This window comes from Malus sylvestris, chromosome 15 (assembly GCF_916048215.2).
Source record: "Malus sylvestris chromosome 15, drMalSylv7.2, whole genome shotgun sequence".
Lineage (NCBI taxonomy): Eukaryota > Viridiplantae > Streptophyta > Magnoliopsida > Rosales > Rosaceae > Malus > Malus sylvestris.
The window spans coordinates 41,377,078-41,443,647 of NC_062274.1; the positions used below are offsets into that span (position 1 = coordinate 41,377,078).

Sequence of the window (66,570 nt, forward strand, 5' to 3'; positions counted from 1 at the left end):
CGAGATTCAACACAAGGCTCGTGTTGAATCTAAACAAAGGTTCATAGTCATCCTAAGGCCCTAAGGCAACTATATAGTCCATTAAATGAATGCAAAGTTTATGTTAGTAGTATCATATACTCTTGCTTTAAAAACCGTTTTAAAAGCATAGTGGGAGTATTATATACAACTAAAACAATCATATGGACCAATAGTTGTAATAGGCCCAAAATTGTTTTAATAGAGATTAAAATGTATGTTTATATGTGATGAGACCTAAAACCCTCAACCAAACCAATATTAAGTTGAAAAGCGTGAGAGTGCTTTGAACACTCTTTCGTGGCCTTCCACCGTGGTAGGCTTCAATCGTTTGTGACTCATACAATGTATTCGTCCAGTTCTGGGGTTGCAAAGTATGTGCTTACATTCAGGAGAAGCCTATAAACATATGATGAAGTGAAAGTAGGCAACGAGTATGGCCAATATGGAGTTCTTCTGAGGCCATTCTTGAACCCCTACTTGAACTAGCATGGTGGGAATGACTTAACTAAGTGCAATGGTGCCAATATGGAGTTCTTCTGAGGCATCATTCTCTAGAGGCCAAATAAGATGGGTACTTGCATTAGTTGCAAATGAGTAAGCGTACTATCTCATTATTATTGTTGCTAGCCAATATGGAGTTCTTCTGAGGTGGGCTTGGTAATAGTGAGCCTCCCATAACCTACTAGGAGTTTCATCCAAAACTCTCGAATTCCAATGAGGGATATGGAATTTGCCAAAAATAGTGGGTGGTGCTATTTGATTTAAAGACCCGAATCAAATGGCTTAAAATCAATCAATTTATATTCGTTATGTATTTGTTTACCAATATATTTGCAAACGCTATCCAACACTTGACAAAGAAAAGCCGAATGCTTTAGTTTCCGGACTTGGTAACACAATCCCAAAGATTGTCTTAAATGGATTGTATATGTACCTAAATAGTCTCATCCTCACAATCTTCCTAATGATAATGTATCATTGGAAGAACATGTTAGAAAGGTCTATCATGAAGAGGACAACACAAACATCCAATGCTTAATCCTTTGTTAAATGAACAAAGGAACTTACGAAGATTAGCATAATGACAAGGACACTTTTAGTGTTATTAGTTCTTCACTTGCAAATAGTTGTATGAAGAAATAATAGTTGCTTTGAACAACCCTTAGTCAATGCAAACACTAGTGCTTGTTTCTTTGTTAAATGAACAAAGAACTTGAGAAGAAAGCACAAAGGCATGGACACTTTATGTGCCATGTTTCTTCACTTACAAATTGTTGTATGAAGATATGAGAGTTGCCTTGTACAACTCTTGAAGGTTTGTAATTATGTTTAGAACATAATGGTTGGTTGACAAAAATAGTCCATTAACATGGACTTATAATGATTTTGAATCATTAAGTGTTGAAGTGATAAACCACTTAATGAGACGGAAACTAGGCAAGGACTTCACCTAAGTGCCCCTATCCTAATGGTTCACTAAGTTTATTGTAAACTATGTAGTGAACAATAACCACATGCTCTCCAAAATGTTTGATGTGTACAACACAATTGAAATAAGTTTCAAGAGAGATAGTGGGAGTTTAGGGACCATGACTAATGTAGTCAAAGGTGAAAGTCAAATGAAGAAGATAAGAATTAACTCCAAGGGAACAAACTTTCTTTATGAAAGGATGGACATTGGAAAGGGTATTTACAAGAAATGTCTTGTAAGTGTCAAGAACACACCTTTCGAAGGTGTTGTAAATTGTTCTTGAATAGTTCAAAATAGTTGGTTCTTCTACTTGAATGCTTGATTCTGTATTAGTAACTATGTTTTACAATCGTTGTAAAAGTGTGACTAATAAGAAGTAGAAGATTAATGAGAGAAGAGAAAGTACTTCACATTCGGAAAGTGAATCAAATATAGATCTCTGCGAAAGCAGATGGTACTTACTTCCTCATATGAACTACCAAAGAAATTGGAAAAACATAGATTGTCTTTATATTCCAATTTTAAGGAACTAAATTCCGTCACTATGTGAAATGGATAAATGTTTTGTTTGACAAAACATTGTTCTTTATTAATCAATGATTGGATTATGGTAATCTAATTGATTGTCTCTATAGTAGAGATAATATGGTGGTGTTAATTGTTTAGAACATAATGATGCTTAAAACCCAAAAGGTTGCAAGGTAGTGACTAATCCCAACTAAGTTGTGATTCCTCTAAAAACATAAATTACGAGTTGGTAATAAATGGATGCTTTGGATTGTTAGATCCAGATCCAATACCTTCTTGTTAAAATTGTATAGAGGCGAAATGTTCGAATCTTTATTCTTTTGGAAAGAAGAAAGAATCACAAAGTTGTTGAGGTTAATTCACTTAGATGTTAGTGGCACTTGACCACAAACATAATACTACTCATGTTGGATGACATTCACCGAAGATCACCCTCGGTTGGACTATAGTTTATTTTAAATAAACATAAGTCCGAATACTTTGCAAAAGGTTTCAAAGAATTCAAGTAATGTAAGTTGATGAGTAAGACGTCTAAAGTATTTACCTCCTTAGATTTGATCCAAGATAAGGTAACACTTTAGAACAGTTTCCTTGAAAGATATTAAGGAAATAAGCATCATAAGATAATGTATTTCTCCATTAGGAGAAGAACGAACTCGAATGAGATTTAGTTCGTTAGATGTTATCTATTACCCATATATAGGATATATACTTCTAAAACAATATGATTGTAAATTAGAAGATCTTCCAATATTTTCATGACTCCATAAGATGTAGTTGGAAAGAAAGACAAAAAAACATGTTAAGATTTGGGGTTGTGTGCTAATAAGCAATATTTGTTTGATAACAATCTTGTGGGATATCCTTAAATTAACTTTTGGATATCGCTTCTATATACCAACTAACAAATGTTGTTTTGTTGGGTAGTTCATTGTAATCCTACAATGTGATTTGCCTAAGAGCAAATGAACGAGGGATAGAACTCAAAGAATGGTTCTTTGAGAGACAAGATAATAATCAACAAATATAACAACCTAGTTCCTATACCAAAAGCTCCAAGGTAGTTGAGAAGGATTTATAAACCGTCTCAGTTGAATGGTTTGAACTTTATGACTATGTCATAGAGTTGCACCTCTTAATTCGAAAGAAATAAAAATGAAAATCCTTATGACTACATTGAGTGCATATACGATATATACTCAAGGAAATGGTAAAGTACCATTTGACCCGAAATAATGAAACCTTCATAAGCTAATTGGTAGCTTAAGGTGACTACAATCAAAGAGAATGGTTGACTTTGAAGGAACCATTTTTGACGTAGTCTTAGTTTCAATTAATTCGAAGATTGCTAGCTACAACTAAATGGTGATTCAATGTTTGGACATAATATAGGTTTCCGAAACCATTATTAAGATAGTCTTGATAATATATGTCTAAAACTATGAATCACAAGACATGTAAGTTGTAGAGATCCATCCATCATGGATCTTAGCAAGCTAGTGGGAGCTATAAGCGTCTTATGAGAGAAAGGTCAAATCATTTGCTTTCTCATAAAGATGTAAATGAATCTTTTGTATACTAGGTTTACAAAAGATTAGTGGGAGTTAATCATATTCCTAAATTTGTATATATATATATAAATATATATGAGATATATATGAATATATATATGATATATTAATTTTGGAAATGAAAAGAATACTTCTTCGTTAAAGTTATGACTTTAAACATTCTATAACGATAGAATATATATGGGAGACATAGTCTAAATACATGGGATGGAAATCTATATTGATAGATTTCAAGATATAAATTGATTATATCAATCCCTAATAATAGACAAAAGATGCTAGGAAGTTTCTCATATGATGATAAACTTTAATCAGAAAGACAACTCCAGTGAGACTAGGAAGTTGCTTTTCTCAAAGGGAACGTACCCTTTGTCTCCCAAAGAAATAATGCGTAAATAAAATCCTTTATGCATACGTATAAAGGTGATTTATGTATTTCATATTGTATGAAAAACATTGATATGAGTTGTACCTAGAACGGTACAAGACGATATCAGTGCAAGCCCAGGATCAGAACCATGGCAACTGTCAAGTGAGTCCTTAAGTATTTAAGAAATACTAAAGGATAGATTCCTCAAAGAATGAGGAAGAATTAGAGTAACGTAATGGAAGCGTAAATGTATTAGATTATGAATCTAATCCATCATTGGATGTTTCTTCATTATGAATGAAGAGATAAACGGATATCTCTTTATTATGACTAAAGAGATATTTGGATGGAAACATTAAAGTAATGACTTTAGTGTGTTCCATTATGAATGCAAAATATATTGCCATAAAGAAGTTTACAACAATGTTGTTTGGATGGGAAAGTTCATTTATGAACTCTCTATTCGGTTCCAACCAGAAAGTGTATGACACTAATGGGGCGATAGCTCAAGCCAGGGAATCAAGGTCTCATCAAGATCCGAACTCAAATGAGAGACTGAACCACATGATTGAGAATCATGTATAATGGTGACGTCGTTATTCTCAAGGTTGCTTCTATGGATAACATATAGATATCCATTGTCTAGGCCTACTATTCAGCCATTTATGAAATGACTACAAAAGAGGTATCATCACTGATGACTAAGCTGATTGGCTATAGTGCAAGTGGGAGATTGTTGGAAATGTGCCCTAAAGCCAATCATATGATGATACTTTACGGACATTTCACATGTTAAACTAATCTAGTTTAATATAAAGGGCAAAGATTATTGTTTGAGCCGTCTCATATAAATGTTATATGCTTAAACGATAAAGTCCAAGGAATATGTGATTGGGAGAATGTAATCTAATGAAGTTAGATTCATGAGACCATTCTTTCGTAGACACATCCTAAATGTTCCTGATCATAGGATTGCCAATTGGGCATTGACAGTCCATCAAGATCGGTACGTGCTATGTCTTCTCTTAGGGAGAGTGACTAGTCTCGAGTCATTGGTGTGTGTGACATCAAGACAAGTACGTAGGTGCTCAATAGAGAATGAGTTCACTGAACGTGATCGACGAAGAGTTCTCATACTCATGTCACATGAGAACTCATGGTTGGGATAATGCAAAGTAGTCCTTTGACCTGAGGCATCATCGTTGTCTTGTGGTTAAGTCCTTAATCTTTGATTATGTCAAAGTCACTCCATCAGGAGGGTGTCCACGGCATCGTTGGGGTTAAGCCACTTAGCCATGGAGGCAAGTGAATGCGCAACAAGGGATCTCTAACCTTCAAACTGTTTGAGGGAGAATACTCTATGATATGATTTAGAATCTCTGGCCAGAGTATGAATGAGATTTAGAAAAGTCGTTCTAAATCACATTCAAGGAAATCATATAAGCACACGAATCACATTGGATAGTAGACATGAACATATAAACTATCAAACCAAACAATGTGGTCAAGAGTATTAGATTAGAGAAAGACCGTATTGCATTTGTAATCCCAAACTGAATAGGTTCTCTGACCTCTTCTGATTAGCTTGGGTAACCATGATATGCTGCTAGGTGTCACTCATGGTTTGTGGAAGCCCTAAACGTGTGTAATCACTAAAGGGAGAATTGAAAGTAAGTTTCAAATTCACAATCGATGTAAAAATGGTTTTAATCGCCCACTGCCTCGCTAAAAGGAACCTAATGGATCGCACACCATAAGAGGTGGAGATTGGAGATTAAACGGAGATGAGTAAGAATGATTAAATGGTTTAATCATTTATTTATGGCAAGGATTAATTAATATGTTAATTAATCAAACGAATAAGTTCGTTACAGACCTCGGGGATAGTTTTGGACCTTAAGGCCCAATGGGCTTCGAACGTCAAGTCCATTGACTTAAGTTGTATGACAACTTAATGAATAATGATTCACAAAGGCCTAATTAGCACAAAATACCCTAGGGCCGGCCATGATGCTAAGGGTAGTGAACTTGGACTTATTTACAAGTTTGCCACTCAAATGAATAAAGGTATAAATATGACTTTATAGCCTAAAATTCATTAGGGTTTTGTTTTGGGGAAAATTGGAGAGAACATGTCTCTCCATTTCTCTCTAAAGAGGCCGGCCACCTTGGGGGGTACATCTAGCAATCCTACTACTCCAAGGTCACTCATTTCTTCTCCAATCTCTCCTTGGTGAAGAGACTTAGAGGTTCTCAATTTTGGGAACTTGGAGAAACCTATTCTTCCATCCAAATCCATATATTTAAGATGCAAGGAATGAAGGCCCTCTCTTTGGGTGATTAGCCTTTGCTTATGCAAAGAGGAATCTACAAAGGTATAAATTTCAACTCACTATGTTTTGAGTTGATTCTTGGTTCACCAATCTACTAGGCTTTGAATTTCTTGGTTAATGTTTTGTTTTTAAGTGCATGCTAGCATGATTCCGCCTTTAATTGTTAATTGCATGCTATATGATGTTGCTTAAATGAACATGTTTTCACAAAATTTTCCTTCAATCAGTGGCCCCAGCATCAATTATCCATTTATTTGTTCCACCAAGATGCATAACAACACTATGATTATATTGAGCCATTGAACAAAATCATGACTAATAAAGGCACAAAAGATACGTAGCGAAATGAAAACAATTTACCAGAACACTGTAGCAGAGACTGTTCACGCACTGTAGCGATCACTGTTTACGGCACTGTAGAGGACCACTGTTCACAAGCAGACCACTGTTCACGCACTGTACTGTAGCGTGACACTATTCACTTTTTTTTTTCACGAAGGAAATCACAAAAAATGTGGGCACAAAAAGCACACAGGAGTTACAATTGGTAATACATATGTACTTCACCAATGTGGGACAATAAACAACTATTTACACTTTAACTAATATATAACTCGCAACAGGAAGGGCATGAAAAAGTGTTCAAAGTACTCTCATACTTGTCAACTTAATAACAATTTGATTGAGGGTTTAGGTCTCATCACATATAAGCATGCATTTTAATCACATTAAAACAATTTAGTCCTATTACAACTATTAGCCCAAGTAATTGATTTTAGTAGTACATGATACTCCGACTATTCATGTAAAATGTTTTTAAAGTAAGAGTATATGGTACTACTAACATAAGCTTTGGATTCATTGATGGACTATATAGTTGCCTTAGGGTCTTACGATGACTATAAACCTTCAATTTGATCCAACACGAGCCTAATGTTGGTTCTCAGTCTAGGGATCGTGATTGATTTTAGTTACAGGTTTAATCATATTCAGGCGTGTTTCCCTATTGGGCGTTGGACCCAACTACTCCAATTTCATGCATATCAAATAAAACATAGGAGGATTACTTCTAAACTAAAGAAGAGGTTATGCTTTTTTACGACATTTGATCAATTCAAATTACAACCAATATATAATCTACACATTCCCATGGTTCAAACAAATTTGAGAGACAACCTATCACATAGCTCAACTTTCGTAGGTTTAGGTTCATAATCACCCTTTCTTAATTAATAAAACACTTTTAACTAATTAAGCTAGAATGCAACAATGTCATTTGGTTGTTGTATCCATATAATTGATTTAAATAAAGCTAAATGAAATGAAAATTCAACTCTCATTTAAAGAGAAAACTATTATGTTCGCATCCTAACTTGGGCCAAAACGCAAAAACCTCAACTTTTGGGCTATAATGCAAAACACAAATTTTTTAGGTCACTTTGTAAAAATACAGAAATCCACTATTTCATATGATTACAACTAGAACCCAAAAATTACAAAAACTTCATTAAATGAGCAAAACAATTTGTCCTTTAATGATTTTGGGTCTTTACGTAAAAACGTAAACTTTTGGGTCAAAGTGCAAATACCACAAAAGTATCAAAACTTTATGTAATTACATAACAACTCCAAAATTATCCCCACTACAGGGTTGGCTGGTTTTAAAGAGTAAGAGTGGTGTCAAAAACTTTTTGAGTTGATTGAAAAAAGTGATAAGTAAGGTGGTGATTGAATAGTGATGTGAATCATCTCACATCAACTATTACAAACAAATTTTAAATAAAATTAAAAAAACCATATTTAAATCAAACACCCAAATCTTTATGTTCTTGTTATGAACATTAAGAACACAACAAGAACATTGAAGAACATCCATGAAAATCCATAAGAGCTCCATGAACATTTTCCACCCAAAGACACCCCAAAACCTCTCAAACTTAAGGGAAATAACATAATAACATACTAGGGTACTTAGGGATTCCTAATGTCACTTTAGAACTCTTTTAACAAGACAAACATGAACCCCAAAATCCACCCTATGGATTTGACTAAATTTTCCTAAACAAAAAACACCACATTTTAGCTCCAAATTTTATACCTTTGAAGTACCTCTTTACTTAGCAAAGAATATTCACCCATGTGAGGGCCTCCTATCCTTTGTCTCTTTACTCTTTGGCACCATGGATGTGGATGGAAGAACTTTACTTCTTGGCTCCATATATTCTTGGATTTGGATTGGAGGAATGGATTCTCAAAAAGCACCCAAAAATTAAGAGCCTCTAAGTTCCGATACCAAAGATGAGTGTAGGAAGAAGATGAGTGACTAAGGGAGGAAGAGATTGCTAGATAGTCCCTCCCTTAGGGCAAAAGTCCTAGAGAGAAACACAGAGCAAAAGTTCTCTTGTCTTTCCTAAAAGAAAACCTTAATGAGGGATGAAGCTATAAAATTGCTTTTATATTTATAGTCGTTCCAAATGAGTGGCAAAACATTTATTTTTGTTTCTTTTTTTTCCTATTTTTCTGATTTTTTTTTTCTTTTTTTTTTTTACACTAAATAAAACGAAAACATGAAAACCAAATTTGAAATGTTTTACCTTCCCCCAAACTTGAAACTAAAATATAATGGGGAAAAGAACAATTTAACAACCTAACAAAACAAATTAATGAAAACAAAAGTAAGTAAAAGAGAATGTAGAGAAACTTAGCTGGATAGATGCAATCTTTAATCTCCATAAGAATAAAACTAGCAAGCTCTCTATCTTCAGATTAAGTTAAAGGCGGCGGATCATTAAAATGGGGGAACACATCAAATTTATTCTTGTTCACGAATTTCTGGTTCCCCCACCCTTCATCTTTGACAGTTGAACTCAATTTTCTTTCATTAGTCAACCGATTGTTGCTAGAAGGCCTTTTGAAAGATTCAATTAGAGGAAGCAATGAATCTTCATAAACAGAATCAATCATGTTACATGTACTAATCTTTTGCAGATGTTGACCTGCTCCAAATACTTTAAATTTCGTTGCCTCATCGCCAACATGCATAGTAAGAGTGCATTTCTCAACGTCAATCAATATACATGCAATGGTCAGGAATGGACGACCCAGTATGATTGGAACTTCCATATCTTCCTCCATATCTAAAATCAAGAAATCAGCATGGAGGATTAATTTGTCAACTCGTATTAAAACATCTTCAATAATTCATCTCGACTATTTGATTGATCGATCTGCAAGTTGTAAAGAAACCGATGTTAGTTTTAAATCCCCCAAACCTTTTTTTTTTTTTAAATGAAGAAAGGCATTAGATAAATACTTGCACCCAAATCACACAAAGATTTATCGAAATAATAATTTCCAATAATAGTGAAACTCCATGGATCCTTTAGTTTAGGTAGTAACCTATCAACAAAACCGCACTTACTTCTTCAGTTAATGCAACATTCTCATGTTCCTAAAACTTTCTTTTTTGAGTACAACGATCTTTTAAAAACTTAGTCTAAGATGGAATCTGTCTAATTGCATCAAGTAAAGGAATGTTAATTTCTACCTTCCAAAGAGTTTCAAAAATATCAACTACATGTTGTTCAATCTCCCTTTTTAGTTGCTTGGTCTTTCGGGCAGGAAATAACTTTTTCAAGAATTTTATTGTCAACTGCTCTCATGATTGAATTGATCCTGGTTCCAAAGAATTATACCACAATTTAACATTAGATTTTAATGAAAACAGAAACAAAATTAACCTGATCTGCTCGAGAGTAAGGCCTTAAATGTCATGCGTTCTTCAAAAATTGAAAAACTCTGTTAAGTAAAGATGAGAATGAAGGAATAATTTGTGAAAATAAGTTCATTTGAGCAACATCTATGCATGCAATTAACAATTAAAGGCGAAATCATGCTTGTATGTACTCAAAAACAAAACTAACCCATGAAATTCAAGGCCTAGTAGTTGTAGTGAACCAAAACTCAACTCAAATCTTAAATAAAAGAGTTGAGAAACTTTTATACCTTTGAAGCACCTTTTTGCTTACCAAAGGATATTCACCCATATGAGGGCCTTCTTTCCTTAGTCTCCTTGTTCCTTGGCTCCATGGATGTGGATGGAGGAACTTTGCTTCTTGGCTTCATGACTTCTTGGATATGGATGTAGGAATGGATTCTCCAAGTTCCCAAGAAAGGGAACCTCTAAGTTTCCACACCAAGGAGAGCATTGAGGAAGAGATAAGTGACTTAGGAAGAGATGGATGCTAGTCCATTCTTTCTAGGGTGACCGGTCTCCTAAGAGAAGAGAGAGCTATTTGTGTTTTTCTCTTTTCTCTCTAGAAACCCCTTATGAGAGAATGGGTTATAATTTCCTTTCTATAGCCACTTACATTGAGTGGCATAATTGAAATTAAAACCAATTCTCCCTCACACTCTCTATGGCTGGACATGTGGGTTCATTGGCTCTCATGCCCTTTGTGTTTTCAAGTTGTCATACAACTTGAGTCATTGGACTTGACATTCGAAGCTCATTGGGCCTTGAGGCCTAAAACTAACCCGATGTCTAAAATGAACTTATTCGTTTGATTAATTAACATATTAATTAATCATAACCATAAATAATTAAACCATTTAATTATCCTTACTCATCTCCGTTGTTTCTTCAATCTCTACCTTACACCGTGTACGATCCATTAGGTTCCTTTTAGCAAGGCAGTGGGCGATTAGAACTCTTCAAATCGATTGTGAATTGAAACTTACTTTTTAATTCTCCCTTTAGTGATTATACACCTTTAGGGCTTCCATAAACCATGAGTGATACCTAGCAGTATGTCATGGTTACCCAAGCTAATCAGAAGACGTGGAGAACCTATTCAGCTTGGGATTACAATGCAATACGGTCTTTCTCTAATACAATACTCTTGACCACATTGTTTGATTTGATAGTTTATTTATGTCTACTATCCAATGTGATTCTCTTACTTATATGATTACCTTGAATGTGATTTGGAATGAATTCCTAAATCTCATTCATACTTTGACCAGAGATTCTTAATCATATCACAGAGTATTCTCCCTCAAATGGTTTGAAGGTTGGAGATCTCTTGTTGTGCATTCACTTGCCTCCATGGCTAAGTGGCTTAACCCCAACTACACCGTGGACACCCTTTGACGGAGTGACTTTGACATAGTCAAAGATCAAGGACCTAACCATAAGACAACTATGATGCCTCAGGTCAAAAGACTACTTTGCATTATCCCAACCATGAGTTTTTCATGTGACATGAGTATGAGAACTCCTTGTTGATCGCATTTAGTGGACTCATTCTCTATTGAGAACCTACATGCTTGTCTTGGTGTCAGTCACACCAATGACAGTCACTCTCTCTGAGAGAAGACATAGCACGTACTGATCTTAACAGACTATCAATGCCCAATTGGTAATCCTATGATCAGGAACGTTTAGGATATGTATACGAAAGAGAATGGTCTCATGAATCTAACTTCTTTAGATCACATTCTCCCAATTACATATTCCTTGGACTTATCGTTTAAGCATATAACATTTATATAAGACGGCTTTAAACAATAATTTTTGCCCTTTATATTAAACTAGATTAGTTTAACATGTGAAATGTTCATAAATTATCATCATATGATTGGCTTTAAGGCACATTTCCAACAGAGAATCATCCTCTGCTTTGCCACTAAAATGGGGAACCATGCTAAGTAGCTATGGTGATAATTGCATGTTCCCTTCAACATTAGGTTGGAAGGCAATACAAGATGGAAATTGAATGTTCTTAGACTAAAACTTATCCTGCATCAAAACTCTAGGATGTGCTACTTCTTCGGCCATTATTGGTTTGGACTTAGCTTACTGCCTACACTCTTGTTTCAGGTTGCGTAGAGTACACTCAAGCTTGTGGTCAATAGGAAGAATAGCTAGATGGAGTGGAAAGTCTTCCTTGCATGCACTGCAAAACCAACACAACAAGAAAACTTTAGAAAACCAAGCACAAAGATTATGCAATAAGGCAGAAAAACAAATGATAAATAACTAAAACTAATTAAAATATAATAATTGATGACTCCTAAACTACAACTAAGACAAAAATATGATGTTAGGAATACAAATTTTAGATATCGAGTAGGGGACAATCCTCGGCACTGGTGCCAAAAACTTGTTATGCAATTAGCAATCTAAATATTAAGCTACTAATTACAGGTTTTAAACTTGCAAGTGCACAAGAATATAGTATAGAAAGCAAGTACGAGATCATTCTCATGAGGATTGATAGGTATCTAGATTATGATTCCTAAGAACATAAATTAATTTATTCACAAGACTAACAAATATGCACAAAAGAGATTTTACAGAATAGATTGAAGATGATTTGAAATTGAAAATAGAAAAAGAGAAAAATAATTAAAAGTAAATGGATTTGGAATAAGATTTGAAATAATGAGAAGACGGGTTAGGGTTTCAGGGTCCACCACTAATCACTTTCCTAAAGCAATGGCGCACACAATTGTATAAAACAGAATGAGACGTTATATTTGTCAACTTAAATGTATGGTATCCTAATTTTTTTTTTGTCATTTTCTTAAGATGAAATTAGGGTAGTACTATTCACACACCCCTTTTTACCTCTCACGAACCCTTGTTAATTTTTGTTCATAAATTTTCAATTCATTCGATTCGACAATCGAAAATTGAGATGTGCATGAGTAGTAATAGCCTAAAAAAATTGATTTCGGTAAACTCATTTTCTCTCTGCAACTATGTTTAAGTCTGGTCGTTGAATGAATACACTAAAAAGAATCAAGAAGCAGAGATAAACTGAAGTGTGCAGAAAGAGAAAAAAAAAGTGAGCGGAAGTGTATCATGGATGGTTGCAACACCTTCAATGAAAGTTATGTAGAAAGTGGGCAACGTTGGGCTTCGAAAGAGCATTACACAGAGCCCGGAGGAACAACTTCATTTGGTAGGTCCAAATAAGGTAGTTAGACTCCTTGAGTTTGAGAAAGTGGGTAGCGTTGGGTCCGAATGTAGACGAACCAGCAGAGGAGGAGGATCTCTGGAAGCCATAGAGGAAAAGGGAAGGGGCGAAAGACGGCAGAAAATTAAGGTCAGGGTTTTGAGGAATAAGGTGAGCAAGGAATTAGGGTTCAGGAAAGACCTAGATATGAATACCATGTAGAAAGTCTAGAATGAATGAATTGTATATTGATTGACAAGCATGCAAGTACATGATTGGAAACCTAACCCTAGAAGGAAAGAGCATCACGTTCCACATCACCTAATTATGTTGTTTACATGTTAGACTTGAAAATTCGACACTTGTAAGGAGGTATGTTGAAAGTATGTAATTCATAAATTAACATTAACTGAGCTGATAATGTTGATGGGAAAATGCCATTATATATTTGCTTAGCTGCGGCCCCCAAGTCAGTGGTTATAACTCATTTTTCTGCTAGTGACTCCAAAACTAAAAGCTAAAATTTTCATGCAATATTAATACAAAGGGTTAATCTCTGTTTACTACCCTTAAGTTTTGTGGTTTTCAACATTTAGTACATAAATTTTTTTCATCCCAAAGTCATACCTCAAGTGTTAATTTTAGGACAGTCTCATACATCATTTAGTATGGCTGTTAAATATTCTGTTAACTGATGACTTGGATCCCATATGGACAATGACTGGGCGCCACGTGTCAATAAGAATCGCACGTGGATATTAAAAATAAATAAAATTCAAAATTAAACATTAAAAAATTACAACCAAAAAAAAAGTCTTCTTCCTTAAATCCCTGACCCCCCTCTCCCTTCTCTTCTATGCACCTACCCAACCTTTGCACATTCATCCTTCCCCCTCCCTTTTCGACTCCACCCACTCAACCCTCTTCCTCTTCGACGGCCCCATGAGCTCAAAGGAGTGTGCCCCACCTACTAGATTTGACGACAAATCTTGAGAAATCAACAGCAAATCTGGAGAAAAACCTCCACCTTCCTGCGAACTTTCGTCGAACACACAGCGGCCTTCCACCACCACATCATATCTCCGCTCTCCGCCACAGCAACAATGGCCTCCGTGCTCGATACCGCCACCAAAGAGCTCACCAACCTTGACATCGGAGGTTCCGTGCCCAATCTGCAGAAGAACCTTCACCTTCTGAGCACCAAACAAGTGAATACGCAATTATGATTTCTACAAACAATTTGATTGCTTTTTTTTTATGTGGGTTTGATCAAAACACCACTAAGAAAACACAAACCGAAATTCCAATTCCCAATTTTTAAATTTCAATTATAAATTCCTAATTAAGGATACAAATCTTGTTCTTCATTAATGAGAGGTGCATAGAATCCATTCTCTTGAACAACCGGTGTCCTTTCAAAGTCATCCTCGTCAATCTAAAGTTCTGCAGAAAATAACATATTATTATTTATTACAAATTATTATTTTTAAGGGCGTGTTTAGCTGGCGAGAAAAGTAGTACCGGCAATAGATGAGAGGGAGAGACGATGTTGGACTTGGAGGTGGAAGAGGCGGATTTGGTTGTCCTTGTAGATCTCGGAGCAGTGTCCCAAGAGCTCCTCGAAGGAGACAATGTCGAACCACATCATTTCAAGAAGGCTGAGTTGTGGCAACGGAGACGCGGCGATTGAGGGATTGGAGGAAGGTAGACGTCGCCGTATCGAGAAGGATGAGGCAGCGTTCAACAGAAGTTTTGAAGGCGTCGCAGTTGCTGTGGGGGTGATTGCAGAAGGACGCTACACCCTTGCACAAGCTCCGAATCGATTCCTCCATTTCTCTCTCTCTCGCGTTCTGAACTTTTCCATTTGGCTCCTTTCTTTCATTTGGAATTAAATGGGCGGGAATGGGGAGGGAAGAGGTTGCAGGTGATGGGGGTGGGAGGGTGGGCACCGGGGGGGATTTGGGGAAGACGATGTGGGTTTTGCTTCTTTTTTTTTTTAACTTTTCTTTAAATAAATATTTTGGGTTAAACTCTGTTTACTACCCTCATGTTTCATGATTTTCAACATTTAGTACATCAAGTTTTTTTCATCCCAGAGTCATACCTAAAGTGTTAATTTTGGGACAGTCTCATACATCCGTTAATCAAACTGTTAGTTCTCCCGTTAAGTGATGACGTGGTACCCAGGTGGACAATGACTGGGCGCCACGTGTCATTAAAAATATTAAAATAATTAATTAAATAAAAGTTAAAAAAAACAAAAACAAAAAAAAAACCATCCCTCCCCCCAACCCAGAAGAAGAAGAAAAAGAAAAAGAGGAAAAAAAAACGGAATCTGCAACCCAGAAAAGAAGGAGAAGAAGAAGGAAAAAAAAAACCGAATCTGCAACCCAGAAAAAGAAGGAGAAGAAGAAGAAAAAAAAAACTGAATCTGCAACCCAGAAGAAGAACCTTCAGGGTACACGTTCGCGGTCGCGGGGCGGGGGGAAGGTAGGTGGGTCACCGGGGGGGGAAGGGAACGAACTGGGTACGCATTCGCGGGGCAGGGAGGAAGGCAGGTGGGTCGCGGGGGGGGGGGGGGGACGAACTGGGTTTGGGTTACTGTTTTTTTTTTTTTCCTTCTTCCTTCTTCTTCTTCTTCTTCTGGGTTGCAGATTAGGTTTTATTTTTTATTTATTTTTTTTTTTTTTCTTCTTCTTCTTATCCTTCTTCCTCTTCTTCTTCTGGGTTTGCATATTCGTTTTTTTTTTTTTTCTTCTTCTTCTTCTTCTTCTTCTTCTTCTTCTTCTTCTTCTAGGTTTGCATATTCGTTTTTTTTTTTTTCTTCTCCTTCTTCCTTCTTCTTCTTCTTCTTCTTCCTCTTCTTCTTCTGGGTTTGCATATTCGTTTTTTTTTTTTCTTCTTCTTCTTCTTCTTCTTCTTCTTCTTCTTGTTTGCAGATTCGTTTTTATTTTTTTTCTTCTTCTTCTCCTTCTTCCTCCTTCTTTTTCTTCTTTTTCTGGGTTGTAGATTCGTTTTTTTTTTTCTCTTTTCTTCTTCTTCTTCTTCTCCTTCCTTCTTCTTCTGGGTTGCAGATTCGTCTTTTTCTTTTCTTCTTCTTCTGGGTTGGGGGAAGGAGAGATGATTTTTTATTTTTTTAACTTTTACTTAATTAATTATTTTAATATTTTTTAATGACATGTGACGCCCAGTCATTGTCCACCTGAGCGCCACGTCATTACTTAACGGGAGAACTAATAGTTTGACTAACGGATGTATGAGACTGTCCCAAAATTAACACTTTAAGTATGACTCTGGGATGAAAAAAAACTTGATGTACTAAATGTTGAAAACCATGAAACATAAGGGTAGTAAACAGAGTTTAACCCAAATATTTTTTTTTTAATTTTTGATTTCCACTTGGATACCTTAATGACACGTGGCGTCCAATCATTGTCCATATAGGTGCCACGTCATCAGTTAACGGCAGAGTTAACAGTTTGACTAACGGATGTATGAGACTGTCCCAAAATTAACATTTTAGGTATGACTCTGGGATGAAAAAAACTTCATGTACCAAATGTTGAAAACCACGAAACTTGAGGGTAATAAACTAATATTTACCCTAATATAAAACCCCTTTAATTAAGTAAAAATGAACAAGCTACAGCATCATTAAAAGTATAAGAAAGCTAATTACATAATAAATCCCATTAAATAATTAAGAATGAACAAGCTACAACATCATTAAAAGTAGCAGTATCAGAAAACTAATTAATAATTTGAACAGGAGCAATACATAGGGGACAGTAGGTTTTCCTGGTGGCTAACCATTCATCGATGCATAGCTTGTGAAACGAATGCTTACAATCGTCAAGCAACCGACACTCTTGCCCTTCAGTAAACTCTTCCAAGCAAATTGCACAGTCGTCACTAGTAGCATTAGTACTGGTAGCACTGGTACACATGAAGACAGTTGAGGCCTGCGGCAGCGGTGGCAGCGGTGGGTTCACAGGAAACGGAACAATATTAACCACAATGTAGTCCTGCTGTATACCTCTTTCTCGTTCTTGTTCAAGATAACGCCGGTTTCTTGCTGCAATATCATTATCAATCGCCTGCTGGCGCAGCCTTCTTTTACGTTCCTTGTAGAGGTTGCAGAGTGCCCCGACGCATAGTAATATGAAGGCGGCGATAAAAGGTAGGAATGTTACACCAGTTACAATCCAAGGTTTGGTGGCGTCGAAATCCATGATGTGTCGAGAGAGAGAGAGAGAGAGAGAGAGAGAGAGAGGGCAAAGGAATAAAGAGCTTAATTGTTTGCTTTGTATATATAAGAAGAGCTTAATTGTTTGCTTTGTATATATAAGGATGAGGAAGGTATCTTTAAATTTGGAGAGGATATAGTAGCACCGGCCAACATATTTATAACAAGTGAACTTCTAATCAAAATTGGCTTCGGATTAGTACTACTACAACCTATTTATAAATACGGTTTCCAAATCCATTCCGCAAGAGGTAAGGGAATTCTCAATTTCCTAAGGGCAACAAATAAAAATTAAAAGAATACGTTTCTTAAGACAAATGTGTTAGCTTCGCTTCCCCTTTATATAACGTCCCACATAAGAACGGATCCCATATTTTGTTTTTAGGACAACTAGTAACTTACATATGACTTGTACGTAGGTTTAAGTTTTGGTCTAGCAAAAACTAAAGAAAAATTTTATGCCGCTGATTCTATAGCCTTTGGCCTTGGGATCGGCGGCAATCTTCTTGGCAACTCTTGTCGGTCTGTTTACTCTCTTAGTTTCCTTTTATTTTTTTTTATTTTTTTTTGGTGTGAAATCGTCGTAGTGAAACATTGTAGTCGCCTAGATAGTCATCGCCTTTTGGCCCACTCATATAACCAACACAAGGTTATAATTAGATCAAGTTATCACATTGGATATCAAGTTTGAAGCTTGAAGTCATGAAAGATGTCGTGTGTTGAGATCAGGTTTAGCCAATGACACTCTGTGTTTAGCGGGGTACAGCGTTAAGGCTCTCTTTAAGGTAATTGGGAGGATGTAGAGTAATGACATGATTTAATCCATTTTTATTTTGATTATTATTTTCAGGAATCGTCTTGGAGTTTAGTTTTGATTTCTCACTTAAAGAGAGTTTGCTAGTTTGAATATTTCTCTCTATAGGATAGTTACTTAATATTAATTTTTATATCTCTTTGGATCTTTGTATGAAGAGTGGAACTATTTGATTTATTGGATCTACTTCCTTTGGTGTTCGGGAATCGTGGCAATGATTAGGTGATGCGATTAGACCTATGGGTATCGTACTCCCTATCCCAATATGATTTGAGAGTTTTTGTTCATAAATGATCTTCGTGTAATACAAGGTTTTATGGTTTTACTCATTTGCGTAATCTTATGATTGGTGATGCTTTTTTGTAATATTTTTAAATCTATTTTACAAGGACCTTTTTTATGTTGATTGTTCATGAGATATTTGTAATGTTTTTTTTTTAATGAATGAGATATCGTATTATTCTTTAAAAAAAAATTGTTAAATTGAGGATGAAATAAAACAATATATATATGGGGTGAACTTTTCGAAACATATCTAAACTACGTATTAGTAAGGCTTAAATGTCAAAATGGTCCCTATGTTATATCCATATGGCAAATTTAGTCCCCAGTTTTCAATTTGGCTAATTTAGTCCTCATGTTTGCACTATGTTAGTCTAGTGGTATTCCTCTTCACTTGTAAGTGAGAGGTCTTAGGTTCGATTCTCACCAAAGGTGAATTTGAACCACATTATTGCTAGCCCATTGTGAGGCTACACCCCCATTCCTCTAGTGTAGATAATATCGTTTGTTAAAAAAAAAATTCATATGACAAATAATTACCTTTTTTCTTTACAAAAAAATGCAAATCAATGAGAAATAACACATTTAAGAAATAAAACTTCCAATCTGAAAAATGAATAAAGTTGTGACATAGAAAAGAGAGGGAGTAATGTTAGGGAGGAGGTCGGAGAGTTGGGAGGAGAATAATTTTTCTTTTAATTTTTCATTTTATTTCATTTTAAATATTTTAAATCAAATAAATTAAATTTTATAAATAAGTTTATCATAATTTATAAATTTTTTTTTACAGAAATTAGATGGAAATGTCCTTAATTGGCTAACGAAGGAAAACACAAGCACCAAATTGGCCAAATTGAAACACATGGACTAAATTGACCCAATGACTAAAACACAAGGACCATTTTAACATTTAAGCCTATTAATGAAACACTGTTAGTCAGCCAAAACTAATAAAATTACTTCTATACCCTTTTAATACAAAACTGAAAGAAGATATTAGAAAAGAAAGCAATGTGGCCATTAAAGTAATTTTGTACAAACAAGTGATAGGATTTGTACCACCTGCAAAAATAGGGATAAAAACACTTAAAATACTTGCAAGAGAGCAAGGTAATTATAGTATAAACGGCTCAAGCAAGGTCGTTTCCATAGGGATTGAATGAATCATTTGTATTTAAACCAATTCTTAATTAATTACTTGAAACAAAATTTTGGAAAAGGTTGATTTTGTGACTTAAAATATTAAAAACGAATTTAAAATAAAGATAATTAAATAAATCAACTAAAAACAATTTAAAGAAAATCAATTTAAAGAGACACTAGGGTTCTGTTGTCACCTTAACAATCATACATAGTTCTCCCAATCACTTATGAATTACCTATGCGTATCTTGAAGGTTAGGTTTTCCTAATATATATCCTACTTGGAACCTCCAACATAAAACATATATCTAACAAGCAACCCATCCGAACGTTTTGATCAAATATGAACATGAATGACTAATTAAGTTTTATGAAAACCCTTTGAAAAACCACACAACCCTTAAGAAGTAGTGTTCATCCTAAGTGAAATTAAATTTATTAACCACAAGAAGTCAGCGCCAATTTCAAGGAACATTTCGACCAAAATTGCATCAAATTACTTTTCTATATATCTCGCGAATCACTAAGACACTTAGATAGTTTAAAACGGTGATTAATAATTCAAAACCTGCATGCATACTATCATATGTAAATTGAAAAGAAACTAAATATTCTTGTGAAAGATCATGATCTCGTCCTAGCAAAAGAAACTAGTTACAAACAATCATAAAACAACATATTATTAAGAACATGGTAAGAAAACACCTTGAAAATAAACTTCAATCATCAAAAGCTCTCTAAATTAATGTGTTCCTCCTTCTCTGTTTCCCTAATGGCTAAATAGCCTTATTTATACTAATATAAAATAAAATCCTACCTAGAAAAAGGTCTTAGAATAAAACGGATCCAAATCTTCTCCGGATCAAAGGATCTTGAGCCTATGGATCAATTGATCCAGCCCGTTGAAATTTGATCCAACAGACAAACAGGGGATCCCACTAAAAGTTATAATAATTGTAAACGTTGGATCAAATTTCAACAGGTCAAATCAATTGATCCCTAGGTTCAGGATCCTTAGATCCGGAGAGGATCTGGATCCGAATAAAACTAGGAAACAAAATAAATTAAGATAAACTAGGAAACACTCTCCTAGATTAACAAGGAGAATTTGCCACAAATCTGTCCATCCACATTTTAGACCTAAATCTCCTCCAAATCTGACACATGATAGTTTGTTTTAAAGATTAGAACAATCTAAACACATCTCTAGAAGGGGCCGAATCCAAAATATGCCATCTTGGGCTCCAAAATTTGCAATTAAACCAAAACATCACTTTGACAGCACTGCGCTCCTTTATTTCATTGCCATAAATAAATTGTCAGGTAGAAAAATGTGAAACTTTGATATGAACAAACTGAGAGACTCACGAACATCCTTCAATTAGAATCACTTCAAAATTCGTCTGTTTAAGTACTTTTTGCTCAAGAGGAAGTCAAATATCCTACATTGAAAATATATAACAAAGTATCAAAATTCTACCAAAATAACCAATACATTATAATTAAGAATAAGATAAAATATATAGTAAAACATCGACTCATCAACAAATTTTATTGTTTTTTGTTTCTAAACATATTACTTTACCAATTCCCTCTCAACTCATTCTCTCTCTCCTAACTGTCAACCCTTATTTTTTTGGGGGATGTCTGCTAACCTGTTAAAAAAATAACTCCTCTCATAAAAAAATTAAAATACAAATATTTAAAAATATAAAAAATATATTTCTCAACATAGAGAGTGTGTGACCTTTGCTTGCAAGCGGAAGGAGCAACTGTTAGAAAAGCTGAAATTTGCGATTCATAAGAACTATAGGAATGGTCCAGTGAAGGCAACTCCAAACCGGCCATTGATATACTTTCACGTCGCTGCATTATTCCGTAACGGCTTTATTTTACAATCACGAACATCAAGCGTCTCTCTGAGGTAGACCGTAGAATACGAGGCGAAACACGAAACTAATATCTAGTGATTTAGGCATGAGAGGGCAATAGAGTTTAATTGGTGGACTGTATTCTCCAGGTCCTCAAATTTATACATCTACGTTCCCTCAATAGACATGCAACCTAATTCAATGAGTGATGGCCTTGTGTTATATTGTTCTATATCGTCTCTTTTAAGTCTGTTAATAAAATTGCTTAACTAGAATGTCCTTTTGGCAGGACTTTGTGCGTATCTTGATATAGAGAATGCCATGGATTGTTCACTTGCAGAATCTATGGGCACACCAAAACCCTTCTCTTTTCGCATCCCGATTTGTCTGAGAATATGCTATGTGTTGTTGACACTGACTAAAAGTGGTTATTTGGATGGAATTGTAATTGATAGTGTAAGTAATTGACGCTGAACATGATTGTTGCTTTATTCATTGGAGAGTTTGCTTCTTTTGATGCTACTGTTTGTTCAGATTGGATATTTTGGATGTCTCTTACCAACACGGCTGTTCATCACTTTGCTTCCCATTGTCGGTGAAGAAAAGATAAACGTACCGGTTTCTCAACACTAATCTTTATTTTATTGACCTTTTAACGCCAATCTTTAAGTGGACCAAATATTTACAGACAAACTAACATGTCTATACATGTATGTATTCTATCAAGTGATGCTATCATTTCTGTTGGAAGGAGCCTGTCATTTCAAAGTTATGCTATCAAGTTACATAGGAACCGTGACACTTTCAGATTGTATACTAAATGTTAGAATCTAGAAAGTTTACTTCTTATTTCAAGATAGACCAGGGAACTGCAATGCACTGTGACTAGTAACTAATGATACATATATATATAAAGTGATTTCAGCGTTGAATGGAGCTTAGAGAGTTCATTACTGAACATGTTTTTCCTTTTCTTTAGTTAATGAATTTACGCTGCTGTGTTGTCATAGATGTAGGTAATCACTGTTAATCATTTAATTGTCTTTTGAGGGTATAGAAACTATCAATTTAATATCGCTTGGCATGTTTTGTTATTTCAGGTAGCTGCCCTGGTCCCCCAGTGCGAACTTGATACTGAAATTGATAGTGAATACCGAGATGCACAATCAAGAATCACAACCCAAGCATTACGAAAAATACATTCTTATTAACCAGGTTATCATCACCGTACTTAAAACATTTTAACCTACTAGTTATCTGTTAAAAATTCTATCTGCAGAAGGAGAAATAATATTTACTATGTAGCATTTCTTCTGTATCCAGATTAGATCAAGTTCAAAGTCAGGGAAAGAATTTGGACCTATGGGTGAGGTTACTTGTGGTGGAAATGCCTTGAAATTGTATGCAGGCGGTACAGTTGAGACTTAAGAGAATACAGTTGCTTTAGACCGAGGATAAGGTAAATCCTTTATTTGTTTAATAATGACAAGAATGCATGTATGAAGATATGCTTTTTACATGAATAAAATTATTGATGTTTCATGTATGCTTTTTACAAGAATACATGTTGCGGCTGATACTACTTGATGCTTCATGCTGTTGTACTGTTGATCTCTTTCGATGAGCCATATTGTGTTGGGCAATATAGTGGTCATATTTGCTTTTTGTTTTCGTTTATTGTTTTTATCAAAAACGATAGTATGGTCTGCAAAACGACAGTTTCTTTGATGTTCTGAGCAGTGTGTGTACTCAATAAGAGTATCACCTGCTTTTCTTTGGTAATTGAAACAATAACTGGTTGAGTAGCTAGGTAAACTGATAAAAAGGGAGAGGTACTCTAAAAGATAAAGAGCAAAACCAAAGAACAATAATTAGAATAAAATAGAACTGCGAAGAGAAGGCAATGAAATAAAAGGTTGCTCCTGCAGTCTATGTACTTTTCCATGAATCAGTGGCTGCAATCTCTTGTTGTTGCCTGAAAACTGAGTGCCAAGAGAGCGTGGTATCCTCAATAAGTGAATGTGCATTAGGGCCACTAGTAGAGCTTGTCGCTTCACAGTTATAGAACTTTCTGAAACACTATTGTTTATTGTGCGTGTTAGGTTAATTTAGTTAGAATATGGCAGTAATCTTCTTAATCGATTGTGTATTTGTACTTCAAATATCCACATTGCCATAACAGAAAAGGTACCCTGTATGGATGTTCAACTTATTTATATGTGAACTTTATCAAAAACACTGTTCTCACTTTTCCTTTTGAGGGTTGTATTCTTTGATCAGAGTATAAGTCCATATTGTTTTAGGCTACAGGTCTTGGGATTTCTGTGCAAGTTGTGAAAAATAATTTAGCACCTGCAATGAAGAAGCCCAATCTGGGGATACAGTTCGAGAGAGGCTTAGGTTGTGAATCAGAGGTATTGCAGTTGGCTTGTGAACACGGGGTCATTGCCAAAGAAGGAAGCAACTACCACATAGGACAAAAGGTTTTTAGTAATGAACATGCAGCATAACAGGATCTGGCCAAAAATGATGCGCTTTTTTATGAGGTAGTCACAATCTTCAGGAAAATACTGTTTGAAAGATGGAGTTGACTAGACGGCCCTTACTGAATGAGCATCTGTCAAATGTGGAGTGTAAAATGGTGGAGTCATCTGGTCACATCCCGTGTCATGATGCTACCTGAAGGTATGGATGACATTCCGGTTTAGGATGCAGCTAAGTTCTCTAAAAAAATTGACGTAGGCTAAATACAATCCAAACCATAAAAGATGGAAGTTTTTCCGTTATCCTCCACCTTCAGGTTATCATATGTAAAATGGTTGGAATTGTTCCGTTGTTTGTGTAGTAACACAACCACAACACAGTCCACTTTCACTTGTGAGTTATATTTTATTTCTACCACGGCTTATGAGAAGCATGTATTATCATTTTGATATCAAACTTTGCAGGGGACACTGACTTTAAATACAAATCATTAGTGGCTATTCAAGCACACAGAAAACTGAAAGAACAAAAAAAACGAGAACATTTGCTTTGCATATCTGGTGAGCTCAGCCCTAAGAGTATAGGATAATTTACCCTAATTCATTACACCATGGAGAGGGAAAGGGGGATTCGAACGCAAAACTTAAGGTGCGAAGGTGAATACTTTTAACCAACAAGTTATAAGCCACTTGCCTATAAAGTTGGATTTGTGTCAGTAACCTCAAAATAGGAAATCTGAGTGAGATCAATATGAATCATAACATTCCCAAAGCTAAAAGCTAAAACTTTCATGCAGCATTAAAAGTATGAGAAAACTTGTTAAGATGTAATATTAATTTGAAGAGGAGCAATGTAAAGGGGACGGTAGTTAAGATGTAATATTAATGTGTCAAGTTTACAATTTGTTCTTACTTGTTGTTTTTTCAGCTAGTTATTTCTAAGCATTTCTTTTGTATTTTCGTTTTTTCTGTTAGGCTTGTATTTAGGTTGTGGACTGCCTTTTGAGCTCTCATCTTGTATTAGTTTTTTTATTTAATGAAAGTAACTTAATTCGACCATTAAAAAGAAACTGAATTTTTAATTTGTTGAGAGAGAGAGTGAAAAAGAACTTTAGCAAGAAATCTGCACGCGAACCAAGGTGACGGGCCATTGCCCCCTCCCTCTTCTTCTGTTTTTTTTTGGTAGCTTTGTGTTGCCACTGGTTGGTGCAGTTGGGCTTTGGCTCAGCTGGGTTGCCTGGCTGCGCGCAGGTTGGGTGGTGGCTCAGTCCAGGTTTCGGCTTGGAAAGAGAGAGTGACAACCACAAAGGTTTTTCTCAACAAAACAAGAGAGCAACCACTACTAAAAACAAGAAAAGAAAGAGAAGGAAATTATCAAAAAGGATTGCCACCAACCCAAGGCCAAAGGCTGGGGGTCAGCGTCAACGGCGAGATGTTCTTCTTTTTTTTCTATTTGTGGTAGGTAGGCTTGATAATTCCTGACACGACCAGATAACTCGACACGACACAACACAAAGTTAACAGGTGTTCGGATCAACACGATAACGAATCGGGTCGTTATCAAGTAACCCGATAAGCACCAGTTAGGATAACATGTTGATTCGAGTATACACATAGGTAACACGATACAAGATAAACAAAATATTAATTTTATAATTTTATAACCCTAAAAAAATACTATAATAATTATATATATTAATTTAACAATTTTATACCCCTAGAAACTATAATAATTATATATATATATATATTAAATTAAATTTAAAAATTTTATGACCATTGGATCGGCTAAGATTTAATCTCAGTCGTCCATTGTGCATTAGGTTGGAGGCTAATATATTTTTATATGGTATAGTACTATTGTTTTATTTCTTTTCATAATTATTTTGGTAAACTTATCATAATTTGAATGGTTTTTAATGTTTGATTTTTCTATACTTAGTTTATACGGAAGAGAGTTCTGACGTAGAAAACCTTAATGAAAACATCATCAACATAACTCTTAAAGGCAATAGATCAAGCCAAAGTTCCAATAAAATTTCCTCATGGTGATCAATGAAAATTGAGGATTTTGTAAAAGGAATAACATGCAAGCTTTGAGTTCCATTGGCAAGGTTTAAACTTTTGAGAAAGGCTTCACAACCCTTGAAAACAAAAACTCTTTCATTTTGCATATCCTTGCACATTTAATATTTTGTAACAGACTAGTAGTGTATGAATATTTTTTTATTATGCTCTTATTTTTTAGTGTAGATATAGTACTTAAAAGACAAATGTGTTTTAATGTTTTGAAATGATATTTATGTGACAATGTGTGGTATGTGCAAATTTAAGAAAAAATATATATTTTTCTAAATGGGTCGGGTCACTTTACTTGTTAAGAATCCATTAAGATAATAGGTGTGACACGACACAACTCGTTAAGATAACAGGTGTTACACGAACACGATAGACACAACCCGTTTGCCACACCTAGTGGTAGGGTTCATGAAATAAGTTTTTAACTAACAAAATGCAAAGTTCAGAGAATTGATTTTTACTGTCTTTCAATTTGAACACTATTTAGATATTGACTAACTACTACAAAGAATCTTATGACCAAATTGGTCGACTATTGGACCGAATTATCAAAAGTTTATCTTAACTCTCGATACTGCTAAAATATCTCTAAAATTTCAAAGAAATTCTGTAAAGACATTAAATTCTTGAATTCAAATAATTAAGAGTGTTTATTCGTAAGTTCGAAATCTTCCGTTCAAGTTTCTCTTCCTCAACATTAATAATTGTATAACAAAGAAAAATGGAAGATTTCCAAAACTTCAATAACTAAGAAAAGGATTATTATTGATAGTGCTTAGAACATAGCTTCATAGGGTTGGCACAATTAACGTGTTGACATTAGTAAATGGACAGCGACGTTAATCCAACCTCCATTCATTGTCAAGTCTGGTTTTCTCACCTACAACAAACACAAATAATAGGCAGGGGATGAAATGAACAAGTTGTTTTAATACGGTAATCCAGCTTAATTATCACAATCTTGAGTCATTTTCTACCCACTTGATCAACCTTCTCCTTATTACATAGGAGACCTGCATTTTGGCCTAAACTCGTATTCCGACTAGTTTATATGAATTTAGAATAAATTATACAATCGTTCATCAATAATGTATTTTTTTTTCCTTTTTGTCAAGCATAATATGTTTTCCAAAGGAGCTTGTGAAAAAGCATGTATCATCGGTTTGGTTTGTTGGCACCTATTACTTTGACATGAAAAAAAAGCCAATTGTGAAAAGAACAAAGGGAAATGGATATAAAAGGTGATGATTTGATACTGTTTTGTTTTTTCTGGAAATTGTTATGGGGTACTCCACAATAAGCTTCTCATTGTCAATGGAAGCCCACCACATGGTACATTCTTCAATTCTTATTTTAAAATTTTTTTATCATGAGTCCTATACTCTAATCCCTAAAGTATAAAGCGGTCTTTTATTTATATTTTAATACGTGAATTGGTTATACTGTGTGACTTATTCAAGTACTAAATAATAACTTTTTTATCATTCTTGTTCACGGCTTTATGAATGGGGCATGAAAAACTTATTTTGAAGTTAAATAATGTCTCAAATGGTAATTATACATGGATTCATTATTTAAAATGAGTTGCTTCAAAAGGCAGTAGAAACTACAAATTAGGCTCATGATATGTCTAAAAGTATTTATTTCGTTACTTAAAGAACACTAAAGTGGCCAAGTATTCCCCAAGTTTTTTTCACTTGAAACCCAGCAAGTGTAGAGAATTTTCAGGGCTCAAAGTCAAAGTCCACACTTGGCTGAGTTCCAGTAAACATGCACCATACATAAAGTGAGGCAAATTGGCACATCAATTAACAAGTTACTTTAGCTGCCACCTTCAAGAGGTTGCCATCAAATTCGCAATCTTATGGATGGCATGTAAGCTAAACATGATGGGTTGTTTATTGATTTTTCAAAAAAAGTCGTCATGCATTATTTCTCATAACAATTTAAAAAAAAATTGGTGAGAAATATCTAATGATAAGCGAATATAAATCAAGAACGATCACCGGATACTAGTAATTTTAAGGTGATTGCATCTTTCAAAAGGGTGAGTAGTCAAATTTTTCTTGGTTAAAGGAAAAACTGGCAACACATTTTCTCACTCATTACTTACTTTGGTATGTTTTACTTCCTCTTCGTACTTAAAATCATTTTTACTTATTTTATCCAATGTTTTAAAAGTCATCGGCATTAGACGGTTGGCCACCATCACAATTAATCCTTAAGCATTTAAAAAATAAGAAAAGAGGCCTAGACTTGCATAGGCGCTCGCCTAGGTCGCAACTCTCTCTTGGACATAAAATATAAAATAGATAACTTTTATTTTGTATTTTATTTATTCCAGAAATTGTAAAAGACTTGTTGGATACTTAGATGAACACTCATTGATGCTTGTACCCCATGTTTTTAATATGTTCTAGTACTTTATAATTTATTTGCCGTTCTAGTTTACAATTTATACAATTATGTATTTTTTAAGTACAGTAGACATTTATTTATATATGTTATATAATATATTTAACTAAAACAAAACAAAAAAGCCGCCTAGGCGCTAAGCCTTTACCCACCGTCCGACTAGCATCTAACGTATTTTAAAACCTTAATTTTGTCACACTTTCTAATTTATTGGCAAGTTTGTAATCGTATCACGTGCGTACTAAACCTTTCTAACAAAAGATTATAATTCCCAATAACTACACGTTTCTAACAAAAAGAGTAATTTATTTGCAAGTTTGTAATCGTAATATATTAATTGCGAATACTCTTTAATAGAGGCGAGACTTGCCATATTATATATTAGATTTATCAATAGGGAATTGTTATTGGCACTCCAAATTTCTCATTTTACACTCCAAACTTTCTGTATATAGAAAGGAAAATACATTTGTAAGGAGTGTAAAATGAGATTTTTAGAATGCGAATAACACTTCCCTATCAATATTATAGAATGTGTCATAACAATGTGGTTTTCCTTTGAGTAATGATTTATATATTTGGTTTCATTTACCATGACTTTATATGATCTTGTTCTTACACGATGATTTTATGTGGCCTTGATAATCAGCAATGACCTATTGTAGTCATCGATACTTATCTGTTGCGTCTATTATTATGTAACAGATTGGTATGGGTGTCATTTGTATTTTCGTACATGTGGTAGCTATTTAGTGGTTTACTATAGTTGTATGTTTGTGCAAATTCACTCCAAATCACTTTCATACTGAAACAATGTACCTAATTAACACTTTTGTATTTATTTGGATGATCAATAAAATATCAAACTATCGTTTCTTGAAAAAAAAAATAACATGACTCTCTAAATTAAGAAAGCTCAACGTTGACCTTGATTGAGCTAGATTAGTGCGTATATAATCAGACAACATTTGCAATATTTGATACAATTGCATTGCACCCCTAAGAGATTACATTACAAAACTATTATACATGTTTATAAATGTGTGATCCACGTCAAGTGGCGCAAAATTTTGCAAGAAATCTAATCCTTCTTAGACAAGTAAGCTTCTGAAATATCAACTTTATATACTTCATTAATTTCTCAAATATTAACAAGGATCTCACATTTCACTTCTGGTTATGCTTATAATTGTCGTAACAAAACAAAGAAAAAAAATTTAAAAAAAAAAGTCACTGGATCTGCATGCATGAAAAGAAAGGTGGATCCTGTCGTTTAGAAGCCAAAAGAGGTGTCGCTTTTGTCGTTCAGAAGGAATTAAAGAGTGGTAGTAGGTGTAGGTCATACGCAAAAGGGATATCTCTTAAGAACATTATTTTCGTGCTGATTAACATTTGGCTTACTATGTTACTTAGAATACCGTCTAATTATGTTTATCTTCACTTGTATGTAAGCGATTATTATTTTAGAATATTTAGCCAAAAATCAATAAAAACTTCACTAATTAGCCATATATCAATGGGCAATTTTATTTTTGGACATAATTAGTGAAATATTTATAATAATTATGCATAGGTCAATGAAGCATGCCACATAAGTTTAAGTTAGTTATAAAATAACTATTATACCCTTCTCTCTTCACTTTATTCCATTCCTTATCTCTTCTACTCTCTCTTCCTAATTTACTTCATTCTCTCCCAATTTTCACTCTCCCCTTCTTTCTCTTCATTCTCTCATATTTATCCCTCTTATCCCTGCCTCTCCATCTTTCTCTCTCTTCCATCAAACCTGAATAAATAGTTCAATTAATCCCAGTGCTATGAAACTTCCCCAATACCAAACATAATCACAATGGTGAGAGAAAAAAATGGAATTCCAAAAAAAAGTGCAATTATCAGCAGCAAAAACAAAACACAAGCAAAAAAAAAAAAAAAGATGTAATAGATATCCAGCAAACCTTCAAAGGCTTTGGACATGGAGATTATCTTAAGGGTAGTGTCCATCAAAATCCTCTTGAATTAAGGGTGCGTTTGCAAAGAGTTTTACGGTCTGCAATTCAGAATCAGGAAACGGACACATCGTGTGTTCGAATTTAAATGTAAAAGGTCACACGAAGTGCAAAGCATAGGAGATGGAAAAAATAGAACCAGGAAACAAACATGCAACACAGTATCTAGATCACAACATAAAAAATAAAAATAATATAAAAAAATAATAATAATAATAATAAAAGGAACCATGAAACAGACATTGCATTGCAGTGTCTGAATAAAAATGTAAAAAACAGAACCAGAAAATAGACACTACATTGTAGTGTCTAAATCCAAATGTAAAAATAATATAAAAAACAGAACAGGAAATAGACACTGCATTGCAGTGTCTGAATCCAAATATAAAAACTAGGAGTAGTGTGAGGTGTGAAGAATAAGAGGCGTGTGTCACATCCCAGCCCGGGTCCACCACATCCCAGGCCCGCTCTACCACCGTAGTACGATATTGTCCGTTTTGAGCTTACCATTCCCTCACAGTTTTGTTTTTGGGAACTCACGAGCAACTTCTCAGTAGGTCACCCATCCTGGAAGTGCTCTGGTCTCCTTCTCGCTTAACTTCGGAGTTCCTACAGAACCCGAAGCCAATGAGCTCCCGCCTCGTGCTAGGTAGAAATGGGAATATACATTTAAGGATCACTCCCCTAGGCGATGTGGGATGTTACAATCCACCCCCCTTAGGGGCCCGACGTCCTCGTCGGCACACTTCCGGCCAGGGATTGGCTCTGATACCAAATTGTCACATCCCAAGCCCGCTCTACCACCGTAACACGATATTGTCCGTTTTGGGTTTACCATTCCCTCACGGTTTTGTTTTTGGGAACTCACGAACAACTTCTCAGTAGGTCACCCATCTTGGGAGTGCTCTGGCCTCCTTCTCGCTTAACTTCGGAGTTCCTACGGAACCCGAAGCTAGTGAGCTCCCAAAAGGCCTCGTGCTAGGTAGAAATTGGAATATACATTTATGGATCACTCCCCTAGGCAATGTGGGATGTTACACGTGTGAGTGATATTAAAAAAAAAAACAAAACTAGAAAACGAACACTGCAACACATTGCCTGAATCTAATAAAACCAGAATCAAAAAATAGACACTGTGTCAATGTCTAAATCCGTATTGACTTATTCCAAAATATGAAAATATGAGAAAGGGAGTGTCATTTAAAGTGGATGCCAGTTGTAATGGCACATTTTGTAATTTTTGTTTTTCTTAAATGCATAAGTATCACAATACATGATTGACTTATTTATAATCAGCATAAATATGATTGATATATTGTTAATATTGTAACTTTTTATTAATTTTGTCACATCCCGGCCCGGGCGAATCACTTCCCGGGCCCATTCCACCACCGTAGCACGATATTGTCCGCTTTGGGCTTACCATTCCCTCACGGTTTTATTTTTGGGAACTCACGAGCAACTTCCCAGTGGGTCACCTATCCTAGGAGTGCTCTGGCCACCTACTCGCTTAACTTCGGAGTTCTAACGGAACCCGAAGCCAGTGAGCTCCCAAAAGGCCTCATGCTAGGTAGGGATGGGAATATACATTTAAGGATCACTCCCCTGGACGATGTGGGATAATAAATTTTATACCAAATCACCCTATTATTTTTATCAAAAATAAATAATTATAAAATCAATTCTCCTAAATAACAAGTTTAATACTAAATTATATTTGTTGCCTTACTTAATTATAATCCTCCAACGTTGATATATGATTGTATTAAAAAGGATGGAATCCTAAAATAAAGAGAAACTGATTTATGAATATTTACTTCCAAATTGGAAGTCACAACCCCCCAAAAATTGAATTCTATACTTTATATATATATTACCAAACTGTTATAAACTTCTTATTTAAGTGTGGTTGTGTAAATCTTATATTTGATTTGATTCTAATTATTTTACCCTATTAGGACTTGTATTCCTTAGAGGAGAATGATTTTTTCTCTCTCTTATTTAGGGGTGGGCACTTGGAACCGAAACACGAATCGAATCAAACCGCACCAAACGGTTTGGTTTTGCGGTTTTGAAACGGTTTCAGTTTCAAAACCGAACCGCGGCACACAAAACGGTTTGGTTTTGGTTTTGGATTTTCAAAACCACACCGAAACCGAAACCGAAACCGCATCATATAATAAATAAATGTTATATTTTAAACTTTTAAATTTTTAATTAGTTCAACTAGGTTATAGATTTGGTTTTGCGGTTTTGGGTTTACACTTCTACTCCTGAGTCTGACTGCTTCTGCACCTTGCATCTATGCCTCTGCCTTTGCGACCTGGTCACCTGGCTGCTTCTGCTTGCATCTCTGCAATCTGCATCTCTGCGTCTACCTCTGCAAGCGACTGCGACCTCATTGAGTGAGTCATTGCTTGCCTTGCGACCTCACTGAGTCACTGAGTCACTGCTTGCTTTCATCTCTGCCTTGCCTTGCAACCTCACTAAGTCACTGCTTACCAGCTAATATGGTAAGATAATTTCTTAGTTATTTGTTAGTTATTTGTCTCAAAAAGAAGTTTGGGTCTTAAAAGATAATTTCTGAATTTATTGCTTCCATTTTCAAAATAAAATCTTCAATTCAGAGTGATGGTTAGACGTTATAATTTGGATCAGATTTAGGCTTTTTTTTTCTTTGTCGTTCTTTAATACAATGATACCTCGAGTTTATGTTTCAATTTCCATTAAGGTTATAATGATTTGGTTTGCTGGGGAATGGTAATTCTTTCTTAACTCAAAGAAAATTAATGAGAAACCATGTAGTCCTTTTATTTGGTTTGTCATGGATGTGTTCTTTGTCTTCTGTGAACATCTTATTGTTTCTGGTTATGTTTTTATTTGCTCAAGCTTACTTGATTTGGTTGCTTATAGAACATCTGAGGGAGCACTTAGGTTTTTATCGAGCAAATGAGTGGTTTTCTTCACAGTCTCATTAACCAAGTTTACCTATGTCGTTGACTCTATGTTTGCTGAATTATAGTTAAATGCGGTGTTTGACTAAGAATGAAAAACAAATTTTGGAATTGAAATGGTGTTGGACCTTTTGCTTGAAGACAACCTGATGCCTCAGCAGAAGAGTATGGTGTTAATTAAAAGTTTTAAACTTGGATTGAAGTTGGTCAGATTTGATTAATGAAACATGCAGTTCTTTATGCAGTTTGGTTGCTTTTTTTTGGCAGTTTTGTCGTTGTTTTTTGCTGCATTGTTGTTGCTGTTTTTGGTGAAATTTTGCTGCATATTCATTAATTAATATACAAGGAAAATAAGATCGTCTTATGCATAAATATGTGTATATTTTAAATTGTACATTTTTTTCTCAAAAACCAAACCGAAACCGTTTGAAACCGCACCGAACCGAACCAAACAATTTGGTTTCATTTCGGTTTTGGCTTCAAAACCGCACTGCATGAAGTTTCGATTTCGGTTGCGGTTTCACTCAAAATCTCACCGAACCGCACCGCGCCCACCCCTACTCTTATTACTATAAATAAAGGAACTGCATAGGGGGAATGGCACATCCTCTACACAACCTACAAACATATCCCTCTCTATATTTTCTCTGTGCCACCAGCCTCCTCTCCTTGTCAGTTAAACATAATCCAAGTGGGTTTTCGTTTAGAAGCGTAATAAGAAGAACGAAATTGTGCGTTACAAAGCTCGTCTTGTTGCGCAAGGCTTCTCACAACGTCTCGGGATTGACTATGACGAAACTTATTCACCCATTATGGATGTGATCACTTTTCGCTAACTTATCAGCTTAGTAGTTTCAAAAACCTGAGTATGAAGCTGATGGACGTAGTAACTGCGTATTTCTATGAGGATCTTGATACGGAAATTTATATGAAAATTCCCGAAGGACTTACATTGACTGGATCAAATATTTTCAAACCTCGGAACACGCTCTCAATTTGGCTAAGGCGTTCACTCTAGGGTTTGAAGCAATCCGGGAGAATATGGTATAACCGTCTGAGTGAGTATTTGACTAGTATGGGATATGTGAACAACGAACTATGCCCTTACATGTTCATTAAGAAGTCACATTCCAGTTTTGCGATTGTTGCAATTTATGTCGACGACATAAATCTCATCGGAACTCCTGAAGAGCTCGCTAGAACTGTTGCGCACCAGAAGTCAGAATTTGGGATGAAAGATCTAGGAAAGACTCGATACTGTCTCAGTCACGAGATAGAGCACTGTTCAGATGGAATCTTAGTACATCAATCGAACTACACCCAGAAGGTGTACACCGCTTTAATGAGGATAAAACGATGCCTTTGAGTACTCATATGGTCGTTCAATCGCTAGATGCAAAACGATATCCCTTCCGTCCGAAAGATGATGATGAAGAGATTTTGGAGCTTGAAGTTCCTTATCTAAGTGCGATAGGCGCTTTATTGTGCTTAGCTCAATGCATTAGACCTAACATCTCCTTCGCTTTAATCTTTTGGCAAGATACAGTAATGCACCAATACGTAAACACAGAACTAGTGTTAAAGACATTTTCCGTTACCTTAAGGGTACTACGGATTTGGGTTTGTTCTATCCCTACGGATCCTCAAGTGATGCCACACCTCCCGTATCTCGAGTCGATTCTCGTCTTGTTAGTTATGCTGATGCAGGATACTTATCTGATCCACACAAAGCGCATTCTCAAATGGGTTATGTCTTTACCGTTTGAGGCACCATAGTCTCTTGGAGGTCAACTAAACAGACATTAGTTGCCACTTCGTCTAACCATGCTAAAATTCTCGCCCTACACGAAGCAACTCCGGGAATGCTTTTGGCTGAGAGCAGTTGTGGGCCATATTTGAAGCTCATGCGATCTTTACCCCGTCATCAACATCCTGACAACGATCTATAAAGACAACGCAGCATACATCGAACAGCTTAAGAAGGGTTATATCAAAGGAGACAACACCAAGCACATTGCGCCAAAGTTCTTCTTCTCACTCTTATTACTATAAATAAAGGCATTGCATAGGGGGAATGACATATCTTCTACACAACTCTACAAACACATCTCTTTCTCTATATTTTCTCTGTGCCGCCTGGCCCCTCTCCTTATTAGTTAAACATAGGCCACAACACAAATGATATTATCTACATTAAATGGGCGAGGAGTAAGCTAAGCCTCACAATAGGCTAACAATAATATGGTTCAAATTTGCGTTTGACGATAATTAAACTTAAAGTCTCTCACTTACAAATAAAGAGGAATATCGCTACATTATATATTATAATAATAATTGTAAAACTTGAGTGGCTTTTTAGCAAACGAAATGACTTTATTAGTGGTCAAAAAAGCATCATTCATAGCTTTGGACCTTTCCACCGCAATCACTGGCTGTACATTACAAAACCTAAATTAGGGATCAAATTTTTATCATAATCCAAATGCCTAAAATTTGACACCAAATGTTTGGTACCAAACTACAAATAAGATATTATGGTACCATGTTCATTAGTTATTACAAAGTTAAAAGAAAATAAAAGTAGATGATATATTTTTCTTTTCAGATATTATGTTACCATGTTCATAAGTTGATATAAAAATATAGGAAAAAGTAAGAGTAAATTGTAACAATAATTAGTCAACTTTAATCATATTAGAGTAATGGTCTCTCAACTAAAAATCTATTATCATTGGTCCTTCAACTCATCAAAATGTGTAGCTATGATCCTTTTCGTCAACTTCGTAAGAATTTTGTCAAAATGAGTTATGTTGAAATGACTATTGCTACAATTGGGTTAAAGTTGAGGGACCATTGCTCCACTTGGGTTAAAGTTGAGGGATCATTTCTCCAATTGGATTAAAGTTGAGAGATCAATGGTAATGGATTTTTAGTTAAGGGACCATAGCTGCAAGTTTTGATAAGTTAAGAGACCAATGGTAATGGATTTTTAGTTGAAGGACCATTACTACAATTAGGTTAAAGTGGATAGATCATTGCTCCAATTGGGTTAAAGTTGAGGGATCATTTCCCCAGCTAGATTAAAGTTAAGAGATCAATAGTAATGGATTTTTAGTTGAGGGATCATAGCTACACGTTTTGATGAGTTGAGAAACCAATGTTGATGGATTTTTAGTTGAATGATCATTGCTCCAATTTAGTTAAAGTTAAGGGACCAATACTACAATTTACTGCATTTTAAATTATGAGTCCATGTATAATTACCATTTGAGACATTTTTTAACTTCAAAATAACTTCAAAATAAGTTTTTCATGCCCCCATTCGTAAAGGCGTGAATAAGAATGATAAAAAGTTATTATTTAGTACCTGAATAAGTCACACAATATAACCAATTCATGTATTAGAATATAAATAAAAGAACGCTTTATACTTTAGGGATTAGATTATAGGACTCATGATAAAAAAGTTTTAAAATAAGAGTTGAAGAAAGTGCCATGTGGTGGACTTCCATTGACAATGAGAAGCTTATTGTGGAGTACCCCATAACAATTCCCAGAAAAACAAAACAATATCAAATCATCACCTTTTATATCCATTTCCTTTTGTTCTTTTCACAATTGGCATTTATTCATGTCAAAGGAATAGGTGCCAACAAACCAAACCGATGATATGTAGTTTTGGTAACATGTACATAATTTGATACAAATTCTTTGTGTCAATTATGAACATGGTGTGTGCGCGCGCGCGCAAGCAAGTATGATTAGTTGACGTTGTGAATAAATGTAAGCAAATGAGTTAAGATGATGATATGTATATCCGTATATAGTTTGATCTATTTAAATGTGACAAATTTAAAAAGAGTACATAGTTTGTTAAGCAAGTGTTCTTACTAAGTTGAGCAACAAAAGATGCGGATAATGTGGCATGTTGTTTTGTTAACATTGAAGATGTGAAATATAAGATACACATAATAACATGTATAATCTTTTATTCAGATTGACAACATGATAATATAACATCTTAAACGATTTAAACCAAACAATTCAAGACTTATCCAATTCGAACCCTTATTCAAACTTCGCACTTGATTATGTAAAAATTAGACCAAATTGGTTTAAGTTACACCTTTTAAAATTTTTATGCAACAATATATATACTAAGGGGTAGAAAAGTAAGTTCATATCTAACTCGTCAACAATGATATTCAAATCTAAAATTTCACACTTACAAATAAACAAAAATAAAGTTAGACCATAATACTAAGTCGCACACTCTTTAATTTGCTAACCATTTTCGAGTTCACCACTTTCGAGCAGTTTTCCGACCAAACTACGGCGATTTAGCGTCAAGAAAGATTACATTCTCTTCGTCTCGTCGAGATGTATGATTTTCGTTTTTGAATCATTCGATTTCGTGAGTATTGAAGAAGTTATTAACATTTAAAGTTTACCCAGTTTTCGGCAAGTTTTCCAATTTTCCCTCAGACCAATCACCTTTCAGGCTATTTTCCGGCCATCTCCGGCAACCATTGGGCTTCCAAATAAGTATAATCTTACTATACACTTTCCTATCTTCATTTTGATATATTATGGGTCGAGTTTGGTTAAGAAACGATTGCGTTACAAAGCTTTGAAAATTGCCCAAAGAATTTTTAACGGAATGACTAAAATCATGGATGGTGGACAATCGTAGGGACCATTTCTATTGATTTTCAATCTCAGATACCATTTCTATTGATCATGCAAATCTCAGAGATTATTTTGTATAATAAGCCAATTGTTAATGAAAATACAAAGTAAATTCCGTAAAAGTTTCCTCCTCTCTAAACTAATGTATGGTATCTTTCGCCTTTTGCCTACCGTCTTCTTCGATCCGTCCAGTTTACAAGACAACGTGATGGTCGACGATGGTTTTGCAAACGTAAGTACACACTAATTAATCTTTAATCAAGGACCATGAAGAATAAAACCACTCAGTTATTCATATTTTTTATGATAGTGGAAGAAACTGTGTGTGTCTGTAACCAAATGATGAGAAGTTTCCAACGTCGCAGGGAAGCTGCTCTGCACTTGACTAAAGAGCAGCCCCAAATGTTTCAATCAAATCAAACAAGTCCAAGACCTAATAATGAATCAAAAGAGTTGAAAATTCCGGTCATTGCCAAACCCACCCACCCCTAGAACATCTATAGTGTTTTAAGTGAAATCATCCGTTTTAGACACGACAATCACACTGTCACATGCTGTTAGTATTTTAATTGTTATACTATAGTTGAACGACATGTACACTACAATGTCAACAACAACACAAGTGAATTTGGTAATACCCAATAATGATGTAACTGTTGCACCGAATAGCTCCTTTAAACAAATGTTGAGAGAATGACTTATACGACATAGATACACTGCTTGCATGTCGTCATGTGCAAACAAACAATACAAAGATATGTATAAATCCGTTTCTACATGGCATTGTATCATTAACACGAAGTGCCACGGTAAACTTATACCTATTCTATGTAAGTTGGAAACATAGACCCTCGTCTGTGGGGCTTGGGCCCCTTCACGCTTCGTCCTATAACAAGAAAATAAAAAAGGCTGCACATCTACTACAATAACATTTCCACGGCGTCAGAGTTATAACGTATTAGGAACTCCAACGTAAAGAAATGGAAACAGAAGGACAAATCACATGGGGTTAAACACAACACACACACAAGGGGGAGAGAGAGAGGGCAGCTTCACCTCAACAATCTCACACCATTTAAGCTCTCATTCCTAATTAGGATTCTTAATCTCTGATCCCCCATCTCTCCATAGCTCCCATAAATCCGTTTTTCCTCTGTTTCTACAACAAAACCCATCTGGGTCGGTTTTGTTTCTGGAAATTGTGAGGTGAGTGGGATAGGAGTATTTGCGGGTGCGTTTTGTGATCTGGGTCTGAGATGGAGGAGTCTCGGCTGTGCCAGTGGAGCGTCATTAGATCCCTCCTCGCAATTCTTCAGTGGTGGGGTTTCAATGTCACCGTGATTGTCATGAACAAGTGGATCTTTCAGGTCTCTGCTCTTTTGCCTTTCCATATTTTCTCAACTTCGATTTTTAAACATTTCATTCTTACATTTTGTGAACTAGGGTTGCTTAACTTTGCTTTTTTATTATTGGTACGTGTAGATGTTTAATTCCTCTCTGTTGGTTACCTTAATTTCTTAATTGCTTGCCTAATTAATTGGTGGTTTTGATATAATCTTGCACGTATGAATTGGGTTTTTCGTTTTATGAATTTAGCTGAATTTTTCCGTTTCTCTTTTGATTTTTTCTGCAGTATAATTCTAATTTATTGAGATGGTTAAATTATGGAAATGTGATATCGATTTATTGGAATCTCATGAGCAATATTAGAAGAAATATGAACAGGCGCTCGGATGAATTCCAAACGTTCGGGGATGGGCGAGACATCCATTGAGTGTTTCGTTTGTTTAGTTTTAACTTAATCTGAACAGGATTTAGTTATATTTTTCTTCAACAACTGTGGAACTACCATACTACCATGTGATCTGCCATGTTTGTCTGCCACAAGTAACATAATACTATGAGATTTACCTTTGGTTTGGTTGCAAGTAAGCTTCAGAATGGAAGAATTAGTTGTCGTCGTTTAGGAGAGAGGTATGAGGATGTGTACCCACATCGGTGAAGGGATAAACCTTGCAAGAACTCTCCATATTGCCAATTGGTTTTATGGTGGAATCCAACTTTCTTTCAAGAGGAAGGTTCAATTTACCAGGGTTGAATTCATGGCTTGGTTCTTCCTTCTATTTTTGTGATTCTTCACACTATCTTGTTTCCTAATTTGTATGGCTAAATGATTTGAGTTTGTTACTTAGGAGAAAATTAGATATTTTGTGAATGGAATAACTAGTGACATTCTTCATGATTAGGAAGTTTTGTTTCCGCAAATTGAGGTTTGTTTTTTTCGGGACTTTTGGTAAAGTCGAGGTACTGGTGAATGCTTGCAGTGGGACTTGATTGATAAATAATATAATTGTCCAAAATGAAAAGAAGATCGTCAATGGTGTAACCATACAGTTTGTCTTTCTAAGTTGTTCTATAACATTTGACTGCCGGTTTACCAAACTTTATGCCATAATTTATTTGATTGTTTAGCTTTTGCACTAATCACCCAAATTTTGAACTATTAACGACCTAATTTTTATAAGTTTTTAGAGAAATTATTCAGTGGTCTGGGAGCAAACAACCTTACTGTCACATCAGTTGTGCCCCAATGGCGTGTCTGAGGCAGATTGCTCCTGTAAATTGCATAATTCAACATCAGTCTTATGAGTTTGCATGGTGTCCCTAATTTTCAAGTGTTTTTGTTTATGCAGAAACTGGATTTTAAGTTTCCCCTAACGGTATCGTGCATTCATTTCATATGCTCGGCCATTGGAGCATACATCGTAATCAAGGTTTTGAAGCTTAAACCACTAATAACAGTTGACCCTGAAGATCGCTGGAGAAGGATATTTCCCATGTCATTTGTGTTCTGTATTAACATAGTTTTGGGCAATGTGAGCTTACGTTACATTCCAGTTTCTTTTATGCAGACCATAAAGTCATTCACTCCTGCAACCACAGGTGAGCTCCAGAAATTCTAACCATGTATAAAATTGACGTCACCTTCCAAATATGTTATGCTGTGTTGTGGCTTCATCTGACCGCAAGGGTTTCGAACAGTTGTTTTGCAGTGGCTGGTTTGGAGAAAATACTTTGACTGGAGAATTTGGTGTTCTTTGATACCCATTGTTGGAGGAATTCTACTTACTTCAGTTACAGAGCTTAGTTTCAATATGTTTGGATTTTGTGCGGCCTTATTTGGTTGTCTCGCTACTTCCACAAAGACCATCCTTGCAGAATCGCTTTTGCATGGATACAAGTTTGACAGGTAATGTTTTTCTGCCTTTAGATTGTCATCTTTACCTTCTTGAAGTTTTTGTCACTTTTGCTTACTTTGTTTTTGTAGTTTTCATAAGTTATTATATGTGTGATGTCTTGTGCACAAATATGAAATATATTGTTTAAACTTCTTGATTCACTGTTATTACACTCTCATCATAAGATGTTCACGAGCCTATAAGTTGAAGATATAAACTTGTTATAGGTTCTATACCAATCCTTTCAATATCAATTATCAGTGGCAGCTCTAATTGATATGATATCTTGTTGACTACTGCATTTTCTCATTTTATTGGACTATTAAGTAATTAAATTTTCAAATGAGAAGAATCTTGGTTGATTTATAAGAATGTATGACACAAAATGCTTCTTTGTAATTTGATGAAAGCAGTTCATATTATGTGTGTGATCCGTGTGGTTCTTACAAGGCAATTCAGCGTGATTGAGCATTTAGAAATGTCTTGAGTATAGAAAACCATGTTTATGGTGATGTTCCCTTAGACCATCTCCAACCATTGGGCCTAAATTTTGACCAGATTTAGCCCAAAAGACTGGCTTGGGATAAAAATTTGTCCCACCAGTGCACGTAGATGTGCCTAGCCTTTCTCCCACTGCAACGCACTAACGCGCCTCACGCTTTGCACTTGGCAAAGCTGCAGTGGGTGGGATCCACCATTGACAGCTTTGTCAGCCACCAATTTCGGAGCCCAAACATCCAGTTGGCCATCAACGGCCCACGTGATTGGACCATTGGCTGATCTAGATTCAACCTTTTTTTTTAATTTTAGTTTTTAAATAGATTAAATCCAACGGCTAAAACAATTTAAAAAATTTATTTAAATCAAAATTCACCCAAAAACTCTATAAATACCTATATTTGTTCAAACATCCACACAAAATTCACTGCCCTCATACGATTCTTCCCTTTTTTTTGCCTTTATGTCTACTTCCAAAACTATTTATAAAAAAAAATAAACATATTCAATAAGAAAGAGTAACACACAAACACACTTAATTTTATTACAACAAAAAGACCAACCCACTTAGTTTTATTACAAAGAAAGACTTAACACACTAGCACACTTCATTTTAAGTTGCAAGGAAAGACAAATACATTAGCACACTTCATTTTATTAAGGAAAGACCATCATGACCATGCTCCTAGTCGGTGCCATATATGCTCAACCAAATCTGTTTGGAGTGTGTCATGGCCTTCAAGAGCTTGAATCCAATTCAGACGTCTCATGTACTCATTAAGTGTTAGCCTATCCTGTTGGGTCTCATATGTGTTTTCATCTAGATATTCAATGTCTATCACTATTGCTCTCTCAGATATGGGTGGCATCTAGATATTTAATGTCTTTTGATATTGTTGTCGCAGATGTTGGTTGGGCGCCATCCACATTTTCATTAGAATCTTCTTCAATTTCTTTGTACTCAACAATAATATTGTGCAAAATTATGTACGTCGTCATGATTAAATGTAGGTCTTTATGTTCCAAAATCATGCAGACCCTCGAGTAATGGCTGATCAAACTTGTAGGATCCCGAATGCGCTCTCCACATCTTTCCTATACGACTCTTCTTTCTGCTAAAACAATGTCTTCTTTGTACTATTGGATGAGAATAACTTTTCACAAATATAGACGAACTAGGATAAATACCATTAGTTAAGTAGTAACCTAGCTCATGTCTATTACTATTTATGTATTTCATATTGTTTATAAAAGCTTTTCATATGTGTTCCATGACTTTATTGCACGACTCTTGTTTCATGTGTTTTATATGTTTGAAGTGGTTTTCCATGTTGTTCCATGACTATTATGTTTCATGGGGTAGGTTTAGTGATTTTTCACTATTTATTGGAATTTAAATTTCTATAGGTTAAAATTTTCATAAAAATAAATTAGGATAATCTACATAAATTTTATTTTTAAAAAAGGTACCAAAAAAAAAAATAGCCACAATTCATTTATCTTGGGCTAAATTTTTAAGCCAAAACCATTGGAGGAGAAAATTTGTTTCTGGATTAGAACCTAAATTTCTGGGCTACAAATTTAGATTTTAGCCCCAACCATTATAGTTGGCCTTAATGATGTAAAACTGAGAAGTCTTGGAATTTTCTATAGGCTTATAGTCTTGAACTGTTTGGATTGCCTTATCATCCTTGTGAGGAACTGGTGGGATTTTGTTATTTTGTTTGTACCTTGTAAGAATTTAGCGCATTAACATCAGCCATTTCTTTTCCTTCCATATTTTGAAATCCTCAACCTTGGTATCTTTTTTATTATACTGATCTTCCTGCCATTGACACAGAACCGAGCGCAATGGCATTAACGGTCTTCATTTTAGTTGTGTTTGCTTGTTTTTTCACCCAAGCATGCCTTCTGTTTGAAATAGTTCTACTTTTATGTGTGCTCATTATTTCATAGCTTCATGATTCATACTGATATTTTGTTATTGGCTTTTTTGGGTATACAATATAGCATAAACACGGTGTACTACATGGCACCTTTTGCGACCATGATCTTGGCAGTACCTGCAATGCTACTTGAAGGTAATGGAGTTCTTGAATGGCTTCACACCCATCAGACTCTTGTTCCATCCCTCATCATCATTTTCAGCTCCGGGGTAATGGCATTTTGTCTCAACTTCTCCATTTTTTATGTAATCCATTCTACGACTGCCGTGACATTCAACGTTGCTGGAAACCTCAAGGTAATTATTAAGCGTAATCACTAACCTTGTAGTACTGTTATGCTTTATAAAGAATTAATGATGCATTCCTAAATTATTCGGCACAAGCACTGTCAGGCTTTATCGGTCAATCTAGTCATAACCCTTTTGGGCAAGCAAATATCTTGTCAATGATCACGTTCTGATATTGGATTTTTGTTCAGGTTGCGGTTGCCGTCCTTGTTTCATGGATGATATTCAAAAACCCGATTCCAGCTTTGAATGCTGTTGGTTGTGGAATAACGCTTTTGGGATGTACATTCTACGGGTATGTGAGGCACCTCATCTCCCAACAGCTGCCTGGAACTCCTCGAACACCACGCACTCCACGGGGTCGTATGGAGCTGCTTCCCCTCGTAAATGATAAATTAGATGACAAGGTCTAGTGGTTCAGGCCGCATGAATGAGATTCCCCTCGTAAACTTCATTGCATTAAAAACATACTAGTCACTTCTTTTCTATGTAATTTGACACGGAACTATGATGATCTTGTTTTTAATATATTGTTTTTTTTTCCCTTGCGTAACTATGATGATCTTGTTCGGGCTCTTGTTGCAATTTAACCTTCATGGCCCAGGTGCTTCTTTCGTTGGTAAATTGGGCCCAGAATGCAATTAGTTTGCTAATATCGTTGTTTTTTTTTTTTTTTTTTTTTGTTTGAACAAACTAAAATCGCTGTTTGATGTTAATAATCGTCATTAGATCTTCCAGCAATCTGTAAGTGATCGCTAGTGCTCAATGCTCCCTCATACACCATATCTAACAGCTTTCTGATTCATGGTTATAATTTGAATTTTTTTTCTAATGAAAAACACATCCGGCTCCTATCGGTTTACATTGTCAATGGTCACATTCTGATATTGGATTTTGTTCAGTTTCGTGGGAAAATTTTTGAAATGTCACAAATTAATGATCTCGAAAAGTTCGTATGACATTAAAAAAAAAATCCTATTCAAAAACCCAATTCCAGCCTTGAAAGACATTGGTTGTGGAATAACGCCTTTGGCATGTGGAATAACACCGCTGGCGATCTTCACAAGTGGTTGGATCTAAATGTGTTGTTCAAAATCAGAAGAATTGCCCAGAGAAGAGTGAAAAACGCATTTATGGCCCACCAGTTATGAAGATTAGTACCAGCAAAGAAGCACCTAGTGGAAGCACAGAAGGTCAACCAAACGCACCACAGCAAAAACCACATTGGAACCACTTGTAAGTGCAAGTTCGCCTGTGGTTGCAGTAATATTTTTCCCATGAAGACCTCATTGCCAAGAGTAGGCCAACCACGCGACGTTACTTGTGCTGCCAAATAGCAAGCATGCATACATGGCATGGTAGCACAAAAGTATTAACAGAAATGCAGAAAAACACAGAAATGCAGAAAGAGCATGTATCGAAGAAGAAAAGAGAGAAGGGAATATGAGAAAGAGAGAAAGTAATTGATTACATTGATACTAAATTAATCTTTACAACTATGAGAATACAGTTTATATAGTCATCATGACTAGCTTGCAGCCTAAGCTATTTAACTAACTACTTCGATAACAACTCTAACAACCTTTCGGCACGTGGATATTGCCAACATCCCCCCTCAATCTCAACTGGGACTTCCCAGTTTGAGATTGAAGCAGACCAATCAATGGAGCCAAGTAAAAGTAACCCAATTTCCCATGTTTAGGTATGCCAATCTTCCAAAAGCTGAAAGCAGTATTCAAAGTACTTTTGTCAGACATCAGCAACTTCTCTGCTTCAAATGAGTATCTTCCCTGCTTCAAATGTTATCAACCTTGAATTACTAATCAATATTTCAACAAGAACTGCACTCCGGCAATCACCCTTAATGGAGGTGCACACAATAACAACAAAACAAGACTTTTCAAGAACTTTACTCCGGCTATCGGTCTTTAAGGAGAGTAACACACAATATCTGAGACAGAACTTTTCACTCCGGCTATCGGCCTTGTGGAGGAAACAAACAACTTTACATGGAGATAATGGCTTTGGCCTTATATCCCAAATCCAACCACTCAAGCAATCTTCAAAAATTACAACAATTCCAAGAATACACACTACCGACTATCGGCCTTGTTTGTGTGAAAAACTCAACAAATACTCAAACAAAAAGCAACGGCTATCGGCCTTTATGCTTTGACAGAAATACTTCACCAATCATCCAATCAAGAAACCAACTTTCAGACAGCTTTATACTCCGGCAATCGGCCTTAAGGGAGTACAACATACAATCACAGAGAAATGGCTATTGGCCTAAAAAATTGAGAATATGGCTATCGGCCTTGAAAAAGTAAGTACACGGCTATCGGCCTTGATACTTACAAGATGCACAGAAAAATCTTCACTGAGACATTAACACAAACAGCTGATATGCTAAATTGAGGAGTACTCGAAACAGCACCTGATGACTCGAATCTCAATCTCCCAGAAGCCAGAAGCTCATCAATCCACCAGAATTTGAAACATTGCTTGAAAACATACATGGTTTAAAGGCAAGCAATTTTGTTCAGATTCCAGTATATGATTTCAAGACTAGCTCCCGCATAGCGCACAGGACGATAGAGGTCCCTAGCTCCTGTATCATGATCATTGAGGGCATATATGCTTTAAGTGAGAAATTGCGACCTTTGCTAGATCTTCGTGTATCTATAACTGGTGAAGATGAAGAAACTCTGATCAGAACTCCCCAAGAAATCTCCAGTTCTTTTAATCTTCAGCGGAAGAAATGGCACCGAGGAATAAAACCCCATTTGGCAATCGACCTTCGCTCTGTTGAAATACCATCATTCGAGCACCAAGAACCTTCACCAAGAACAGAAAATCACCCAAATCGAGCAGAGCAACAACAAATCATGTAGCGGAAGAGCAACAAATCACCATGGACCGACCTCCAGCGATGATACCATATTAACAGAAATGCAGAAAAACACAGAAATGCAGAAAGAGCATGTATCGAAGAAGAAAAGAGAGAAGGGAATAAGAGAAAGAGAGAAAGTAATTGATTACATTGATACTGAATTAATCTTTACAACTATGAGAATACAGTTTATATAGTCATCATGACTAGCTTGCAGCCTAAGCTATTTAACTAACTAATTCGATAACAACTCTAACAACCTTTCGACATGTGGATATTGCCAACAAAAAGGTGTGTAGGTTCGAGTTTTGCAAATGCACTCGCCCGGTATCACCTGGCGACAATCACAACCGGGTTCGTTTCGCCCTCCGCACGTTCCACTCCAACTGGTTTGTTGTAATGACCTACATTGGTGGCGATCATCGACGTAAGGCAAGCCATGCTTATTAGCATGCTGATAGCCGTTGTTTTGGCTCCCATTCACCGCCCGGCAGTGTTGGCTTGGCGCGGGCAAGAGAGTCGGCAGGAGAAGCAAATGCAAATTTTCGCGGACATGTTGACACCGTAGTAGTCAATACTCCATGCGAGTCACTATCGGGGACTGTTTCACCGACTTGACGTACGCTCCAAGAAATCCTTCCCGTGCGCATGAAAACGGAGTCCACTAAGTTTCAAACATTGCGAAATGAAGCTTCCTGGGAGTTGAAAGCATCAGTACACAAAAAACTTGCTTTTCACTTGTTTTCTATGCAATGTAATCCTGCTTCAGATTACTTTAAAATTTTAATATAAGGTTTTTGACTGCCATTTGCCAAACTATGATTTTGTGGCATTAATTTGTAGCCTTCTACGAGGGTTTTGCAATTAGACCTCATGGCCCAAGCTGATTTTTCCTTGATATATTGGGGGCCCAAATGCAACTATTAAAACTATAGAGAATGAAATGATTTCCGCACTTTTTTTTGTCGCTCTACACTTTTTCTTTTTATTTTGACCTTTTTGAATAAATTAAAGAAGAATCAAGAGCCACAAATAAATAGTTAAAAAGAAAACAAGAGTGCAAAAATCATTTTCCAGAACCATATGACTTCCAAGTTGTGTTCAACCAACACCAAATCATGCTTTGCCCCCGGAAGTGAAAATCAACACAAGGGCAATAATTCAGCCTTAATAAATCTGTAACTGTTGTGGTCTATTTTTATCTGACAATAAAGAGAGGGCCGGCGGCAGTGGAGAGAGATGAGAGAGATGTGTGTTTGTAGAATTGTAGGGGAATGTGTGTGTTGTTATCCCTCCTACATTGTGCCTTTATTTATAGTAGTAAAGGGATAGAAGATATTCCTTCTCCTCCAAGTAATACAAGTTGTAATAGGAAAGGATAACTAGAATCAAATCTAATCTAGGATTTACACAATCATACTTATTCTAGGAATGTTTACAACACTCCCCCTTGAGTGTGCAAATACTTAAGGTAGATTCAGCATCATGCAGAAGTTGAGGAAGTCGACTCGTCGGCACTGATTCCAAGGAACAACGCTTATTCTCAATAAGGTAGGAACTTGCATAAGTAGTAAGTCTCACTAAAAAAAAAACCCTAAGGCTATGGCAAAAACCCAAGTAGGGACAAAATCCATAGTCTAAGGAAAAATGCGTGAGAAATGCAAAGTCAAAAGAAACGTCTACAGGACGTCATCAGGGATATGACCAGCCCAAGGTGGGTGCCTCGTTAAAACCTAGTTAGGTAGCAAAAAACCAGTGGGAAAAATGCTCTTAATCGTAGGGAAAAAGAGTACATTAAGATCAAGTAAGTATCCAGAAGATACTCCCCCTGAGTTTGAAATAATTCCAAAAAGAAATAGCAAAGTTACAACTCAGAAAATTTACGCATACCAATTCCATGAACAAGCTTCTGAAACGTCGCCTTCGGTAGTGATTTTGTGAAGAGGTCGGCCAGATTGTCTTGTGATCGGATTTGCGTGACTTCAATCTTCTGATGCTCTTGTTGTTGATGTGTAAAGAAGAACTTCGGCGCAATATGCTTGGTGTTGTCTCCTTTGATGTAACCCTTCTTGAGCTGTTCGATGCAAGTTGCGTTGTCTTCAAAAATCGTCGTCGGGGCATTAACGACGGGATAAAGATCACAGGAGCTTCGAATATGGCCCATTACTGCTCTCAACCAAAAGCATTCCTGAGTTGCTTCATGTAAGGCGAGAATTTCAGCATGGTTAGACGAAGTGGCAACTAAGGTCTGTTTAGTTGACCTCCAAGATATTGCGGTGCCTCTAACGGTAAAGACATAACCCGTTTGAGAACGTGCCTTGTGCGGATCAGATAAGTATCCAGTGTCGGCATAACCAACAAGGCGATAATCAACCCGATGAGCATAGGGTGCGGCATCACTCGAGGATTCGTAGGGATAGAATAAGCCCAAATCCGTATTACCCTTAAGGTAACGGAAGATGTCTTTCACGCCAATCCAATGTCTGCGTGTTGGTGCATTGCTGTATCTTGCCAAAAGATTAACAGCGAAGGAGATGTCGGGTCTAGTGCATTGAGCTAAGTACAATAAAGCGCCTATCGCACTTAGATAAGGAACTTCAGGCTCCAAAATCTCTTCATCATCTTCCTTCGGACGGAAGGGATCTCGCTTTGCATCTAGCGTACAAACGACCATAGGAGTACTCGAAGACTTCATTTTATCCTCATTAAAACAGCGCAACACCTTCTGGGTGTAGTTCGATTGATGTACTAAGATTTCATCCGAACAATGCTCTATCTCGAGACCGAGACAGTATGGAGTCTTTCCTAGATCTTTCATCTCAAATTCCGACTTCAGGTGCGAAACAGTTCTCGCGAGCTCTTCAGGAGTTCCGATGAGATTCATGTCATCGACATATACTGCAACAATCGCAAATCCGGAATGTGACTTCTTAATGAACACACAAGGGCATAGTTCGTTGTTCACATATCCCTGACTAGTCAAATACTCACTCAGACGGTTATACCACATTTTTCCGGATTGTTTCAAACCGTATAGTGAACGCCTCAGCCAAATTGAGAGCGTGTTCCAGGGTTTGGAAATATTTGAACCAGTCAATGTAAGTCCTTTAGGAACTTTCATATAAATTTCCGTATCAAGATCCCCATAGAGATACGCGGTTACTACGTCCATCAGCTGCATATCCAGTTTTTCAGAAACTACCAAACTGATAAGGTATCTAAAAGTAATCACATCCATAACGGGTGAGTAAGTTTCGTCATAGTCAATCCCGAGACGTTGTGAGAAACCTTGTGCTACAAGACGAGCTTTGTAACGCACAATTTCGTTCTTCTCATTACGCTTCCGAACGAAAACCCACTTGTAGCCAACGGGCTTCACATGTGGAGGAGTAGGAACTACAGGTCCAAACACCTTACGTTTCGCAAGTGAATCAAGTTCGACTTGGATTGCTTGTTTCCAGTTTGACCAATCAGCTCTACGTCGACATTCATCAACGGAACGCGGTTCAATGTCATCGCTCAACATGATCTCAGTAGCTACTGCAAATGCTAATGCATCGTCAACAATCATCTCATTTCTACGCCACACATCATCTAAGCTAGCATAATAGACCGAAATCTCACGATTCTCGGGAGGAGGATTCGTCTCTTCAAGGACGCTTCCATAATCTAGAATTTCCTCATGAGTTGGGTAAAATGAGTAAGCGATAGTCGGATTCACGGTAGGCTCTTCAGGACCTTGTGCCGTGGTTTTCCTCTTCCGAGGGTGTGAATCCTTTGAACCAAGGGGTCTGCCACGCTTTTGTGGAGGGGTAGATGATTGGCTAGCCGCTAATGTACGTGGATCACCAGAATTGGTGTCCCGGGCTTCCAAGAGGGTAGTCCGTCGTACATTTGGTACATCTATCTTTGCAGGCGTATTCGCAGCTGGAATATGTGATCTTGTCACGCGCGCTAAATCGGTGAAAGCATCTGGCATGCTCTGAGCTATGCTTTGGAGATCTAATATGCGCTGCACTTGAGCTTCAGACTGAGCGGTGCGGGGATCTAAATGAGACAAAGTGGGAGTCATCCACGATAATTCGCGTCGTTCATTAGGAACGTTGACGTTCTTATCTCCCCCTAATGGCGGGAAGACTGTCTCATAGAAGTGACAATCCACGAAACGAGCGGTAAACAGATCGCCTGTCAAAGGTTCTAAGTAACAAATAATCGAAGGAGAATCATATCTGACATATATTCCCATCCTTCGCTGAGGCCCCATTTTTGTACGTAAGGGCGGCGAAATCGGCACATAGACCGCACAACCAAAAACGCGCAGATGCGATATGTCGGGTTCGCATCCGGTGACCAACTGAAGGGCACTAAATGGTTGTGTCGCAATAGGCCTCAGGCGGACCAACTTTGCTGCGTGCAATATTGCATGGCCCCAAGCAGCGATCGGGAGCTTGGTACATATGACCAATGATCGAGCAATCATTTGTAAACGCTTAATGAAAGCCTCTGCCAGGCCGTTCTGGGTGTGAACATAGGGTACAAGATGTTCAACTTCAACCCCAACCGACATGCAATAGTCATCAAAAGTTTTAGATGTGAATTCTCTAGCATTATCCAATCGAATAGATTTGATCGGATAATCAGGGTGGTGAGCCCTGAGCTTGATAACCTGAGCCAACAGTTTGGAGAATGCAGCGTTCCTTGTGGACAACAAGCACACGTGTGACCAACGTGTAGAAGCGTCAACCAAAACCATAAAATATCTAAATGGTCCGCATGGAGGTTGAATCGGTCGACAAATGTCCCCCTGAATCCGTTGTAGAAAAATGGGAAGATTCGAACGAATCTTGTCATAAGAAGGCTTAGTAATAAGCTTTCCAATAGAACATGTTTGACATGCGATTTCATGGATCGAACCTAAGCTTCGGGTTAGTGGATACGGCGCATCGTTATTCGTCCAGGATGTCCCAAACGATCATGCCAAAGTGTAATTTCATGCGCGGTCCCTGTGGTAGGGCCGACCACATAGTGGCATTCGATGGGGCGTATGGTCGTAGTATACAGACCACTCGGGTTACGCTCTATCTTCTCTAGAATACGTTTCTGGCCATATTCGTAGGAAGTTACACACAGAAATTCAACTCCGTTTTCTACGTGGGTTTCAGCGTGGTAATTGTTATCTCTAATGTCCTTGAAACTTAGTAACGTTCTTCTGGAACGTGGAGAATAGAGTGCCTCAGCAATGGTCAAGATTGTACCATTGGACAACATTATACGTGCCTTACCGTATCCTTCTATCAGGTTGGATGGGCCTGAGAGGGTTGTCAGAGGTGCATTCTTAGGTACGAAGTTAGTGAAATAGATGCGTTCACGCAAAACAGTATGCGTGGTTGCACTATCTGCCAGACAACTAACTTTCCCACTAGTCATACCTAGAATGAAAAATTAATTTGAATTGGTCACATGCATAAAAGTTTATAAAAACAAGTATCAATTCAAAATAATTTCATTTATTCAAGGATTAAAACTGAATATCCAAAATAAATCGCCAACTAATAATCCAAAACATGAAGGAAAATTGTTCAAAATCAACCAAAAAACAAGGTGGGGTGCGGCCACTATGTGGAATTCGGCCCCAATTGTCTTATTTCAACTAAAAAAAAGTCTATGTCTAAGATTCTAATCTTCCATAGGAGTGGTATCCTCCTGAAAGTCAGAAATCTCCATCTTTGTAGTCTCCGGTTCGTCCACTTGCATGAAGTTTGATTCAAACTTCTTACGACGAGAATGATATTCATCTACAACCTTCTTGGGAGCACGGCAAATACAGGACCAATGGTCCTTTGAACCACAACGATAGCACATATCGTCATTCATTGTGGCAAGTGCTTTGCCCTTATTCTTGAAGTTCGGGGCCTTAGGAGCGAGGTTTGGGCGCTTCTGGGCTTTGTTTCCTCCCTTGGATGAGCCTTGACTCTGTTGACCTTGGTGGGATGGCTTCTGGCCGCCCTTACCACGCCTCTTTTGGCGTTTTGGGTGCTAATTAGTGCTATAATGTGCTTCAGGCACAGCAGTAGCCCTAGTAGGTCGAGCTTGATGATTCTTCATCAACAGCTGGTTCTGCTTTTCAGCAAGAAGTAAAACAGAGATCAAATCCGAGAACTTAGTGAACTTCTGAGCTCTATATTGTTGCTGCAGGACAATATTAGAAGCAGAGAAGGTCGAGTAGGTCTTCTCCAGGAGATCTTCTTCAGTCAAAGTTTCATTGCAAAACTTGAGAAGTGATCGGATTCGACAAACTTCATAATTATATTCATTCACAGACATAAAGTCTTAGAAGCGCAAGTGCTACCAGTTATGTCTTACTTCAGGCAAGAATATGTCCTTTTGGTGATCGAAACGATCAGCTAAAGCGACCCATAATGCACGTGGATCCTCCTCAGCAAGGTACTCAGTTTGCAGAGCGTCATGAATATGTATTCGGATGAAGATCATAACAGTGGCTTTTTCAGCTTCGCCAACAGGTTCAGTTGTTGCTTCTTCAATAGCAGGACACAAGTTCTTGGCAGTGAGGTGGAGCTTCACATCTTGAACCCACTTAAGGTAGTTCCTTCCAGAGACCTCCAAAGCGGTGAAGTCGAACATACAGGTTCTAATAGACATGTATTGGTTTAATTTTGAATGAAAAACTTCGGGTTTTCATGGGTGATATGTTTAAGAGAAAACTTCAGGTTTTCAAACAAGGCATTTTTATAAGAAACTTCGGGTTTCAAAGTAATTATGAACTTCAGGTTCATATATTCCTGCAGGAAAACACAAATATATATGCAAACAAATATGCAACAAGTATATGCAAAAAATATTGTATAATTATAATTGAATTAATTTATTTGGTCTTCGGGGCCAAATTAAAGTGTGGGTGAAAATAAAAAAACCCATAATATTTTAAAATATTAAATAATAAAATCTCGGGGCCTAAAAGTATAGGCAAAGTCCACAGGTGGCTCATGGAGCTCACGGGGAGACATGGGCAAGGGGAATGGGCTGCTGTGTGCAGCCCAAAAAAAAAATTTCTTTTTTTTTCTCACGGGTCGCTTCAGGCGAGCCAAAAAAAAAATTTTGTTTTTTTTTTCTTTTCCCGCACGGGCTGGACCGTGACATCTCAGAGCAGCAGCAAGCCTAAAGGGTGCTGATGCAGGCCGAGGGACAGGAACCCACTAGGGCTCGGGTTTTTGGGATCAAACACCCCAGCGAGTGCTAAGTGTGTGTCGCTGGAGAAGAACACCGGATCTGGCGCTTCTGGCATTGATCGGGGTGTTGTTTAAGACTCGATTTGAGTCATGGTGACCATGGGGGTGAACGGAGATTTGAAAAAATCTCGATATTCATTGTAAAACCCTAGAAATTCGATTGTAATTTCAAAAAAAATCGAATTTTCAGACAAAAATTCGTCGGGGACGACTGCAAGTCGTCAGGGGTAACTGGGCATGGCTGCAGGCCATGTTGGTTGACGATTTCATGGGTGGCGACGCCTTCTTGGCGTCTGGTCTGGGTGTTGGGCCTGGAGCCGTGGCTCCAGGATTGGTTCTCGACTCGGGAAAGCATGGGGGATGGGTTTGGCCATCGCAGACTGCGGGCCTGGTGGCTTATGGCTTGCATGGTGCAAGTGCACAGGTTCGAACAGAACCCTAATTCCTCAATTCGAATCTTTTCCAATTCAATTATATTATATGCATGTATAATTCAATGAATCACATATTTACTTTGATGCATATGCAAATAATAGTTTCAATGCATGTACATATGTAAGATTCAATTCATGGCAAATATCAAATTCACATAATTGGAGCAATTTTGGTTATGAAGCATACACAATTTATGTAGAATCTAAAATACGTTAAACGTAAAGTTGGGTCATGCATCATGATGAATGTTCATGCTATCAGGGCTTGCAAAATATCGAGTTAAAAGCCGTTGTTTGGAAAGAACCTGATTGCGTGATGATATGGATGAACTGGTTTGATGCAGAAAAAAAAATCTCCAACGTTAGATTCCTAAGCGCAGCGGTAGGAGCGTGCTGATAACGTGTTGTGGTCTATTTTATCTAACAGAGAGACAAAGGCCGACGGCAGAGAGAGAGATGAGAGAAATGTGTGTTTGTTGAATTGTAGGGGAATGTGTGTGTTGTTATCCCTCCTACATTGTGCCTTTATTTATAGTAGTAAAGGGAGAGAAGATATTCCTTCTCCTCCAAGTAATACAAGTTGTAATAGGAAAGGATAATTAGAATCAAATCTAATCTAGGATTTACACAATCATACTTATTCTATGAATGTTTACAACAGTAACAACTTGTTTAGGATTTTAGAAAAATGTTTTCGGTTTCGAAAAGCACTTGAAGTGCTTCTTGTATAAAGCAATTCAAGAGTTTTTCTAAGATTCACTTGCATTTTTGTTAACAATTGTTTTGAAAAATATTTTCACCAAAAACACTTTCAGCCATTTTAAACGAACTTCCAAAAAAGCTCTTAAGTTTATGATGTGACGTTGACTTTTGCAAATGTTGTCAGCTAAACATTTATTTTTGTTACAAAGGGCAGCTGAAGCCCAAGCATAATCGCTTAACAAAAAAAAAGACATCAGTCAAAGGAGCTTACACAAACAGGCCGAGTCCTAAGAGCATTTCGAATGAGGACTTTATTCTCCTTAAGGCTACTATATTTATAGTTTTAGTTAAAAATTTCATCCCAAATAGGCTAAAAAATGGATCTACATCCATCATATGGCTAGCAACTTCAATCCTAGAGTAGCAAAAAAATAGGTTACATCTAGCCCCCAAAAGTAAGAGGACCAACACCAAATTGAGGGCCCAATCTTGGTGTCCTAACTTTTTTTTGTTTTTTTTTTTTTTTTGTAAGTTTAAGAATGGGTGGGCTTCATTTTTTATTCTAAAATATGATTTTTAGAGTTTATTTTCAACAATTTATGATTTTAAGGGTTTATTTTTAAACATTTATGATTTTAAGGGTTTATTTTTAGGAAAACTAATGAAAATGGCTTGAAAACTTTGAGTTTTAATGATAAGGACAAAATAAAGGGTAAAGTGAATAGTACCAGGATTGACTTTTTAGTGTAAAAATGTGGTTTTTCGTTAAAGTGAACAGTACCAGGTGCTTTTCGTTAAAGTTCCTTTTATTTTTTAACATTTATGATTTTAAGAATTTATTTTTCAATCGTATGTTTAATTAAAAAAACATAAACAAAAACAACTATTTTTTGTGTGTTATTTATTAAGAAAAAAAATGTTGTTTTTTGTGTTTAATTTTCTAAATTGAAAAGTTCATAAAGATATGGATAAAATTTAACATTGGTAGTTTAGATACCTAAACTGAAAACATAAACAAACAATGTAACTAAATTGTGATAAAATAATCAAATATAATGATTATTATGAAAAGAAATCTTATCTTGTTTGATTTCAAAAAATGTGTTAATCAGATAAATAAACAAACGGATAAGATTGAGATAAAATGATCTAATCGAACGATTATTATGAAATAAAATCTTATCTTGTCTAATTTCATAGAAACAAACTAACGGATATGATTGAGATAAGAGAATCTATAACAATGCATAAGTAATGAAATCTCATTGTCAAATTTTAAAATTTTTTTAGGTTGAAAAATTTATAAATAAAAATTTGAAATAACACGTTCAAAAATCAACTTAAAAAAAGTTCAAACATAAATAAATATAGGCCCTCATTGTGACAAATTCTTGAAAACCCCAAATATTCCTTAGAGTTATAAATTGGACTATAACTATCACTTTTCTAGTCCCATAGAGAGCCCCTGGGGATGCTCTAACAACCCCATATCCAAAGAAAAACTCAACCTTGCCAAACTATCAACCACCATGTTCCTTTCTCTTTAAATATGATTTAAATCACATTGATGAAACCGAGAAATCAAGTGATGACAGCCATATAAAAACTGTCAGCCAAACATTAATAGACTTTGGATCAAGTTGAAATCTAAAGTAAAAAGCTTTTAATAGAGATTGAATGCAAATGCACTTGATAAAGTCTCAGTACATCAACTCCTCTTACCCTAACTACACCTACTTAATAGTTAATACAGAAAGAAAGATGATCTAGTTAGTAAATAGTTAGATGGTAAATTACAAAGCTAATCTATAATCGTAATCACTTATTAGACACTAATCCTTAATCCTTTCTCATTAGAGGTGAAGAAGAACACACTTAAGCCAAGAGCCAGAAATCCTTCTGCCATCTGGTGTTGATAAGGTAGCCACTCACACCTTTGCTTTGCTTCCTCACTCCAATTGTCAAACACTCTGCTTTGTTTATGCAATGCTCCACAAAATCCTCGGTGGAGCTGGTTCCAAATAAGCTGCATAATTAAATCACAATAACATCATTTAGCAAGCTATATAATTCGGCGATATCAAACAATGGTTTAGTTTGGTACGGTTCGGTTTCACCCACGCCTTTAGTTAAAGCTAGTAAGTGCTTTTGCAAGAAGGGATTAGTGGAATAGGACCCACCAGCTGATGAAGGGAGAGGGCTTCTTCTGACCAAGCACTAGCACTGAAACCTCAAGCTTCTTAACCTGGCCGTTCACTGTTGCCACTCTTGGTCCTTGGATCACAAGAGCTTCCACTTCCACCTGAATATTATTTTTTTCCCAAAAAATAATTAAACAAATAATAATAATTTATACACATGACTAAATAAATGTTAAGTGACAGAACAGAAATTATGTCCCCTCTCTCTTTTTCTGGGAAAAAATAGGCAAAAGCAACTGAAAGGCCAGTCACTCTTCCTTCTCACACTGAAAAGAAAGAGAGTGAATTGTCACTGGTGAAAATTATTACCCTTCTTCCTCTAAAGAAGAGAAAAGACAAAAAGAAACAGTCAAAGATTAAAAAAACAAACAAGCAAAGAAAAGGAGGGAAAAGAATTTAAAGGTCGGGGACCAGAAAATTGGGATCTGTCAAACGCAACGAAGACACTCTCAGCCTTTTCTAGTAGGATCTATCAAACAGAGCAAACGATTAAGAAAAGACAGGCCATTTGTCTAAAAGGATCCCCATTTTTGGGTAATTACGAGGACTAGTTGTAGAGTTTAATTCCTGATCTGAACCGTTTATTTTGTAAGTTTCGATTAAAAAATTAGCTGCCCATCTAAACCAGGAGAAGGAAGGAAGAGTGAAATGTACCTCAGGCTTGCAAGCCTTGCATAGGGAGCCAAGGGAGTTGGCAAGGGAAGGGGAGGAGGTATAGGAAGAGTCATGGGAAGAAGGGATGATGTGGAGGAGAGTGAGCAAATCACCCTTGTTGGCAACATGACTGAGGGCCCACATCATGGCATGCTTGGAATGTGATGAGTCATCCACCACCACCATCACTCTCTTCCTCATTCCGAATCCTCCACCACCACCACCATTGTTGTTGCCATACATGTTTTGAAGCCCTTCCATTTGCTGAAAGCTTCCTCCTTTCCCCTCAGACAGCCCAACTCCGCCGCTGAAACCACCGCAAGACTTTCTATTTCCAACACCACCCCAACTCATTGATTTTGATTTCCACGCCTCCCTTCCACTCAATTGCCTCAAAAATGCACTTGGTTTTGGCATTTTCTCTCACCCCTTTTGCCTAAATATGCCTAAAACTAAGTAACTGCGTAGAGAGAGTATGTGAGCTTTGTGGGGTTCGGTTGAGGGCTTCTTGGCTATTATAACGAGAAAATAAAGGGTGAGGGAGAGAGTGATGAGGGAGGGGGGAATGGGGTAAAATCTGATGATGCAAAGACATGATTTTTAAGTCTGGGCTATCTCTAACACTCGTTTTTACTTTTTACATGCTTTTTTTATCTTACAACTGCCGAATTAAATGAATTGAATAAAATTAATAGATAAAAATTAATAAGAGTAGTGAACAGTAAATAAGAATGCGTGAAAAGTAAAAAGAGTATGTGTATCTAAGAACGAATGGAAATAAGGACCAAGATGGTCCCAGTATCGCCTGGGTTTGGAAAATATACTTGTAAAGATTTTTGAGAACCCTCCAAATATTTAGTATGAATTTCTTTTGTGTCTACTCTGTTTGATGCAATGCATCTTGGACATATTTTGACATGTTGCATTGATAGCAAACGATCAGTTCTATCTATATTATTCATTAAATTGCTTCAGCATACAACAATAAGTGAATAAACTGATTTTTGTTTTATTTTTTCCACACTTTATAATCTATTCTTATCTAAAAAAATTACATTTAACACTAAGGTTCCAAGATTCAAATCTTGAATCCGTCACTAATTATCTATTCCCATTTTTTATCTTGTGCAGGATAAAGTGTCACGAGGAGGACTGGCTGATGGTGACTTGACTCTGCATAGAGATGTAAAACAATCACCAAAGTTTTGTTTTCTTTTTGGTATTTTGATGATGAAAGGCAGGATCTGTTGTACGACCTCTTTAGAGATAAAATAAGAGTTGTGATATCCACATATCTTCTTTTATTTTATTTCTCACATATTTTTTTAATTTTTGATTTTCGGATTAAATGAATTGAAAAAAATCAATGAATATAAATTATCAAGAGGTATGTGAGAAGTAAAATGAAATGTATGGATAACACATTCCTAAAATAATAATTCAGATTCTCCTCCCTATTTTCTAATTTCTTATCATGATCTGTGTCTATGCTATAGGATGAAAGATACTTATGTCTATATGCCTACAGGCTGTGTCCAATTTGGCTAATTGCATGCATGCAAATGAAGAGAGAAACTTAGTCGAAACATAGAGTATAACATTATTAACAGTAACTGACATAATGAACAGTAACTATTTTTTGCATCTTCATCCTTGCACTTGAATAGACCTGGCAATAGACAATAAAATATTTATTAATATTTTTTTTTACAAAATAATACTAAATAATTTTTTTTGTAATTTCGGATAAGATATTTTAAATCGTTCTCATTGCACTACATGTCATTTACCCAAAACGACTATTATTTGTCATAGATTTCGAGAGATATCCAATTTGTACCTGCATCAATAATCATTTTGTTGAAAAAAATTGGATTGAAACTTTGAGAGAAAGATATGAATGTGATTGAAAGTAGTTGAGAACATATGAAATTGTGGTGTAAGGTACATGATAACGAGAAGGTATTTATAGAAAAGTAGAAACATTTTTTAAAAAGATTTTCAGATTTTTTTTCGGATTTTTTTACAATTTTTATTCAAATAATTAATCTCTGCCGTTGGATTTTAAAAAAAAAAGAATTCCAACACTCCAGATTGTGCCACGTGTCACAACATTAACTTTTCTTAATTTTAAAACTATTTTTTTATTTTTTTATTTATATTTAAACCATATTAATATCGACCATTAATCTCAGATCGAACCGTTGATATTAAATAAGATTTTTTTATTTTTTTTACCGTTGAGATCGAACGGTCCAAGTTAAATAGCCGTTGAGATCGAACGGACCGTGGGAAGCCACGTGGCTTCCCAACGGTAACATTGAAGTCTGGAAAGGCTTCTGTTTTTTCTAAAAAGTTGTCGGGCGACGCGCCCCCACACTCGAGTGGGGTGCACACGCTTGACAAAAAAAAAGGCCCGGAGCTCGGGCTCTCGGGCTGTCAACTCTTCACAGGCCAAGAGCTCGGACCTCCACCTCCGCTCGAACTTCTTCACGCTGGGGCAAATCCAAAGGGCCTCGGGCCCTTCTTCTCTCGCATGTCCCCCGAGCAATCCACAAGGATGGAGTTGCTCTTAAAGATGTGGCAAAAGTGAAACACAATAGGGTATGCACCGAACTGCGCTAATTAAGATTTTTTCTCTCGTATTTGAGAGATACTCTATCGCAGCCAATACATAATTCAAGTGATATCCGGCTCCAGTCAATAATTTAACATGTGTTTACAAAAGTTTATCAATCATTTAATAGATATTTGTCATATGACGTCTCTAATTATATGAAAGTACATCTCTCTACTTTAGATGATGAGTAGATTTCGTTTGAAACTATTTTAATATACTAACAGCAGATCCATCCATCATTTTTATAATTTTTATGTCAGTTCATGCTCAAGTTGCTCCAACTTAAAGATAAACTTGTCCAGACCCTTCAATTGTCCTTGCAGCAACATTTATGTGCACCATTTTCTTGTGTTTGCTCTTTGTGTGGTCTTTCGTAGGTCTCGGCCTTCCTGGGTGATGTCTAAACAGTCTTCATATTTGGAATAGGTGGGTGTGATCTCGTAACTATTTTAATAAAAAGCAAGTAAATGTAACGAGTGGTTCGCTGGACATATATAAGTTGTTATAACATTACCAATAAAACGAAAGTGTGTAATGTTAAGGACACAATATCTTTTAAAAAATGACTTACATGGAATAGGGTCATAATCACTATGGCAACCCATTCAATAAAACAATATCAATGACATTGTACAACTAGTGGATCGGTATATCACGTGACAATGAACCCGCTCAATTGACGTTACTCTCCATTTTGGGTGACTACATTGTACCACAGTAAGGCCAAACCATACAAGTAGTTTCTACTTTTATTAGAAAAATGGGATAATATGTGGTCTCCCAAAATATTGTCTCCATCAATTCAACGAAAATACTTGATTTCTCACATTACATACAAGAGTTTTCCTTTTGTCTTTATAAACCTTAATTAACAAAGACTCTTCTTGTATGATTTATATTTTTAATTCATGAAGTAATTTTTCTTCTTTGTTTGGGTATGAAATTCATGAAGTCAATTTGGGTGGTCAAATTGTTGGATAATTTTTTTTTTTTTAGTATAACAATATATTTTATACTAAGGGGAGGAAGGAGTTTGGCTGAGCCCCACAATAGGTAACTTAATTTGGTATCGAATTCACCATCTACAAGATTTTCACATGAAATCTCTTACTTACCAGTGAAGAGAAATACAACTAGATCATAGTACTGAGTAAGGTTGGATAAATTGATTATTTTAAAAGAAAAACTAATAAAAAAAGGATTGAAAACTTTAAGTTTTAACGAAAATGACAAAATAAAGGGTAAAGTGAATAGTACTATGATTAACTTTTTAATGTAAAATATGGTTTTTCGTTAAAGTAAACAGTACCGGGAGTTTTTCGTTAAAGTTCTCTATTTTAAATGGCAATTATGTTTGTGAAGAATTATATGATTTGTCAAAAAAGAGAATTAGACTGCTAAATCCAAAATATTAATATTATTATTTGTGGATTTTTGAACCTCACCCATGTACCAATGTAACAAAATAGCATGACCAATAATCTCTTTAGCCCAATATTCCATTATCCGATGATGTTTATAAATAAGGGAGCCTAAATTTTTATTTTCTTTTGTTCAACAAATTTTCTACATGATATTCATAAAAAAATTCTAACAAAGTAAAGATCGAGTGATATTAAATTAAAAAATATAAAAAATTAATTAGCTATTAGATTTTGAATGATAGAAATAAGTGAGAAATTCTCTATTCAACTTTGACTCTCTCATTCCAGTTGTTGTTTTTCTCTCTATTACTTTCAAGGTAGCTGCTTCATTATTTTTCTTCTCAATATTAAAAGAAATTTTGAGGTTCGAACATAAACAAATTAAAAAATTCATGAAAAGGGTAAATTATTCATCCCACAATTGTATAGTCCATATGTACATGTTGATAAAATGAAGAGTGGTGATATCCACACACTCTTCTCAAATTTCAGTCGTCAGATCAAATTAATTGAAAAATATCAAACAACAGAAATTAACAAAGAATATGTAAGAGGTAAAAATAGGTGTACGAATAGCACCACCCTAAAATGAATCGGAAGTGTAATATGCATTTAAGTTCAATTTCTGCCCCCTTCTCACATCTTTCACTTTCTGCTCTGGTTCATTGAAATGGGAGGATTAAATTTATCTAACTCTGTCACATAAGCATCCCATTGAATGTGCTTAGCTGAAAATAAATCTGCCACATTAATTATTTCATAGTGGGGAACACCCTAATTGCCATATATGCAAATTAAGTTATGCATATAGGGAATTTACTTTTCTATCTGTGTTCATGAATCATCATCACCCATTCACCCTAACCTAGCATATGGTGGTAGATCAATTACACTCAATTTAGCAAAATATTTATAACTTAGTTAGTTAAGAATATTTACCTTTGCTCGTAAAATTTTAGATTTAGTTCTCTCATTTTACCATCGGTTGTATAACGAAATAGTACAACATAACTTTACACAACTAGGAACTAGTTAGGCCTTAATCTTAATGTTTACTTGGTCATGGACATTGTCACTTGTGACCCACACACTATTAAGGCTGTTAAAAGGGGGTGAAAAAGTAGAGTTAAGAACATTTCTGAAAGAGATGTCAAAAATTTCACACAGACATATAACAATAATAAATAATGTATTATTTACTCTAGCTGAGATGTCAAAATTGACATAAAAAATGGGGCTAAGCTAACATGGACAAGGAGATGTCAAAATTAACGCTGGGTCAAATAAGGTTTTTGATCCAAAAGCATTTCATTTGCCTTACCTTAAATGCTAGCATATTTAAGTATTATTTTATTATTTTTGTTATAAAAAAAACATAAATTAAGCAATAGCCGTATTAATTTCATCCATCTCATAAAGATACAAATATATATGTCACCGGACTTGAAGTACAAGTAAACCAAAGTCCACATGATTTTACAAACTTAGTCCATTAGAATCCTAATTGAATTCTCCTACACTAACACCTACCTAGAGAAATCTTAATTCTAAACCCCCTAGTCATCAACGATCAAATTAGTGATGCGTGCACGTGTGATTTCTGAACGATTTCTGTTTAACAACTAGTTATAGCAACAAACTTTTCCTAAATTCTCAAGTACGAAATTTAAACAATCTCATTTATAATTAAAAAAAAAATCCGCATAAGCAACCAGTCTTAGCAAATAATAAATTTGTGACTTCACTTGTGACCAAGACATTATTGGGAGTATATGGTAGAAACTAGAGAGTTGCCCGTTGGCTTTATGAAAGACAAGTGAAGAAGTAATGGTTTCTTGTTGTTTGGTTCTGGTTCGGGTTCAGTCGTCACTCGAGTCATCAGAGTTTGGCACATGCACGCCGTGTGACTCGCTTGACATCAGCGTGAGACAGCCTATAATTATTATAATTAAATAATTTAGTTAAAGTGATTTGTTTTATTTTTGGACAGAGTAGTTAAAGTGATTAAATAAAAGATTTTAAGGATATGTCAGAATTTGGGACCCTCGTGAATTGGGTTTCTTTGGGGTTCATCGAGTCAGAAGGCTGGTCCCTTTCAAATAATTGCTCCCGGGCAAATCGCTGACCCTTCAATCACCTCCCTTGAAGTTACCATTATAACCTTCACTTCTTCATGGGATTTTTAATACTACTTGGGGGTATCTCATATTATGAATTTTTTAACCGTTAAATCTTAGTAAAGAAAATATAAACACTAAAATTTAACAGTTCAATAACTCTAAGCGCTAAAGAATTTTTAGCTTTAGGAGATATCCAAGATACTTCGATTCTAGCCTTCAAAGAATTGCAACATGTTTTTCTTTTATGTAACAATATATACTAGTTAGTACGCATGAGCATCCCAATCATGCCATGATCAGAAGAAAAACTAACATATACGCTGAAATGTGTATTTCTTTATTTCTATAATATTCATCGCGTGACGAAATCCAAACTACATGCTTGTGACCAGGACTGGCCCATGCTCAGTGCAGGCAAGGCGACTGTCTGGGGCTCAAAAAAATTGGATGCACCAAAATTATTAGGGTGATATATTTATATATGTTTTTATAATAATATAAATTTATAAAATTTGGTTTAGTGACAAAGAAATTTAACTAGAACTGGTGATTTTGTTGTTTAAAATTAATGATGAGGTTTTACGTTCAAAACACCATGTGTGCTTATTTACATTCCAATTTTTACAAATTTCTTTTTATAACAATATATATTTATAAAATTTGGCTAAATAATCAAGAAGTTTAATTAGAAGCATTGATTTTTGTTGTTTAAAATTAACGAGACGTCCTCATTTCGAAATGCTATGTACATGTTTATTTTTTTCAATTTTTACAAATTTTTGTTTGGTTGTTAATTTATTTACTAGCTAGAAGATCTGTGGGTTGATATTTTTAAACATCTGTTCCAATTCAAGTCTAATCTTCAACAAATAGTAACACATAGACTAAATTTTTAGACCAAATTTGCAAATAATATTACGTGTCATCAAAAGGTTTAATTTAATGTTCATTCATTACTTAAAAACTCGAAAACATTATTATTTTTTTAGTCTTATATTGACGAAGTTAGTAATAAGAAAAAAATATCTCATGATTTATACAAAAGCACTTTAAAAGTTTAGATGGAAAACAAAACTCATAATTTATCTACTTGTAAGCTCGAAGTTTTTTTATTTCTTTCTCTCGATACAAAATAAATTAGTTATTTTGTGTTTCTAAATTATTGAGTTTGAAGTGTTTTTCTAAATATAATTTTATCGATGTTTTATATGTGAAAACAAATAATTTTTTTATATGAAATGAAGGCACATTTTTTAACGTCGCTCAAGACTTCAAAAATCTCTAGACCGGCCCTACTCATAACTGTCAACTAGAGACTATCAAACAATGTCATACATATAATTTAACAAAGAGTTTTGTTTACTGTACATGAATGGTCATGAGACTTTGAGGGTAGTCATGAGAAACAAATGGTCAAGAGGGACTCACATGGGAACTTGGGCTTGCATGGTCAAGAAGAAACGTTAACAAGTAAAATTGTAAAAAGAGCCAGAAACCCTAAATAATAAAAAAGTAAAGGAAACAGCCAAGTCGTTCGTTCCAGTGTATTGGACGGAGTCTCTCAAAACTTGTAGAATAGAGACGAATTAGCATTCAGCACCGGCCTCCTTGCATCTCGTGAAAAGTCTCTGTAAAATAGTATCACATAACGTAAAATCTAACATTCACGTTTGCTGCAAAAGCATCTCTCTGTACCGTACGTGTTTCTAAACCCTAGCTTGCTGTTGCTGCAGTTCATTTGTTTATGTTGGGTTTCATTTATGTACAATTGTGAATTTGGATTCGAGTTTCCTGGGAACCTCCCCAAGCAATACACTATGCTATCCACCCAATAAACAGTAACCGCTTTTTGCATCTTCACCGTTGCACTTCAATAGCCCTGGCAATAGGCAATATAATATTAACATTTTTTTTATTTATAAAATAATACAAAATAATTTTATTTGTAATTTTAGATAAGATTTTTAATCGTTCTCGTTGCATTACGTATCATAAAATCCGAAAAGACAATTATTGATGATAGATTTCTGATAAGATTTTTAATTGTTCTCGTTGCGCCACATGTAAA

General features: G+C 35.9%; 3 protein-coding genes and 1 long non-coding RNA gene across 5 annotated transcripts; 3 read left to right on the plus strand and 1 right to left on the minus strand.

Moving 5' to 3' along the window:
* The first annotated feature begins 22,486 nt into the window (after positions 1-22,486).
* Positions 22,487-24,503, plus strand: LOC126604697 (uncharacterized). 2 transcript variants are annotated; one of them, XR_007616717.1, is made up of 4 exons: positions 22,487-22,623; positions 22,712-22,826; positions 22,935-23,070; positions 23,915-24,503. It is a non-coding gene; the product is annotated as an uncharacterized LOC126604697 (long non-coding RNA). The 2 variants fall into 2 exon arrangements; XR_007616716.1 differs by having other exon boundaries at positions 22,493-22,826.
* A 14,664-nt stretch (positions 24,504-39,167) lies between these two features.
* Positions 39,168-44,760, plus strand: LOC126604410 (UDP-galactose transporter 1). The gene is made up of 5 exons (XM_050271662.1): positions 39,168-39,604; positions 40,931-41,180; positions 41,280-41,487; positions 43,985-44,216; positions 44,399-44,760. Exons 1-5 carry the CDS (start codon positions 39,494-39,496, stop codon positions 44,618-44,620), a joined length of 1,023 nt encoding a protein of 340 aa, XP_050127619.1. The 5' UTR covers positions 39,168-39,493; the 3' UTR covers positions 44,621-44,760.
* A 1,752-nt stretch (positions 44,761-46,512) lies between these two features.
* Positions 46,513-47,101, plus strand: LOC126602982 (uncharacterized). The gene is made up of 2 exons (XM_050269769.1): positions 46,513-46,533; positions 46,736-47,101. Exons 1-2 carry the CDS (start codon positions 46,513-46,515, stop codon positions 47,099-47,101), a joined length of 387 nt encoding a protein of 128 aa, XP_050125726.1.
* Positions 47,102-57,123: 10,022 nt separating this feature from the next.
* LOC126601756 (uncharacterized) lies at positions 57,124-58,918 on the minus strand. The gene is made up of 3 exons (XM_050268515.1): positions 58,339-58,918; positions 57,664-57,785; positions 57,124-57,509 (listed from the first exon to the last, which is right to left on the minus strand). The coding sequence occupies exons 1-3, from the start codon at positions 58,753-58,755 to the stop codon at positions 57,359-57,361; spliced, it is 690 nt and encodes a 229-aa protein (XP_050124472.1). The 5' UTR covers positions 58,756-58,918; the 3' UTR covers positions 57,124-57,358.
* Between the last annotated feature and the right edge of the window lie 7,652 nt (positions 58,919-66,570).

Bases quoted from the DNA above. Each gene is read 5' to 3' on its own strand.
- LOC126604410 (XM_050271662.1), top strand. From the start codon at position 39,494: ATGGAGGAGTCTCGGCTGTGCCAGTGGAGCGTCATTAGATCCCTCCTC. The intron at 41,181-41,279 runs GTGAGCTCCAGA...GGTTTCGAACAG, and splicing joins ATTCACTCCTGCAACCACAG to TTGTTTTGCAGTGGCTGGTT. The intron at 41,488-43,984 runs GTAATGTTTTTC...TATACAATATAG, and splicing joins CATGGATACAAGTTTGACAG to CATAAACACGGTGTACTACA.
- LOC126602982 (XM_050269769.1), top strand. From the start codon at position 46,513: ATGGCTATCGGCCTTGAAAAA. The intron at 46,534-46,735 runs GTAAGTACACGG...CATGGTTTAAAG, and splicing joins TGGCTATCGGCCTTGAAAAA to GCAAGCAATTTTGTTCAGAT.
- LOC126601756 (XM_050268515.1), bottom strand. From the start codon at position 58,755: ATGCCAAAACCAAGTGCATTTTTGAGGCAATTGAGTGGAAGGGAGGCG. The intron at 57,786-58,338 runs GTACATTTCACT...AATAATATTCAG, and splicing joins GCAAGGCTTGCAAGCCTGAG to GTGGAAGTGGAAGCTCTTGT. The intron at 57,510-57,663 runs GTGGGTCCTATT...TTAATTATGCAG, and splicing joins CCCTCTCCCTTCATCAGCTG to CTTATTTGGAACCAGCTCCA.